General features: G+C 40.1%; 1 pseudogene; it reads right to left on the reverse strand.

Annotated features, from left to right (window-relative positions):
* Window positions 1-10218: 10218 nt before the first annotated feature.
* On the reverse strand, window positions 10219-54698 carry LOC136322187 (p53 apoptosis effector related to PMP-22 pseudogene; annotated as a pseudogene).
* Between the last annotated feature and the right edge of the window lie 17391 nt (window positions 54699-72089).

Consider the following 72089-nt stretch of genomic DNA (forward strand, 5'->3'; position numbering starts at 1 on the left):
ACACAAGAGTTTTATTGCCATCTAAGATGTTACATAATTCACTCATTACACCTATTTTTTTTTTTTTATGGTACCTGGCTCTCCACTGAAATATGAAGTACTGCAATATTTATATCCGTCTTATTCACAGATAAGTCCTGAGAGTCTGGACAAGTGCCTGACGTCTGATGAACACTCAGCTTACCCCCTCACAGAATGATGAAATTAGCTAAATTCGGTGCTTCATTTTTATACATTATCCTTAGCTCCACTTCCTGACACCACCATCAGTCTAATCCCTCCCTGTAGGACAGCTGTTTGGAGAACTGACGGAGTCAATGAAACTTTTCCAGAGAAAGGCATCTCTAAGCAGATCTTTTATAAAACAAAAAGTAATGTATAAAAGGGAGGAGCCTTGAAGGAGACAAAAGGAACAGTACATGCTCAGGCAAGAAACAAGAAAAAAATGTGGTGGATTCCAAGGGCTAAAAGATATTTAATGTTGCAAAAATACTGGTTCTTGAAGATATTTGGGGGAATAAGGGATAAGGGTCAAGGAATGAGCCTAGAGAGGCAAGCTTATGTAGGTGTTTATAGTTACTCCTCGGGAGTTTGGATTTTACCTTAAGAACATCAAGGAAACTGTGTCAAACAGGGGAATGCTATACGTTTTTAGGAAGACCACCATCACAGAATGGATTACATGGGGGCAAGAGGTAAGGAAACATTGAGAGAAAGCTTCAGTAGTCAGGGTTCAAGATGGTGGCAATTGTACAAGGAAAATAGCAATGAAATAGACTGAGGTTGGCAAAGGTAAGGGATATTTAGGAGTTGGAATGCACAGAACTTGATGAATAACACTCCTATACAGAAAGTCCCTCAGGGCCTTGGCGTACATTCTATTGGGTCAAAAGCCTGCATTCACATCACAAGGCCAGTGCACCTGCACCATCTCACCCCTCTTGGGTTTAGTTCCCTGACTCTTATTTGCTCATTCTACTGGCAACAGGTGAGGTGCATTCTCTAGGCTAGAGGGTAGAAAAACACCTCAGGCCGGAAGTGAGAACTCTGCTCTGTCCTTTTAGAGCAGCATGCCCCGATCGGTACACTCGCATAATTGACAAAGAAGCAGAATAAGACTATGCAGCAGGGTGCCGGGTGTCAAAAAATGATAGAATGCAAAAGTACCTAATTTGTTTTCTTTCATATTTCGAACAATGCTTCTGCATACAGTCAAAAGATGTTATGTAAATTTAACAATAGACAGTCTTCCTTCATCTCAATTTTGGGAGGCAATACAGGAACTTGGTTAAGACAGATTTAGCTTTGAATCTCAACTATATGATCTTAAAGGCAGAGTGACCTTGGGCAAGTTGCATAACTTTTTTTGTTCCAATTTCCTCATGTGAAAAGCAGGGTGGATTATGCCCACTTGTTATTGGACAGGTGGTTGGAGTCCAGTGCTCTTAATGGCATCTATTTCACAATCGTTTTTCTGTCCATAACTTAAATATGAACTGACTGCTCTGAGGAAATGTCTGTGGACTTTACCTGAAAGTTCTCTGTGACCCTATCCCTGTAAAATCTCAAGGCAAGGGAAGTGATGCACCCTAAACCAAAAGCCTTGGTTCTATGACTACAACTGTGTTTTGGGTACAGCTGACAAAGAACTCAATCTTCTTGGGACCTTACCAACACATTGAGTGATAAACAGAGCAGAGGTCACCATGTCTATGAAAGTAGACCAAGAGAAGTTAGGTGACTTGTCCAAGGTCACACAGCCAGAAAAAGATAGAACTAGGACTAGAATGAATGTCTTATATCCCCTGGTAAGACCTCTTCACTCCTCAGTTTGAGCCCCTCCACTCAGAATCAGCCAATTCTAGGTCCAGCACTTCCGGATATGAAAGCCTTATTGACAGTGTATCATCCAATAGTCTGCACACTTACAGAGCATGACCTCTGGTTACTCTCCCAAACCAGGACAAAGAGGAGAGAACATGAAGGAAGCAAGAAACTTCATAGCTCCTAAAATCTCTGCATGCCAAGTCTTCATCCTAGATAAGAATTCCATCCCCCATCCCCCAACCCAAGATCACTCAATTCAAAGCAGAGCCAAGACCAAATTGCAAAGGAGAAAATTAATTTAGGAGTTGACCTGAAGAAAATCCATGGAATCAGCATTGCTAGGTTTCATTGCTGTCATTTATTTAATTGACATTTACTGAGTGAATACCTGTCATGTCTTAAAGCACACACTAAATTCTGGGATTCAAGGAAAGGAAAGACACAATTCTTATTTTAAAGACAAAAACAGTCACACACATACACTCATTAATATTTATAAGAAATAGAAACCAAATAATTAATATGAGCAAAGCACTGTAATTCACACATAAGCACTTTATATCTTAATTAACCTTAGGAGGGTCGGCTATTATTCCCACTTAAAAGGTGAAGAAACTAAGGCTCAGAAATCTTAAGGAATTTTTCGCAAGATCTAAGTAATATAGCAAGGATTTGAAACCAGGCAAATGAACTCTGAAACCTATTCTCTAGTCTACTCCAGTGGAAAGAGACAACGTCCTTAACAAAGAAGTTCCCAAAACATTTTAAAGGGATGATAGTTCCAGTTCCGGCTGGGAAGTGGGGACCCTAGAGCTGAGGATGGAACCCACAGCACCTGAGTACGGTGTTCTCCCAAGTCATGGACATAATAGAATGCATGAAAGGAATTCATGAGCAGAGTTGCTGGAATTCTACATCCACTGTCCAGGCAATATCATATCTCTTCTCTGAAATTTTTAAAGCACCACCTCTTGGTGAATCTGCAACAGTCCCAGCTAGGGTGACTGTAGATAGGAAACTAATAAAAGAAAACCTGGAGTGGGAATGGGTGAGGGGAAGGAGGGTGCTGTCGCAGCATGGAAACACTTCAGTCTCGTTGCTATTGAGTCTGTTCTTTATCTTTCAGAGCTGGACCCAGCAATCCAATCCATACAGCCATTTACCCCCTCCAATAAATTGCATTTTAAAAAAAATCAACCAGTGCAATATTTATTGATCCGAATTGACAGTGAACTTCACAAATTCATACAAAAGAGTTTTCTCATTACAGAGTCATTTAAAGGACTTGTAAGTTCAGAGCAGTCATCATAAAGTTTGCCTGTAGTATAAAAAAAGAAAGGCCAGAAAATGTACAAAATTGAACCCAAGCTATTCCCCGCCTCCCCCAGACCATTTGGATTTTTTCAGCACATTGTCTCAGGCATGTTCTCTTCAATTTGGTAGACAAAACCAAGAGGCGCCACTTTAAAAAAAAATTTTTTTTTCCAAGAGGCAGCAACAGAAATCTCTTCAGGGGTTTTAGCCAGTCAAAACTTGAATCCAAATGCTACATGGATCAAAAGCTGATTCCATGTGGAAATGAAGTGGTCATTTGTTAAGGGAAGATTGCTTGTTGGGTTTCAATACCTTCATATAGAATTTCAACTCTGCCATCTGCTCCTGTGGCTTCCAAAATATGTATAAGGCCCTGCTTTCTGCCAAATATACTGAGCCTTACCATCAGTATCAGTCTCTTAATGCTTCAGACTGGCTCCTGACAGAAGCTTCTAAGTATTTAGGAAAGATATTCATAGTAGGACGCCATTGTTTTAGGCATTTTACCATGAGATCAAAAGATCACCAGAGGCTCCACAAACAATCACAGATTTATCTTGAGTTGCCCTTTAATGGCATGACCACTATTTTTGTGGAGGGATCATATCAGAAATATTCACTCATCATTTGTATTGTATTTGTCAGAGGAAGAATTAAGGGCACGGCTTCCATAGTCAGGCTGCCTGGGTGTTATTATTGGTTCTACCACTAACTGGTTGTATGTCCCTGGTAAGTTATTTATTCTCTTAGGCTTCAGTTTTTCTACCTGTAAAGTGGGGATAATAACAGCATCCACCACATAGAACGGGAATTAAATGAGATGAATAGATGCATATTCACAGTAGCTCCTGGCTCAATGAATACAAGCTATTAGATTTAACTGTGCTTATAAAAACTATTGTATAGGACAGGGGTCGGGAACCTTTTTTGGCTGAGAGAGCCATGAACGCCACATATTTTAAAATGTAATTCCAGGACAGCCATACAACGAGCCATGTACCTTACGCATTATCCAATAAAAATTTGGTGTTGTCCCGGAGGACAGCTGTGATTGGCTCCAGCCACCCACAACCATAAACATGAGTGGTAGGAAATGAATGGATTGTAATACATGAGAATGTTTTATATTTTAACGTTATTATTTCTTTATTAAAGATTTGTCTGCAAGCCAGATGTAGCCATCAAATGAGCCACATCTGGCTCGTGAGCCATAGGTTCCCGACCCTTGGTATAGGACATTGTATATTAAATCATTTGATGTCTCTGATGTCGATTCTTCCATGAACATTGTTTTTAAGAACTTGAAGAAAATGGAATATCCACAGAAAATCACAGCTTTCTTACATCAAAAATCTCTGTAATCTAACCTGGTTCTCATTTTGCCTTTGCAGACAGGAACCTCAAATCCAAATATGGTAATAACCACTTATATTTGATTGACCCTGGTTAACATGTTTGTTTCACTTCCTTAATGCCACAATTTGGATAGCCTGCAATAGAATGCTTCAAATTTGTTTTGGAAAGAGTGTCCTCATCAGTTTCTTAGGAGCATGGTGCCTGAGCTTTCCATCTGTAGCCCCATATCCAAGCAGAGGGTGCAAAGTAGCTACTCACAAATATCTATTGATCTGTATGTACATTTAAGAGAATTAAAATGCAAAAGATACTTAAAAGATAAAGCCTAGAATGTGATTAGCATTAAAATTGTCTGGAGTGCAATGAAAGATACTTGTGCATCTTTCTCAGAACTGCCCTATTGACTGCAATTAAAAACACAATTATTCTAATGTAATGAGTTACTTGAAGGACTGCATCTTATTCATCTTCTTTTTCTATATCTAGCTAGGTAGTCAGCACATCGGTGGTATGGGCAATGAACAAACGTATGAATGAAGAAAAGACTATGAGTTCTAGATGGTCAGATAAGTCCCCAGAATGAAATACAACTTACACTTCTCATCAAGCACATGACAGTCATAATGACTCAATGGATGCAATTAGTATGAGCTCAAGCCATTATTAGTTAATCTAAGAGAAAGGTAAAAAGAAAGCAGGTAGAGAAAAGGGAGCAAGAAGCCTCCTCCACCTACAGTTATGTTGTCGATAAATATTTCTTCAGCATCGCAATCTGCCAAGCACTATTCCAAACACAGTGTGATAAAAGTGAATGAAAGTCAAAGGACCTGCTCTTACAGAGCTAACATCCCAGTGAAAGAGACAAAATAAATAAGAAAATAACATAATAAATAAGATATGCTTAGATAATAAGTGCTGGGTAATGTGATAGAGATTGGATCTGTAAAGGTGGGTCGCTTCAGATAAAAATGTCACCCTCTGACTTCTGTTTGAGCACTTTTTTATTAGAATCCTTATGTCACTAGGTTACGATGATCTGTTCCTTCATTCATCTCCCAGCTGCTCCAGCTGAAGTCTGACTTAATGTAGTCCCCACTATAAGACAGTGTCTGGTACCCAATATGTCCTAACTTTTTGCTGGATGAAACTTAATAAAGGAAGCACTCCCTCTAACCCTGGACAAGGGTTGAAATCAGGAAAAGCTTCAGAAAGTACATAAGAAAAGGCACAGAAACAGAAAATCATGTGGTATATTTGGGAACCAACTGGTAGTTCAGGGGTAGCATGGCAGGGCAGTCACTGGAAGGTTAAGTGGCAGAGGCTGACGAGGCACAGTTGTGAAAAGCCGACCTTGTCTCACCAAGATGCTTGGACATTCTCCCTTAGGCAATGTGGGCGCCATCAGGGACTTCACCACAAAGAGCCACACAAGGTCTCGAAGGTGGAAAAATCACTCCAGCAGCTGAGAAAGAGCCAGAAGGAAGAGGAGGAGAGAACAAGAAGGGAACGAAGTCAAAAGCAGCTACAATGGGAAAGTGGAGAAAAGAGCAGGGGCTGGGCTGGGCTGGGCAGTGTGGTAGAGACAGACGACTGCATTCAGGAGATATTAATGACATAGAATCAACAGGACCCGGGGATCAATTGCATCTGAACCAACTGCATCTGAACCCAGAAGGAATCGGGAAGGGTGGCTCAGCAGTTGTCAGCTCAGACAACTTCATTTTGTCATGGCGTGACCATATGAGAGAGTAAGATACATACAATGTTTTAAGAAAGCAGATACCTTGAGCAGATATCTGACAACAAATGTGGAATCCCTTTCCTTTCAGCCTGTATGACAGTCTGAACCAAGAGGCATCCAAAAACCTTTTGGGGTCAGCAACCAGCACGCACTGCTACTCTCAATTGGCCAGTCTGACATGAAGTCTTTTTATCTAAGGATGTCAGCCATCGAACTGCACGAGCTCACTCTCTCCTTCACAGGGAGAGTTTGCACAGCAGTGGCCGGCAACTTAATATTTTGCATAAAAATTCATGAGGTGCAGTATCCATTTCAGCTATGTTATAAAGTAGTAAGAAAAAGAGAGAGAGGAAAAGAAAAAGTTCAGCCCTGCACTCAGATAGGGTTCATTTTGAGTGATGATTGCGAGCCATCCTTGGAAATTACAGATGCTACTTGGTTCACTATTATTTTGCAGCATCTCCAGTAATCTTCCGTGATCATTTATAACAGCATGTCTGATGACTTTCAAAACGTAACTGGAAAGGGTACTTCTGTGAAGCATGTCTACTCAAAGGGAAAATCAATCTTGGCTGCTGAGGGAGTGAACTTTGTACCGCCACGATTAGACAGTTAGAGATTTCAACATATAAAAATAGGAATGGCAGGGGTCCAGTCCTCCAACGTATATGTGTGTATAATGTGTCTTCCAGTTGCTCAAATGGCTTAAGATTTCTGCTCTCATCCAAACAAAACACATGTGTTGAGAATCCAAATTGGCACGCTCCAACAGGAAATAATCATAAACTTCATAATAATCACCGCTAATGTTTACATAATGCTTTTACAGTTTGCTAAGTACTTGTCACACACCTGAGCTGCTAATCAATGAAAATACCTCACACTTTCTCACCGCCTTTTCTTCTCTGACAACAGTCCGGACTGCCTGGGATGTTCTCTCTCATCTGTGCTCCCACCTTTCAAGGGCAAGTTCAAACACCGCTCCCCCTCATGCTCTGATTATTTTAACCCTTACAAGTGAAGAATATTTTATAATGCGTAAAGAGCTCTGAAAAGCAGGATATCATGGTGGAAAGTTAGCAACATTCGGATTTAGAAGATGTGGATTCGAGAACTAATTTCACAATTTATTAGCTGTATGATGTGAGCCTACCCTACAGACTCAATACAGGGATCAAATTGCTATCCGTCTTATCTGATATTTTGTAGATCAAAAGAGATGCTGTATATAAACCTGATGCGTAGTCCTAATTGATTATGTAAATGTTAAGTATTAGTATTCTACTGTATTTACCTCAGAGGTTTATTATGAGGTAATAGTAATTTATGTAAAAACACTTAGCCCAGTTCCTGGCACATAAATAATTAATGAGAGTAATTTTTTTTTATCTAAGTTCACTTGTTGATTCAACAGTATGAATTATGCACATACTATGTACAAAACACTGTAATGAATATATCACCTCAGTCATCTTCTAATTACAGAAATACAAAAAAACATTGTTGTCATGAATAAACAGTATAAAATAGGGATTTAAGAAATCAAGTCACCTAGATTCTAAGCCTAATTCAAATTCTTTAGAGCTGTGTGACCTTGGGCAAGTTACTTAACCTGTCTGTGCCTCAGTTTTCTTACCTACAAAATGAGGAAAATAGGAGATCCTTAAATACAAGGTAGTCATAAAGACAGCAAATTAATTCATGGGAAGAGCCCAAAACAGTATTTGCCACATTGATAAATGTTAGATATTATTGCACTATTTTAGTGTAACTGCTTCAGAAATCATTTTTCTTGTGAATCAAGAAAAATTGTGCCATAGTACAGAATATACTCAATTATTCATTCTTTGAGCCCATCCAACTGCTCCTAATTCAGCTCTGGGACTCCACTTCTTTTCTCTCCCAGTGTTCCCCCTACTCTAACCAGGTGACTTTCTAAGGCATCGATCCGATCATGTTAGGATCTGCAGTGGACACTTCACACACTTTATGGCTTTCCATAACCTGACTTCACCTTCTTCCGTGGCTGCTCTTCTGCAACGCATACCAGCCGATTCCCCCGCCTGTCCTAGTTGCAGAGCCATGGATATGACCTGGGTGAGATGAACACATCCTGTCCTCTAGTGTCCAGTAGCCACACATCCTCATTTTAAGTACAGGAAATGGAGAATTTCTCAAGTTTTGCGTCAAGATGCTATACAAATTCAGCTTCAATGCAAGTTCCCTAGTACTTCCTTCCAAACAGATCACTTCCCCCAAATATGGAGGAATTCGGAGGTCCTCATGCTTAATTGCCCGCCCACTCAAAGCAAGCCACTTCCTTTCAGACCTCCCTGTCATCCGTCTAAGTGACTTCCTTTCCCTGGGATTCCAACCCTACCTTTAACAACAATGCCCATTTATCATTTCTAGATTCAACTCAATGACCATTTCCTCTAAGAAGGTTCTTAGGACCCTCCAGGCTGATTTAGTCATTCTCACACTTTAGAGTTGGTAGAATGTCCCTATAATATGTGTTTCTCAAAGCAGGATTAGGATTCGTATTTTTGGCACCTACTTCAGACCAAGTACCCAGATATTCAATAAATATCAGTCTCAGTTAATATTTGGAGGATCATATTATCTACATAGAGAACTATGGATAATAAAACCATAAAGATCAAAAAACACCAACAGTGTCAGCAGCTGTGAATTGCTAGTCAATGTTAGATTTTTATTTATTTATTTATTTTGGTTTACCATCTTCATAATAATAATAAAACTCTCCAAAAAAACCAAAATTGCCACTTTTTAGGGCACATGGTTTATTAGGAACAATTCATAATTAAAAACTGCCATTGCGTATTCTGCAACTTACAAAATAAAATTTTATATATCAAAGGAATTGGTTTTTATTATGTAAGTACAAATGATAAAATATATATATAATAAAGATCCATGTGATTTATCATATCCTTCCCATTCAAAGATATCCCTGAATTCTCCTGTTGCATGTTTTACATCAGATATTTTAAATCAGTTTACCAAGGAAGACCAAGTTTTTAACTACATTTAAGTTTTTCCTTGAGTTGCAATCTATCAGAAACTGTCTATAGGATTAGAGCTTGGTCAACTGAGATGAAAAATTCAAGCCATTTCTTCCAGCTCAGGTTGTTTTAATGTTACTTTTGTGATAGGAATAGCCTTCCTAAAGCTTTACTGCACAACCTAATCACATCTATCACTCTCGATAAATTAGTCCCAGTCCATCTTTCGACTCAATCTACTCAGGTCCTGAACATATAGACACAAAACAGTACAGATTAATCTCTCATTTTCCCACACCGCAACCCTACAAACTACCTTGAAAGAGAAAATGTCATGTTGGCATTTATTTCCCTGCATAAGAAAGGTCTTACTAACGGCAACCGGTTTTGGCCATGAAAGGGTACCTTCCTAAATGACATACCAAATTAACAAGAAGCTTAGCAAAAAATCAATGACTCAGGATATTAATTAAATATTCTCACAAATGATAGGCTTTGCAGAAACTATTTTGCTTCTTCAAGTTGCTGAAGGCAACTGCTTTCTTAAAATACTTACTGTTTACATTTCTTTTAGAATGTTTTGTCCCTGGAAAAGGAGAGAGGGAAATATTTGGACCTCTCTCCTTTTCCGTTAATAGACCCAGTCCATTGAATCTGCGAAAAACTTGATCAGATTACTTAAACCTTTCAAGCCTTTTCATTTTTACCTTAAATGGTAAGTTCCATATTTGTAATTCTTTTACAAATGCAGTGTAAATTGTTATGGACAGATGTTAAGAAAATATTGGCATATTATAGGTAATTAGTTAAAAGAAGTAAGTTTTGGTTAACTCTGTAAAACATACATAACAGATGAACGTGAAACTAAAACACCATTTAAGAAATATTTTCTCCCAAATTATTTTTAGCACTTTGACTAGTCTAATAGTAGGAACACTGTCCGACAAAATAGGTTCAAAGTATTTTGGGGGAAATAGTTTCTTCCTCTGGAATCCCTCCCGGCTGCAGGGAGCCATTCCCTCTCAGGCATGTGCAGAAGTCCCAGGGCTTGGCATTGCCCAGGAGGTCGTCGTTGCAGTTGGGAAGGCAACAGAAGAGGAAGCAACTGTGGATAGGGATAATTGTGACCGCCCACCCAAAGCCCGAGGCCCAGTTGGAGATGTAATTGACAACGGTGTTGAGCTGGGGTAAATAAATTTCCAGGGAGGTGACTGGGAACACAGCAGCCAGAACCAGGAGGCCTCAGATCACTCCCAGAAAGATAACCATTTGGGGTCTTTGAGGGGCAAAGAAGGAGAGGATGAAACATCACCAGGATGATCAAGCTGCAGAAGAGCGAGGCAGCCGCTGCTCCCAGCCCCCACCCCACCGGGTAGCCCATGAGGCTGTCGCTGCCACCCACAGTGGACTCATGGCTGCCGCTCTGGAGGAAGCATCGCCATCACAGCGAGGACGTGTGGATGTGGTCGCAGGACCGCCGCCCACCGAGGCAGACCAGATGGAAGGTGATGGCGCTGAGCAGGAGTGAGGCCAGATCCACTTGAGGCGCCCGCAGGCCTGGTCACCGCACAGCAACGTGACAGTACCATGCCAAGGCCAAGATAACCATTTGAACAAATATCAGTAACATGGTTCTCACCAGTCACAACAACAACAAATCGGTAAATACTAATCTTTATAATGCATACTAGATATACCAAGATGTTAATTAAATTAGCCAGATTTTCTGAATCAAAAAAAAAAATCTAAAGGGGCTAAGGAAGAAAGAGAAGAACATTAAGGATAAAAATATCCACCACCTATGATGGTTCAAGACTATATCTGATAAAGTATCATATATGGATAGAATCTCACCTTAATGTTGCAAAAATTATGTATATTAGATATTTTACCTCCACTGTATGAATGTAAAAAAAAACACCCAGAAACAAACAAACAACAACAAAAAAAACTACTGAGTATCGGAGAAGTTAAATAACTTGCCTAAAGTCATAACTTGGAAAATGGCAAGATAATTTGTACCCCCACCTGACTGTTTGCAGAACCTGTTATATTATACTATTGATTAGGAACAATTTTTACCTTGATGACATACAGTTTCAAGTCTTTAGGAACTCACACCTAGACACATATGAGAAGCAACAAAACATAAGAAGGAACATTTGAGGAGTTCCCGCACTGCCTCTTAGCCTCCAACTCCTTGCTTCGTATGAAATACGGTTTTTATTTCTCTGATAGCTGCTCCAGATCCCAGTCACATGTGCCCTCTCATCCCCGAGTCATGCTATATGTTCCCTCATCATAAATCACCTTAGCACAACATTGCAGTTGTTGATAAGGTTGGGGAGACAGACTGAGGGCAGAGTGGGAAAGGGCCTTGAGAATTTAGCTTCAAATTATCTTCTTATTCTGGAGGGTACTGTTACAGTGAACATTTCTGAGCTCACAAAACGATGATATATGCACAGCAAGGTTGTAGACTATAAATCTACCAGCAGTGTTAAGACAGATAAGAAAGGCAGGAAGACCAGCTCCGAGAAAATACTGTGTTGTCTGAAAAAAAAAAACAAAAAAAACTAGAGAACTGGTAGTTGAAATGGAATCAATGGAGAAATGTAAAGGATGGTGGATACATCTAGATAATGGAAGAGAAAAGCAAAATTGGGAGAAAAGATTTGTTCCGAGGGTGGGATAAAGATTGTGAATTGCATTTAGACTGTTTTTCCTAAAGTGATTGCTGTGTCTGAAAATAATTGCAGCTGTGCGGTAGGAATCAGGACGACGGATGACTCCATGGGTACCAGTTGAGAGCGTAAGAGTGACTGCATTTCTAGGGAAGTCGGGGTAGAGATAAAGCTTAAGGACAGAGCCTTGAAGCCCAAGTGCAGTCTGAAGACTCAGTCATGCTCTCAGTGTCTGCTGAACGCCGACTCCACGCCAGCGGCTGCTCAGTCCCGGAGATGCAGCAGGCAACAAGACCCAACTCCCCTGCAGTTGCCATCCAGGAGTGTCTGAGAAGGAGCGGCCAGAGATGCAGCGAGAAAATCAGACTGCTCTAATATTCAGGAGCTCAATAAGAATTTTCATAAAGGAATTGGTAGTCAACCACATCAACTTAGTCTATCCTTCTTACCAGGGCCTCAGAAAAATAAAACTATATGCATACAAGGTGCAACATTGCCCAAAAGGTCTATCTTCTCTAAAGCTTATAGTTGAACTATCAGAGCCACCCATCAGAAAGACTGAACGTGATTGAAAATAAAAAATAGGACTCTGAAACTTTTTCAGCCGGGGTTCCTCAAACTACGGCCCCCTGAGGCCATTTATCCGGCCCCTGCTGCACTTCCAGAAGGGGCACCTCTTTCATCGGTGGTCAGTGAAAGGAGCATAGTTCCCATTGAAATACTGGTCAGTTTGTTGATTTAAATTTACTTGTTCTTTATTTTAAATATTGTATTTGTTCCCGTTTTGTTTTTTTACTTTAAAATAAGATATGTGCAGTGTACATAGGGATTTTTTCATAGTTTTTTTTATAGTCCGGTCCTCCAACAGTCTGAGGGAAAGTGAACTGACCCCCTGTGTAAAAAGTTTGGGGACCCCTGCTCTTCAGGATGGATAATTACAGGTTCATCAAGCTACTGTCTTTGGCCACTCAAATAGAGTCCCCAAAGTGAGATAGGGTATTGGTCAGAAGGGGGTGGGGGTGGGGGATAGAAAAGCTGAGGAAATCCAAAATGTTTATAAAGAGCAGTTTATAAAGAGAAATGTATATATTTTAAGAGGAATTTAATCCAGATGTTCCAAGTTCTTTTACATTCTTCAAAATGTTGGCACAGAAGAGCTCTTTGATGTCCAGAGATCTCTCCAATTCTATTTATAAGACTTACACTGTAACATGTCCAAAATGGAAGTTGTGTTTTACCCAGAGTTAATAAGCTCCCAAGCCAGAGTTTGGGTCAAAGAATAAAGACACAACCCCAGTAAACATATAGAATGAAAAGTGATTTCCTTTCCTGACTTATGCAGTCTACATATAAGGGGCTATGAATCTGTTAAGCACAAAACCAGACTACAAAGCAGGTGCATAGTGCTTAAGAGCAGCTGCTATATGCAGGGACAGGGTGTGGGGACAGTAGCCAGAGAAAACACACTTGATAGTGGGGCCCTTGAAGCAATCATAGAGTAAATGATTTTTTTTTAAGAAATATAAGAAAAAAATTATTTTAGCCAACACTCGGCCCAGAAATTGTTTCATCCACCAAAAGCCAGAGAGAGCTATAAAGACCCTCCCATTACAACTCTGCGGAGAAGGAGGCATTTTGTAATAGGAATTCTACAAAGCAACTTTTCTTGAAAGAATATTCTGCCTCCAGCATTTTCATAGATTTGTGCAATAGAAAATAAAAACAGAATTCACTGGAGAAATAGAAATACAAGAAGAAATCTTTACGATATAGATTGAACTTAAGCCATTTCATTCATAAGAATTAAAAACTGTGAAATCTGTATTGAGAATATGCCAAGCGGCTTCTGTTTCTCCATTGAAACTGAAACAGAAACAAATTGATGCAATTGGAAAACTAGGTTCAGACGTCTACAGCATGAGTGTGGCAAGAGACGTCGGAGGGATATTATTTTGTATTACAATTTATATCATTTTCTTCAGAACAGTTCTTTCTTTCTATAGGACGCGAGATGTACTAAGCTCTGTCACAGGTCATTTCTGAAATTTTATGTTTTCTAAAGAAGAAATAAAAAAAAGAAGAAAGGTTTATTATTTTTAACATTCTACTATCCTCTATGAAGGGGGAGCTCTGATAAATAGTGGACCCATTAATCACCAGGTTAAACCACTTGCATTCGAACCTCCTCTTTGGGACTGCAGCTAAGAACACCAAACTAGGACAATGGAATCTGCCTTACAGAATTATTTTGGGTGTAAGACATCATATAGCTAAAGAACTTGGCATGGAGTTGGTACCCAGTGATTGTGGCTATTAAAATAAAACAAATGTTTCCACTCAAGAGGGATTATAATGTTTGTGAAGGACAGTGGTGCCACAGACTACTGCCTGCTACTAGAAATGTCCTCTTTCTTCGTTCATATACAAATGTAATTCAACCCCTTTCCAGAAAGGGAAAAGTTAAAGTAAACGTCTCTTCCAGAAAAGAATAAGAAAAGAAAAGGAGTAAAAAAGGGAGAGAAGAGAAGGAAGGAGAAAATGAAAAGAAAGGATAAGAAAGGAGAGGAGGGAAGGCAGGGAAAGAAATGAGGGAAGGGAAAATGAGATGAGAGGAGGGTTGAGGAGGAGAGGAGAGGGGAGGGGAGGGGAGGGGAGGGGAGGGGAGGGGAGGGGAGGGGAGGGGAGGGGAGGGGAGGGGAGGGGAGGGGAGGGGAGGGGAGGGGAGGGGAGGGGAGGGGAGGGGAGGGGAGGGGAGGGGAGGGAGGAGAGAAAGAAAGAAGAGAAGAGAAAGAACAGAACAGAAGAGAGAAGAGGTTATTATTTTTTTTTACTTTATTCTAATTCTGACTCCATCACTAAAAGTGTACCTTTGGATAAATTTGAGGCTAATGTCAACTACCATGAAAAGTTATAAGTGGTGGTGCTGTGAATCCCTGGAAAGGATATTTAATATCTCTAAGCCTCAATTTCTCCATCTGACTTGTTCAAGGTCACATAGGTCTCCTGGGATAGAGCCAGCAGTTGAACCCAGGCAGCCTGAATCTAAAACCTACACATTTAACCACTACATTATATTCCTTCCCTCACATGAAGAGCATTTAATCACCCAGCTGGGACCGGCATTTAAATCATTCAAACATGAAATTTTTAAGGAATAAGATGCCTTTGCATTGAAGTTAATGTACTTTCTGAGGTTTCTATAGCAACAAAAATCTAAAATCACCTCTGGTGGTATTATTTACAAAAGAAGAGGGACATTCCTGCTGACCCTTTACCGAAGAATTTGATTTTTTTTTTCAGGACAGGTCTAGCCACATGGAAGAGAACTGTGCAATGGATTCTCAAAGGTGTGATTGCTCCCCTTGATGACAGTAATACAATCAACAAATATTTTTGAAAGTGTATTATGTGCTGGACCAAAGACATTAAAATAGTGTTGCTCCTTTTCTTAAGGAACTCACCATCCAGGAGAAAAGACAAATGTATTACAAATGCCAAGGCATCACATGACCTGAATTAGTGCAACAGGAGGGCCAAGCACAAAATGTAATGGGAGCAAACAGAGGTAAAAATGCAACTAGTTATGGAAGAATCAGCGTCATCTTCCCAAAGAGGTAAAAACTGAGCAGCTAGTGTCCAGATGGAGGCCAAACAAACATTACCAAACATCTCCTTGCTGTTCCCATTTCCTTACCTCATATTTCTCATTGCCTCATTTGCGTTGCCTGGGATCAGATCCCAAAGAAACTACTTGCACTCACAGGCGTGTCTGAGTCAGCTTTCAGGGGATCTCAAACTAAGATGACATCAATCAGGTGGATTCAATCAGTTCACTGGGGACATCATTTATAGTGAACTCAAGTTGATAGGTTCTTAAGCTCCATGAAAAGAAGCTTACCTGCATTACAGGATTTGGGGTGAAAATCCCCAGCAGAGTGAGTGGCCTGATACTGATGCCTGATCACTTCACTTCTTCTTCTAGGGGCCACACTTGACTTCCTTTTGAATCGTTAGTGACCAAGTGGAAGCACCTTACACAAGCAAAGCTCAAGAGAACATCATCTACATTCCTGAGCATTTCTCTATGAGGAGGCAGGGGCTGCACTCCACCTTCACTGACTCAGCTCACTGTGGTCTCTGTGCTATTATCCCAGATGCTTCAGCCATTAGGAATGTTCAACCATGATGTTTCTGGAAGCACTGCTGACCACATCCTCCATGCCCTTCGTGGGGGGTTCTGCACCTCTGAGTTACTGCTCCAGAGTAGTGTTAGGAAAACTTTTCTTTCTTGTGAATGAGTATGATATTTTCCATTTTGGTCATAAGATCCATGATGTTGATTATGTCTTCTTTTTTACTCTGGTCACCACAAGCTTGGTGTCAAACATGAAGTTCACCTACAGTCAAAATCCTTTGATTCTTATAGTAACTTAACATGTGTTCCTTCTGTCAACAAACATCACATTTTACTTTTTTATTTTCTGTCCTTATTCTGAACCTTAGTTCTATTTTATAATGTTGTATTGCAAGTGACCTTATAATCAGCTGCCTCAAATCTTTTGTGAAATTCACTCAAAATCATTTCGAGTGTCTACAAATGTCAACACTATATTCAACAAGAGGACAGTGAGCAAGACAGCAGGGATAGAAGTGGGGTATAAATAAGTATATTATTATGTGGTAAATTCTTCACAGAACAAAATTTTTCCACAAAGTGGATACTTTTTTTTCAACCAGAAAAATACAAAAGATTTAGCATTTTTATTTTTGTCTTTATTCTAATGATAGTTGGACAGTGTTTAGAGTTTAATTCTTATCATTTCTACCAGAATCCTAATATAAGTACCTCTTCATTTTTTTTTCAAAGTATTTCTGATATTTTTAGGGACCATCCTGTTTTATATGGCTTAATCTTGTTGTCCATCATAAATTATTTTCTGTAAGACTCAGAGCATACATCTGAATAAATTAGTGCTTTACCTGAAGCCCTGAAATTTCAGCCCCTCTCATGTATAATGTTTATCTATAAAACAGATCAATTCAGTTTAATAACAAGTTTGGATGCTCTGCAAACCGAGTCCAAACTCTCAATGCAATAATGCTGACTTGAATCACATCAAGTGGAATGGCAAGGAGAAAACGTGGTAGCACCTCTTTCTTTCTTGATACCTTCAAAGAATCTCTTCAGGGAGAGCATCTTGAGTAGACTCAGGTAATCAGAGAAAGAGTAGCTGGAACAGTAACAAAAATAAAATAAAATAAATGCAGCGGTGAGAAATGATGAAACAAGTGGAGAAATTTAACTTGGAGAAGAGAACAGTCAGCAGAGAAATCCTGTCTTTAAATATCTGAAAAGGCCCTGGCTGGTTGGCTCAGTGGTAAAGCGTCAGCCCAGCATGTGGATGTCCTAGGTTCTATTCCTGGTCAGGGCACACAGGAGAAGTGACTATCTGCTTCTCCCCCCTCTCACCTTCTCCCTTCCTCTCTCTTGCTTTCTCTCTCACTTTTTCCCTTCCACAGCCATGGCTCAGCTGGAGCAAGTTGCCCCGGGCACTGAGGATGGCTTCATGGCCTAGCCTCAGACACTAAAATAGCTCGTTTGCAGAGCAATGAAGCAATGGCCACAGTTAAGCAGAACATCCCTGGTAGGAGGCTTGCTGGGTGGATCCCGGTCGGAGCTCATGCAAGAGTTTGTCTCTCTGCCTCCCTGCTTCTCACATAAAAGAGAAGGAAAAAAAAAGAAAGAAAAGAATATATATCTGAAGAGGCAATCAATGTGGTACACATGGCCTTAGTGAGCCAAAGGTGGAATAATGAGTGGAAGCTGTAACTATAAACAGGAAAGAACTTTCTAATAGATGAATGCCATGGAACCAGCCAGTCTATAGATTGCTGCTCTCTGTAACTCAGCTCCTAATGCTGGCTTTTCCTTGCAGCAAGATCCAGGAAACCATTCTCTTTTTTTCCTCTTGAAATCTGTATGAGAGGTAATGAGCTCCTCATCGCTGAAAGTAATCAAGCAAAAGTTGCACAAGCATTTGGTAGGGATGTTGCTGACAAAAGTTAAGTCTTTCCCAGGTATCTCTCAAAGATCTGGGATCTGAACATATGATTGTCAAGTGGAGGGAAGCAAGATTCTCAGTCTCTTTTGGAGCAAGATGTGTTGCCTCTCCTCTCACACTCGGCAGCAGCCTTCCCGATTTCTGTAAGTACATTCCTTTCACCCCTATTCCAACACATTTCTCACACAGGGCAGAACAGATGCTGGGGTGATGCCAGCTAAAAATAAAAGCAAGAGGAGGGGGGGAAGTATTTTACAATAAATATCTCAGCAAAAATTTTATATCCTGAATGGATTTGGCAGCAAAGGAGCAGCTGCTCCCTCTTTTGAAGTTCTTCCTTCTCTCACTTTTATAACCTGATTAATATGCCAATCAGATTTTTGTAATCAGAAGCAGGGGACATTAACCTCATAAAACATGTAAATATATCTTATCTGAATAAAGAAAAACATATTTTGTGAGCTGGTCTCTTTGCTCTTCTTTTTAAAATTTCTAAATGCACTGAGAATCCACTGTGAAAAAGGACCCAAGATCCTTGTCGTCTGCCAGCCCTGCAGGCCCTTGAGGTACCATTGCTATTTTCACCCTTGCTCCAATGGGCCAGATAGCAGCATCCCAAGGACCTCCGCTGTGGTAGGGGACCGTGGTACCCACTGAAGCTGTCCCAAAAGACCACAACCCTGAAGTGGGTCTTGACACTCTCTGGCTTTCTCCAGCCATTCAGACCAGAAACCGATACATTGAAAAGGCTGGCCCCCAGTGACTATACCAATTTCTGAACATTAACGAGCGAGTCCATCATTATGGGGCCATTGGGCATTCACACACAAGCACTGTTAGCTACAAGGCCCTCTGAGAAATGTATAGATCAATAGGTGTGGCAGCTCCTCTCAGAAAGCTTCTCATCTAGAGAAGATATGTTAGACCCCCAGCTAAGTAAACAAGACAAAATGAAAAGAGGTAAGGAACCCAGAGGCACTACAGGGAATTAATGGGAGCTCAAAGTGAAGAATAACACGTCCATGTTGGAAGGGAGGGGAAAGATACATTTAAGAAAGGGGAGGTGCATTCTGGCCATTGGATCAGGTCCTGGGAAACGAGTAAGATTTCAATAAGCGAAGATAGGAGGAAGGTGGTAGATAAGAGAGAGGGAAAAGAGGAAGACCAAATTAAGGAGAAATCCTAAACAAAGACAGGGGTAGGGAAATAGAGGTCAAGTGCTCTGATAGGGAAGTAACCACTTTAAGTAAAGCATAGGGTGGAGGACGGAAAAGAAGGGAAAGGGAGGCTGGAGCCAGAGAATGGACCGGTTACTTTACCTTCTACGACAAGGCCACTTTCCACAGTTATTATTATACCCAGGTGACTACTCAGTGCTGTTCACTCCTGAATATCTTCCCAACCCTGACCCCAAAAAGGTAGGGTCTTCCTAAGGTCAGTTCTAGATTATAGATCCTGCAACATGCTGCTTCATTTAAACCTCTGGTATCCAGAATCTATAGGCTCCTTTAAAATAGCTGAGCAGATAAACGTGTGTGTGTGTGTGTGTGTGTGTGTGTGTGTGTGTGTGTGTGCGTGCCTACGACAGGGGCATGTATGTGTCAAGTATATTTGGCAAAAAGTTGAGAATGGTTGGATCTAGGTGATGGATATATGTGTCTTCACTATTCTTCCTGTTCTTTTTAATTATGACAGGTTTTTGGAGGGATAGAGAAAAAAAAAAGGACAAAAAGAAAAAACTCCTGGACCCAGAGAACAGTGTGGTGGTTGCCGGGGGGGGGGGGGGGGGGGGGGGAGGGAAGAGGGAGGGATAAATGGTGATGGACAAAGATTTGACTTGAGGGGGTGGACATACAAGATGGTCTACAGAGATGTATTGTAGAATCGAGCACCTGAAATCTGTATAATTATGTTAACCACTGTCACCCCGATAAAATTAAATTTAAAACACACGAACAAACACACAAAAATGACAGGGTTTTAGAAATGAATAGTTAAATCCTGTCACTGACCTAAGAATCATCAAGGGACCATGTTTCCAGCAGTGTCTGGCCAGATTCTCCCAAGCCTGATTTTGAGCATCGAGCAGCCAGAGTCCACGCTGGGCTCAGGTTGGGCTGCTGGGACCCTTGGTTGCATCTCTGCGACACCCATGGCGCCACTGCTGAGCTAATAGGGAACAAATATAATCATGTGTGGGAAGCAAAAAGAGCAGAGCAGTGTGCCATTTGTTCGTTTTCACAAGTTGCAGGCGCTTTCAATGGCAACAATATTCACAGGGTTAAGAATCAGTTTGTTTGGTAAACTGCAATTAGCATGAGCTGGGTCTCCTCAGCTTTTGGAAAAGGAATAAATAGAGATGTCGATATTTTCTGTGTGAAGACAGAGCCTGAGCTTCTATTTTAGGAGTTCGGGGAGAGAAGTGCCTTTGTAAGGGGCACCCCAGCCAGGAAGGAAGCCTTGGCTCTGAACCCACTCTGAAGATGGTGGGGACGTGCTGCTTGCTTGGGTCTGCTCGCTCAAGAGTCCAGGGCCTGGAAGTGAGCCCTGGACAATCCCCGAAGCAACTTTGCTAGAGGCAGAAGGCAGGGAGGTTAAACATGGACTCTCAGAATAGGCCACTTGGGTTTGATCCCAGCTGTCTGCTCACTGCAGCTGCATAACTCGGGCTTTACACAGTTAACCCACTGGGCCTCGGTCTCCTCATCCGGAAAACGGAAATTGCGCACGGCACAAATGAAATAGCAGAGATGTGTTGGCAGTTGTTATTCTTTCATTTTTCAAAACATAAAAGGAAAATTGACATTAATATACTATTAACCAATGTACAGACTTTACTTGAACTTGACCAATTTTTTCACTATTGGTCCAGGATCCAAGTTAGGATCCCACATTACATTAAGTTATCTCGTCTCTGTAGACTCCTCAATCTGGAACAGTTCCTCAGCCATCATCTTTCATAATGTTGGCACTTTCTTTTTTAAATCACAACAGATTTATGTAATTAGAACCTCCAACAATAGGACTGGCCCGTCATTTTGGAGAAGCCTTTCCATTTAAAAAAATATATATTTTCCATTGATTTGAGTGGGGGAAGAAAGGGAGAGAGAGAAAGAGAGAGAAAAGCATCAACTCATTGTTCCGCTTAGGTGTTCCACTGAGTTGTGCACTCATTGATTGCTCCTCATACATGCCCCGACCCGGGATCGGACCCGCGACGTCAGCACACCGGAATGATGCTCTATTCACAAAGCCACCTGGCCAGGGCTGGTTCCCTGTTTTTGATGGCTAAATTGATGATATTTTGGGCAAGAATATTGCATTAGTAATTCTTGTGCTTCTCAGTGGATGATATCAGGAGGAACATGACTTCAATATGTCTTATTTCTGGAGATGTTACTAGGCTATTACTACATTTAGGTGATGTCTGCCAAGTCCTTCCTTTTGGAAAACTATTATTTTTTTCCCTGAGCAACTAATAAATATTTTCTCAGGAAATACTTTGAGACTATTCAGACATCCTGTTTCTCATCACACTTATGCCTATTGCTTCTTAAACCATGTATCAGTGATTCTCTTCTTCCATAATTATCAATGCAGTGTGTCCCTAATGGTGATTTTTCTATTTCCATTATTTTTATTACATTTATTCTTTGGTATTCCATTTTTAAAAAGAGCTGTCCATTCTCTCCTATTTGGTTATTCAGTTATTTATACATATATATCTCATGGATATTTATTTTATCCTATGGAATAAATCCATTGCTTTATTTAGTTATTATTACTGTTGCTGTCATTGCCAAACTCATCCAAGTTGTGAGCATTAGGAGCTAGTTCAAGTTGGTTCTATGTCTCTGATAACTGTATTCTGATTAAGTCAGAGGTGAGCACGAGGAAGAACAGTGAACGGTAAACTAATAGCACAGGAACTCTCTGTGCTGTTTTGTGCAACTTTCTTAATAAATTGGAAACTATTTCAAAATAGAAAGTTCTTAAAAAGTTTAAAAAGGACTTGAAGGGAGCATGAAGACAGCTTCTGGAGTACTGACAACATTCTATTTTTGTCTCAGTGTTGGCCTTTTGGGTGTTTCAGTTTGTGAAAATATCATCAAGCTGTGCATTTATGCTTTGCCTATTTTTTCTGTGTGTTTGTTTTGCTTTAGCAAAAAGTTTTTGAAAGGAGGTAATAGAGCTTTATGAATATTGCTGGAAGATAATTTAGCTGGAAAATACATGGATAACAGAAAATAAGATGCAGGGATTCCCACAGAAGGAATGTTGTTAAGTTCCAAACCATCCTTGATAACCATGGGGGACTCCCTCAGGCAGGAGTAGCTGCGGCTGGTGTTTCCATCTGGGTCTTGCTCAGATCTCTTTCTATGCTTATTGTGTTCTGTGTCATCTTCTGAGTCACAGGCATTTTCCAAGGTAATCCATGTTGGTTCCATTCAGGTGGTCACTTCCTTGGATAAGAGCCGAAATGCTATCCAGTCTCAGCCTCTCTGTCAACAATTCCATGATGCTTCATCAGTAGGCTATACACATAGACTACTCTGCACATTATCTTCAGAAGATTGGCATCACTTGCTATAATTTATGGACATTATTTATTGATAATGTCAATTGCTCCACAGCCTTTTGTATGTGCCGCTATTAAAACACTCATTGTATTATTGCTATAGATTATGAACTCCTTACAAGAAAAGAATTAGTCTTCCCCATATGTGTGTCTCCAGCACCATGTCAGGTCTCTCCTGTAGCAGCTGACTTCATCAGGGTGGGTGAATGAGAGGGCCAGGGGGAGACTGGTACCAAAATGGACGTCACAAGCTTTCATAACCTCATATTGAAAAGTGACACTGTCTTTTTTTTTTTTTTTTTTTTTTTTGTGATACTCTGTTGATTAGAAGTAAGTCACTAAAATCAGTTCATATTCAAGAAGAGAGGATTACATAATGGCAGGAGTATTAAGATTATAAGGATCATTGGAACCATGTCAGAAGGTGCCTACTACAAATGAGATTAAGAGGTGATCAAGTCAAGGTAACTTTAGAAACCTTTTCTAGAAACTATTGGTTGGTCTGCTTCTTCGTTTGTATTGGCACCTATGGGCACCCAGCTATAGCTAATTGTTCTAGTAGTAAGCAAGAAGTACTTTGACAAATCAGGATGACTGCAAATAATATAAAAAGTTTCCCCAAAAGTATTCCTGTGAATTCTCTTCTTGATATATGTCTCTGTCTCTCAGCAGCCCATATTCCATCTATTCATTATTAATAATCACATCAACAAAGATAATACCATAACACCTTATAAGTCAAATTCATCATCTATGTGTTTTAGTATATTTCTCTGCTCTTCCATCCCCCCCTCCTTGGCTGAGGGCCATTTTCCTATCCTCTGCCCTCACCAAAGTGCAAGTAAAGGTGCGAAGAAACCCCTGATCTAAACATAAGACAAATATTTGCATACAGGCATTTCTACCTCTAAAGACTACATTCACCTGAGAAATGGAGGAAGAGGAATAAAAGGGCAGAGGAGAGACTGAAATCGGAGAGGAAAGATGGGAGGCAGTTAAACATCAGGCAGAAGAACCTGTGAACTTGAGAGCCCAGCAAAACTCAACACTGACTTCTTTCCAAGTTCAGACACTCCAGTGTCCAAGTGTCCATTGTCCAAGGTATCTGTAAGCTCCCAGAATAGAATGTGGCCTCTATTCTACCTTCGACACCTTTGCAGAAGTAGGGCTTGAAAGGCAAGGTGTACTCTCTGACCAGAGGGACCTACCTGAACCAGATGAGAATTAACCCCTATGACCTGAGGTATCAGTAAAAACATTACCTGTTACCTATTTGTTTGTTTTTAAATCATTGTAACAGCATCAATAATAGTAACTATCATTTTTTCAAAGTCTTTTTTACCTGCTTTATCAGGATAGGATTATTTCTTGCTTGTGTAAAGTTGGGTCATGGCCCCCCTCCATCCTGTAGCTATGTCATTTGAAACACCTGGCATCCAGGGGTCAGCACAGGAGGGGAAAAGAGAGATAGTGGAGGTATATTGATTCTTAATGGCCTCAACCCAAAAAAGACCAACATCAGTTCTGCTCAGATTTCATTGGGCAGGCAGAATTAGTCTCATGGTCAAAAGCTATCCGCGAAGGGGGATGTCAGGCTGTAGAGGAGAACGTTGATATTTATTGGGCACTATATGATCCTCGGGACACCAGAGGAGCCTCTCAGCATTCAAACACCACCTCTAAGATCATACATTCATGAGTAATTATATGCCTAATAATCTTTCTTTTTAAAAATCTTTTAAACGATTATTTTATTGATTTTAGAGAGAGAGAAAGGGAAAGAGAGAGAGAAACAGGAACATCAACTTGTTCCTATATGTGCCCTGACTGGGGATCAAATCAGCAACCTCTGTGCTTTGGGACGATACTCTACCAATTGAGCTATCCAGCCAGGGTCCTAATTATTTTTCTATGTTCAGCACTTATTTATATCTCATATTTTCTTTGATTTGAATTACCTTCTTTCTGTCTTACTAATCTCTACCCTTCAGAAACCCACACTGTCGGTCAACACCATGGGTAATGTCTTTTTACATAAGCTCACACATGCAGTAGTTCAAAACCATTCTTGTGAGCCCGTCAAAGTCCTATTATGGTCTAAATATGGTCCCACTCATTTGTGGGTAGTAAAGGGTATTCATCATGGAAGACCCCAGTCTGTGTAAGAAATAAAAATATCCAAGGTTTCAAAAGGAAAGAAACATTTTTTTCCATGAAAAATGTTTAAAAAAAAATTTTTTTTTCCTGGCCTATCAATCACAATGACACAGGCTTTAATTATTCAAAAAGAAATTTTATTTCTGGAATCAAAGATTTGGATCTTTCTTCACAAGGTAAAAGTTTTGAGACTCGCACTTTGTTGAGTGCTCTGTAAAATGTTCTGACCTCATTAGACTTTAACACTCGGTAAGATACATTGGGGGCCATGCCTGGAAATCAGAGGGCATGCTCAATCTACTCTCCTGAAAGACCACCTTCAACCACAAATCAGGTCATGTCACTCCTCTGTTTAAAAATCTCCTTGGCTTGCCCTGGCCGGTTGGCTCAGTGGTAGAGCGTCGGCCTGGCGTGCAGAAGTCCCGGGTTCAATTCCCGGCCAGGGCACACAGGAGAAGCGCCCATCTGCTTCTCCACCCCTCCCCCTCTCCTTCCTCTCTGTCTCTCTCTTCCCCTCCCGTAGCGAGGCTCCATTGGAGCAAAGATGGCCCAGGTACTGGGGATGGCTCCTTGGCCTCTACCCAGGCACTAGAGTGGCTCTGGTCACAACAGAGCGACGCCCCGAAGGGGCAGAGCATCGCCCCCTGGTGGGCAGAGCGTCGCCCCCTGGTGGGCGTGCTGGGTGGATCCCGGTCGGGCGCATGCGGGAGTCTGTCTGACTGTCTCTCCCCGTTTCCAGCTTCAGAAAAATTAAAAAAAAAAAAAAATCTCCTTGGCTTCCTCTCTTTTTCGTGACTGACCACAACCAGAGTTTATCCAGGCATTAGACAGAGCTGATGTATTCAGGAAATATATCCCTCCCAAATTCTAGGATATGATTCAAAATACCCTTTGTAAATCACCCCCCCCCCCCATTCAGATGCTTACTTTTCCAAACTCACCACAGCCAGCTGGGGGTAGAGAGATGTAGGGGGGAGTCATCTAGAAAACTTCCAGGAAAATTGCGACATACTCAAAAGTGAGGTTCCTGGCACGATCCCTCCCTCTTTCTTCCTACCGTACTCTGACATTTTGTTTTGTAAGAGGTGGTATTTAAAGCTGCATTGTCCATTTGTAACCTGTGGCGGAGATGAGCAGCTAATCAGCCAACCTGTGCTCTTCTTCCCAGGCTCACCATAGAGCTTAACTGTCATCTTCCCCTGCAGTTAGGAAAAGCGGGGCTCTAGTCACTAGAATACGGAGCAGAGCGCGGTACGACGCTTCTCGGGTGAGCACATTGAAAGCTCGCATGCATGGTCCTCCTTAGTCTCCCCCGCCCAGCCTGACACAGATCAGTATGTGAGTCTTGGAAGATAGACTGAAACAGATGGAGAAGAAAAACCTTGAAGAAAAAACACCTGCTTTTTAGGAAACCTGTTTTGGATTTTATAGAAAGGAGATATCAATTTTTATTAAGCAACTATTAACCAATGTCACCCCAATAAATTAAAAAAAAGAATTGGGGTGACAATTTAAAGAATGTTAGCTAGTACAGTAGCTTATATTACATGAATTATACCATGAGGCAAAAGACCTAAGAAAGGAAAGTCAACAGATAAGGATGCAAGAGGAAGAATGGAGAGAGCCTGGGTCAGGGTTGACATTGCTGAGATGTCACACCACATGGGAATGAGCGCTGGACTTCTAGCTCTGTAAAAACATGAAACACCGTCAGCTGGATAATCTATTACTTGTGGCCTAAAACATTCCTAATTGATCAACAAGTACCTAAAGGGTACATGTTTATATTTTGGCCTTCAAGTTTTTTTTTTGTTTTTTTTTTAATTTTTTATTTATTGATTTTTTTTTTTAATAATTTTATTTTTTTAATGGGGTGACATCAATAAATCAGGATACATATATTCAAAGATAACAAGTCCAGGGTATCTTGTCGTTCAATTATGATGCATACCCATCACCCAAAGTCAGATTGTCCTCTGTCACCTTCTATCTTGTTTTCTTTGTGCCCCTCCCCCTCCCCCTTTCCGTCCCCCATTCCCCTCTCCCCCCTGTAACCACCACACTCTTATCAATGTCTCTTAGTTTCACTTTTATGTCCTACCTACGTATGGAATAATGCAGTTCCTGGTTTTTTCTGATTTACTTATTTCACTTCGTATCATGTTATCAAGATCCCACCATTTTGCTGTAAATGTTCCGATGTCATCATTTCTTATGGCTGAGTAGTATTCCATAGTGTATATGTGCCACATCTTCTTTATCCAGTCATCTATTGACGGGCTTTTTGGTTGTTTCCATGTCCTGGCCACTGTGAACAATGCTGCAATAAACATGGGGCTGCATGTGTCTTTACGTATCAATGTTTCTGAGTTTTGGGGGTATATACCCAGTAGAGGGATTGCTGGGTCATAAGGTAGTTCTATTTGCAGTTTTTGAGGAACCACCATACTTTCTTCCATAATGGTTGTACTACTTTACATTCCCACCAACAGTGTATGAGGGTTCCTTTTTCTCCACAGCCTCTCCAACATTTGCTATTACCTGTCTTGCTAATAATAGCTAATCGAACAGGTGTGAGGTGGTATCTCATTGCTGTTTTGATTTGCATTTCTCTAATAGCTAAAGAAGATGAGCATCTTTTCATATATCTGTTGGCCATTTGTATTTCTTCCTGGGAGAAGTGTCTGTTCATATCCTCTTCCCATTTTTTTATTGGATTGTTTGTTTGTTGTTGAGTTTTATGAGTTCTTTGTATATTTTGGATATTAGGCCCTTATCTGAGCTGTTGTTTGAAAATATCATTTCCCATTTAGTTGGCTTTCTGTTTATTTTGTTATCAGTTTCTCTTGCTGAGCAAAAACTTCTTAGTCTGATGTAGTCCCATTCATTAATTTTTGCCTTCACTTCTCTTGCCATTGGAGTCAAATTCATAAAATGCTCTTTAAAACCCAGGTCCATGAGTTGAGTACCTATGTCTTCTTCTATGTACTTAATTGTTTCAGGTCTTATGTTTAGATCTTTGATCCATTTTGAGTTAATTTTTGTACAGGGGGAGAGACTGTAGTCCAGTTTCATTCTTTTGCATGTGGCTTTCCAGTTTTCCCAGCACCATTTATTGAAGAGGCTTTCTTTTCTCCATTGTGTGTTGTTGGCCCCTTTATCAAAAATTATTTGACTATATATATGTGGTTTTATTTCTGGACTTTCTATTCTGTTCCATTGGTCTGAGTGTCTATTTTTCTGCCAATACCATGCTGTTTTGATTGTCGTGGCCCTATAATAGAGTTTGAAGTCAGGTATTGTAATGCCCCCAGCTTCATTCTTTTTCTTTAGGATTGCTTTGGTTACTCGAGGTTTTTCATAGTTCCATATAAATCTGATGATTTTTTGCTCTATTTCTTTAAAAAACGTCATTGGAAGTTTGATGGGAATTGCATTGAATTTGTATATTGCTTTGGGTAATATAGCCATCTTGATTATATTTATTCTTCCTAGCCAAGAACAAGGTATATTCTTCCATCTCATTATATCTTTTTCGATTTCCCTTAACAATGGTTTATAGTTTTCATTATATAAGTCCTTTACATTCTTTGTTATGTTTATTCCTAAGTATTTTATTTTTTTTGTTGCAATCGTGAAGGGGATTATTCTTTTGAGTTCCTTCTCAGTTGTTTCATTGTTGGCATATAGAAAGGTTATTGACTTCTGAATGTTAATTTTGTATCCTGCGACCTTACTGTATTGGCTTATTGTTTCTAGTAGTCTTTTTGTGGATTCTTTGGGGTTTTCGATGTATAGGATCATATCATCTGCAAAAAAGTGATACTTTTACTTCTTCTTTTCCGATATGGATGCCTTTTATTTCTTTGTCTTGTCTGATTGCTGTGGCGAGAACCTCTAGTACCACATTAAATAAGAGTGGAGAGAGTGGACAACCCTGTCTTGTTCCTGATTTAAGGGGGAAAGCCTTCAGTTTAGTGACATTTAACATGATGTTAGCTGATGGTTTATCATATATGGCCTTTATCATGTTGAGATATTTTCCTTCTATACCCATTTTGTTGAGAGTCTTAAACATAAAATTGTGTTGTATTTTATCGAAAGCCTTTTCTGCATCTATTGATAAGATCATGTGGTTTTTGTTTTTGTTTTGTTGATATGGTGTATTACGTTAACAGTTTTACGTATGTTGAACCATCCTTGAGATTCTGGGATGAATCCCACTTGATCATGATGTATTATTTTTTTAATATGTTCTTGTATTCGATTTGCTAGTATTTTGTTTAGTATTTTAGCATCTGTATTCATTAGAGATATTGGTCTGTAGTTTTCTTTTTTTGTGCCATCCTTGCCTGGTTTTGGTATGAGGGTTATGTTGGCCTCATAAAATGTGTTTGGAAGTATTGCTTCTTCTTCAATTTTTTGGAAGACTTTGAGTAGAATAGGAACCAAGTCTTCTTTGAATGTTTGATAAAATTCACTGGTATAGCCGTCAGGGCCTGGACTTTTATTTTTGGGGAGGTTTTTAATGGTTTTTTCTATTTCTTCTCTACTGATAGGTCTGTTTAGGCTTTCTGCTTCTTCTTGACTCAGTCTAGGAAGGTTGTATTGTTCTAGGAATTTATCCATTTCTTCTAGGTTGTTGAATTTAGTGGCATAAAGTTTTTCATAGTATTCTACAATAATTCTTTGTATATCTACGGTGTCCGTGGTGATTTCTCCTCTTTCATTTTGGATTTTGTTTATATGAGTTCTTTCTCTTTTTTCCTTGGTAAGTCTTGCCAAGGGTTTGTCAATTTTATTGATCTTTTCAAAGAACCAGCTCCTTGTTCTATTAATTTTTTCTATAGTTTTTCTGTTCTCTAATTCATTTATTTCTGCTCTGATTTTTATTATCTCCTTTCTTCGGCTGCTTTTGGGTTGTCTTTGTTCTTCTTTTTCTAGTTCCTTAAGGTGGGAAGTTAAGTGGTTCACTTGGGCTCTCTCTTGTTTGTTCATATATGCCTGAAGTGATATGAACTTCAGTCTTATCACTGCTTTTGCTGCATCCCATAGATTCTGATATGTCGTATTGTCATTTTCATTAGTCTGTATATATCTTTTGATCTCTGCACTTATTTCTTCTTTGACCCATTCATTTTTTAAAAGTAGGTTGTTTAGTTTCCACATTTTTGTGGGATTTTTTTCCTATTTTTTGCAGTTGAATTCTAGTTTCAAGGCTTTATGATCAGAAAATATTCTTGGTACAACTTCAATTTTTCTGAATTTGCTGATGTTGTTTTTGTGGCCCAACATATGGTCAATTCTTGAGAATGATCCATGTACACTGGAGAAAAATGTATACTCAGTCACTTTGGGATGAAATGTCCTGTAGATGTCTATCATATCCAGGTGCTCTAGTGTTTTGTTTAAGGCCACTATGTCTTTGTTGATTCTCTGTTTGGATGACCGATCTAGAGCCGTCAGCGGTGTATTGAGGTCTCCAAGTATGATTGTATTTTTGTCAGTTTTTGTTTTAAGGTCAATAAGTAGCTGTCTTATATATTTTGGTGCTCCTTGGTTTGGTGCATATATATTAAGAATTGTTATGTCTTCTTGATTCAGTGTTCCCTTAGACATTATGAAATGGCCATTTTTATCTCTGAGTACCTTTCCTGTCTTGTAGTCAGCATTATCCGATATGAGTATTGCTACACCTGCTTTTTTTTGGATGTTATTTGCTTGGAGTATTGTTTTCCAGCCTTTCACTTTGAATTTGTTTTTATCCTTGTTACTTAGATGAGTTTCCTGTAGGCAGCATATAGTTGGATTTTCTTTTTTAATCCATTCTGCTACTCTGTGCCTTTTTATTGGTGAGTTTAATCCGTTTACATTTAGTGTAATTATTGATACTTGTGAGTTCCCTATTGCCATTTTATATCTTGCTTTCTGTTAGTTTTGTGTCTTGTTTGATCCTTCTCTTTCGTTTTTCTATCTTTTGTTTTTATTTGGTTGTATTCCACACATCTTTCCTCTGTTACTATCTTTTTTATCTCATGTGCTTCTGTGGTGGTTTTTTCAATGGTGGTTACCTTTGAGTAATGAAAAAGGTCCCTACCCTGTTCATTGTAGCAAACTATTTTGTGAGTACTTTTGCACTCCATCGTCCTTTGCTACTGTTAATCTCCATCTTCTCCCCCTCTTTCTTTTTGTTGTTGTCACAGTTTAAATTTGGTTTTATTGTGTTCTTCTTGGAGCTTTTACTTGTGGCTCTGTTTTTTTTTGTTCTTTGTATCTGATTGGAGAACCCCCTTTAGTAATTCCTGGAGTGGGGGTTTTCTGATGATAAATTCCCTCATCTTTTCTGTATCTGTGAATGTTTTTATTTCTCCTTCATATTTGAAGGATAGCTTTGATGGGTATAGTATTCGTGGCTGAAAGTTCCTCTCTTTCAGGACTTTAAATATTGGGGTCCACTCTCTTCTAGCTTGTAGAGTTTCTGCTGAGAAATCTGATGATAATCTAATGGGCCTTCCTTTATATGTTGTATTCTTCTTTTCCCTGGCTGCCTTGAGAATTTTTTCTTTGCTGTTGGTTTGTGTCAATTTCATTATGATATGCCTTGGAGTAGGTTTGTTGGGGTTCAGAAAACTCGGAGTTCTGTTTGCTTCTTGAACTTGAGGCTTTAGTTCTTTCCACAGGCTTGGGAAGTTCTCATCTATTATTTGTTTGAGTATGTTCTCCATTCCATTTTCTCTCTCTTCTCCCTCTGATATACCTATTATTCTTATGTTATTCGTTTTGATGGAGTCAGATAATTCTTGTAGGGCTACCTCATTTTTTTTTTTTAAATTTTTGAGTCTCTTTCTTCTTCTCTCTGTTGTGCCTCAAGTTGCTTGTCTTCTATTTCACTAATCCTCTCTTCTATCTGACCTGTTCTATTAGCTAAGCTTGTTACTTCGTTTTTCAGCTCGTGAATTGAGTTTTTCATCTCTGTTTGATTTGTTTTTATAGTTTCAATTTCCTTGGACATATATTCTTTGTGTTCATTGAGTTGTTTTCTGAGCTCCCTAAATTGCCTTTCTGTGTTTTCTTGTATATCTTGGAGGATTTTTAGGATTTCTATCTTGAATTCTCTGTCATTTAGCTCCAAGGTTTCCAATATATTAAATTTTTCTCCATAGATTTTTCCTCATCTATCTGTGTTACCTCTCTTTCTTTTGTATCCATCACATTCGATTTTCTCTTCCTTAATGGCATCTGAGGGTGGTTTTGTTGATAGTATTAATGAGATTTAATAAAGAATAAAAAGTTAAAAAAAATAAAAAAATCAAAAATCAAAAAGAGTTGTTTTTTTTAAAAAAATTAATAATGAAATAAAGAAAAATAAAATAAAATAAAAATTTTAAAAAAAGGAAATTATTCCCCCCCCTCCTTTTTTTCTCTCCTTTCCTCTCCCATCTTTGTTGAGAGAATCTTGTGGTGAACTGTGAATTATAACAAATAATGCCTGTGATGGAGGTCCTGAATTGGGGAAAAGTAATAAAGGGGCAAAAAAAAAAGAAAAAGGGGGGCGGTATGGATCCACAAAAAGCAAATAAGGAAAAAATTTGGGTCAAGAATAAAATGATTTGCTTTTAGGTGTTGGTTGTCTAAGAGTTATGATGAGAGGAATAAGAGGAGAACAGAAAAATGGGGGGACAAATTAAAAAAATACTATTGTATTTAGTGGAACAAGAACTAGATAAAATGGAGAGCCAGGGATGGGAGCACTGCTAGTGAGTTAAAAAGGTGAAGTAAAAACCCCCAAAATGCCACAAACATAAGTTTGAGTCCCAGATAAGATAATTTGTTTGTTATTGATGTTTGAATGAGAGGAGATGTAAAGGAGAAAGGAAGAAACTAATATAGAGGGAGAAAAGAAAGAGAGAGAGAGAAAAAAAGAGGGAACCAGTAAAAGAAGAAAAAAGAAAGGAGAGAGAGGGAGTTAAGGGTTTTGGAGTGCAACCCTCATAGAGAGAAAGGAAGAGGAGAAAAAAGATAATGGGAGATGTAACACTTATGGGTAGTGTAGTTCAAGGAGAGGAGAGAGTAAGACCGGCAGAGAGTTAATCGGCCAAATTGGAGGAGGAAAAAAAGTATCAGGAATGAAGATAAGAGAAACAAACGAACAAATATAATAAAATGGGATAGGTTATAAAGTCTGCAGATTATTCTTGATTTTGAGAGGTTATCTTCTTGTTTTTCCTTTTCTCTCCCTCTTCCTGGTCGGTGCCTCTGTACCCCAGGTTCTGCCCCTTTGGCACGCTCAGGTAGAGGTTTGCAGTTGATAAGTCTCTATGGCAATGTCATGTATTGTGCTTTAGTCTCGTTGGGAGTCAAGGCTCATTAGCATTCATAGGCTCCGACAGTGAGAGAGTCCGTGTTCCTGGAGCCTTTCTCCTAGTCTTTCCTTCCTCAATTAGTAGCCTGATAATCCAGCTATGGGGTTGTTGCTGCCTCTGCCTGGATAGTAAGAGGTTCAAAGAGCTGGCAACTCCCCACTCTATTCCCACTCAGCACAGGGCTCTGAGTAAGGCTCAGTCAGTCAGAGCTGCTAGCATAATCAGGTGGGCTTTCCGCCCACTCAAAGACCTCTGGCTCTGCCACTCTGTCCGGTAACACAGGCGGGCACCCACTTCCGGGGTGCTTGGAGGAAACTCTCATTCACTATCTGCGCGCGCAGACCAGGATATCCGGCCAGCAGTCTCACGCTCTGAGTGAAACCCCCAACCGCATGGAAATTTGCAGCGCTGGAATTCGCTCTCGCTCCGTCCCCGTGCGCGGCTTTTGCAAGGCGCTGGGGCGGCCCGAGATTCCGCTTTTGCCCACACAAAGGCCCCTGACTCTGCCCCTCTGTGCGATAACACGGGCGCGCACTGTCGAGGCACTCTGAGGAATCGCTCACTACCTATCTGCGCGCGCACACCAGGATATGAGGCCGGCCGCGTTTCCCTGAGTGAAACCCTCACCAGTACGGAAAATCTCCACCGTTGGAATTAGTTCTCGCTCCCTCCCGTGCAAGGCTTTCCCAGGGCGCTGGGGCTGCCCAGAGATTCTGCTTTTGGCCCACAGAAAGGCCTCTGACCCTGCCTCTCTGTGGGGCAACACGGACACCCACTTCTGGGGCTTAGGAAGAGATCTCTCGCCCACTAACTGCGCACCGACCAGGAGACCGGGTAAAATGGCCGCTCCGCTTGTCTTTCTTTGTTTGGGTTTGGCGCGAGTGTTAGCTTGTATTGCCCGGCTTGCCACAGGATCAGTTTTTCCTCCGCTAGGATCTCCGTGCCACAGCCTGGTTCGGCCTTTTGTGCGCGGCCTGGATGTATTCACCCCCTTTGCCCACCTCAGTTTCTATATTCACAGTTACCAGAGAAAGCCGCCCTGTTTAGGTTAGTGAGGAAGGCGGAGCATTTCTTACTCCCTATTTCCTTCAGGATTTGGTTATATATTTAGCCAATTTTTCACTCGACCATACCTTCGGGTGTATTGTGAAGCATCTGGAGGCTCCAAGTATAGGTTTTTCTGTTTCTGGTTGAAGATCTTGTTGAGTTTTGGGGGAGATTTATCGGTATCGCTTCCTACTCCGCCATTACTCTGACGTCATCTCATTTATTGATTTTTTAGAGAGAGAGGAGTGAGAGAGAGAGAGAAGGGGGAGGAACAGGAAGCTTCGACTCCCATATGTGCCTTGACCGGGCAAGCCCAGGGTTTCGAACCGGCGACCTCAGTGTTACAGGTCAACGCTTTATCCCACTGCGCCACCACAGGTCAGGCGGCCTTCAAGTTCTTTATCAATCTCACCCTAGTCTACCCTGTCAGCTTCACCCTCAGCCCCTATTGTGAACCTATATCCCATAGTGAGATAAAATTCGTTCCCCGATTTACCATGGATCATCATGCTGCTTTGCTACTGCATACATTATCCCTCTCCAAGGATGGTGCTTCTTCCCCTCTCCATTGACATCCTCCCTAAGGATCTCAGGTCAAACAGCACCTCTTCCTGCCTTTTCCCCTGACTCTTGCATGCAAAATTAATATGTTCCTTCAACTCTGTTCCACAGAGTCTTGGGAAAACCTCTAACACAGTGCTTAGCTGTGTGCCTGCCAGTTTACTTGTCTGCCTCCTGCACTTGACCGAAAACTTCTTAAGGGCAGAGACCATAATTCTTTTACTTCTGCTTACCCAGCACCTAGCACAGTCCCCATAGGGGATTCTTGATAAAATACTTCAAGAATCATCAAATGCTGAATTATTTTTTTTCCAGAATTGACAGAATCTTTTAAGGTGAATTTGTCTCTCCTCCCTCATTTCTTAGCTGAAAAAGAAAATGAAACCCGGAGAAGCTCAAGACCTTAGTGTTAGACCAATTGTGGAACCATAAGCCTTCGGATTTTCATGCCACTAACATTTTTTTCCCGTTTCCCAGTTTTTAGGCTGAAGCCATTTTTTAGTTTGACCACTTTATTCAACTCTGGTGACATGACCTTCGCCCAGTTCTAGCTTTACCAGTCATAGAAATAATTTTCCATAAATCCTATTTTGAACACAAGGAAGAAGAGAGAAATGTCAGAAAGTAGAAAAAAATACATCCTAGCTTAGAAATCAATCACCCCTAGGATCACATTAACACAGCAAAGCCTGCCTGGCCAAGGACTTCCTGGCTTGTCATTCAGGTGCCCCATGCTGGACCCAGAAGCTGTACTGACCTTCAACCAGAATGCGTGGGTGTGATACCCTGACCGGTCAACTTCCTCTCCTGGAGGCTGCTGCGCTCTGCCCTCTGCTCTACAGCCACTGCCTGGTTCCCTATTCCACACCAGAAAGAACAAAGAGAAACACAATGATGACACATATCTGACATATTGTACCCTGAGATTCCTGCTGTCGCACCCACTCCAGATCAGAGCCCATGCAGACTGAGCTCAGTCTAGATCATCTTCTACCTCTCTGATTTGCCCGACACTCTCTGTATGCTAAGTTCATTCAAGATGAGGCAGGAAGAAAGAGTGGTGGTAGCCTTCTGGAATCAACATTTATTCACTCATTCAACAAAAATTTATATCTCTCAGTATTACTAATCATTAGGGAAAAGCAAGTTAAAATTACAATGAGATATCACCTCACCTCCATCAGGATAGCCACAATCAAAAGTCCAGAAAAGAAGTATTGGCGAAGGTAAGGAGAATATAAAATGGGAGAGCCATTATGAGAAATAATACAAAGATTCTTCAAAAACTTAAAAATAGAATTACTATATGATTCAGTAATCACAGTTCTGAGTATATATCCAAAAGTATTCAAAGCAGAACCTTAAAGGTATATTTGCACACTCATATTAATTGTAGCATTATTTCTAATAGCCAAGAGCAGGAAGCAACCCAAATAGCCATCAACAGAGGAATGTATAAAGAAATATGGTGTATACACACAATGAAATACTATGCAGCCTTCTAAGAGAAGTAAATCCTGGCACATGCTACAACATGGATGAACCCTCAGGATATTATGCTCAGTGAAATAAGCCAGTCACAAAAGGACAAATACTGTGTGATGTCACTCATAGAAAGTTTTATTTGTTCATTGCTGATATATAAGGAAGCAATTGACTTTTGTATATTAACTTTGTATGCTGCGTTAATCAATCCCAGAAACACAGGATCATTTACATTAGCCCACCCCAAAAAATGAAATATTAAGGTGTAAATCTAACAAAATTCTATAAACCCATATGAAGAGAACTCAAAACTTTGATGAATGAACTCACAGAAGAATTAAGTAGAGTGATATTCCATGTTTATAAATAGGAAAACTCAATATTGTGAAAATGTCAGTTCTTCTAAAAAAAAATTATCTCTATATATATTCAATGCAATCTCAATCAAAAGTCCAGCAGTTATCTTGTATATATCAACAAACTGATTCTAAACTTTATAAAGAAAGGCAGAAGTCAACACAAAATTGAAGGAGAAGAACAAAGTTGTATGCATCGTCAAGGTTTCTTATATAGCCTGATGGGTGGTGGTGCAGTGGCTCAAGCTTGGATGATGAGTTCCCAGGTTCAAAACCCCAAGGTCATTGACTTGAGCATGGGTTCACCAGCTTGAGCACATAGGGGGTCACCAACTTGAGTGTGGGATCATCGACATGATCCCATGGTCATTGGCTTGAGCTCAAAGGTCACTGGCTTGAGCCCAAGGTTGATGGCTTGAGCAAGGAGGCACTGGGTCAGCTGGAGCCTCCCAGTCAAGGCACATGAGAAGCAATCAATGAACAGCTAAAGTGTTACAACTTCGAGTTGATACTATTCATCTCTCTCCCTTCCTGTCTCTCTCTCTCTCAATCTCTCCTTCTTTCTCTTGCTAAAAAAAAAAAAAGACTTACTATATAAAGCTACAATAATCAAGACAATGAAATATTGGTAAAAGAATAGGGAAAAAGAACAATGAAACAGATAGAGCATCAAGAAACAGACATATATAAGTTCGGCTAACTGACTTTGACTAGTAGCTAAGGCAATACAATAGAGCAAAGATAGACTTTTAGCAGATTGTGTTGAAACAACTGGACAAGCAAAAAAAAAATGAATCTAGACATAGACCTTATACCCTTCACAAATACTAATTTAAAATGGATCATAGACTTAAAAGTAAAATGCAAAACTATAAAACTCCTAGAAGATAACATGGGAGAAAACCCAGATCATCTTGGGTGTGGTGCTGACTTTTTAGATATAACACCAAAGGCATGATCCATGAAAGAAATAATTGATAAGCAGGATTCATTAAAAAGAAAAATTTCTGTTCTGCAAAGGACAATGTCAAGATAATGAAAAGATAAGCCATAGACTGAGAGAAAATGTTTGTAAAAGACACATCTATTATCCAAAATATACAAAGCACTCTTAAAGTTTAAAAATAAGAAAACAACTTAATATAAAAAAAAGGGGTCAAACACTTTTAACAGATACTTCACCAAAGAATATATACAGATAGCTAATAGGCATCATGTTATCAAGGAAATCAAATTAAAACAACAATGAAATATTACTACACATCTGTTAGAATGGTCAAAATCCAAAACATTAATAAAAACAAATGCTAACAAGGGTGTAGACCAACAGAAACTCACACATCGCTGGTATGAACAGAGGCTGATTAAAGTCAGTTGAGGCCCCGGGCACAGAAGAAAACATTGGGCCCCTTACATTAGAAAAAAAGTGTAAAGTTGAGGTTTTACAGGGCCTTTCAGAAGTTGGGACCGAATGCTTGCTTTGGCAGCACATATACTAAAATTGGAACAGAAGTTGGGGCCCAGGACGCATGCCCAGTGCACCCACTGTTAAATCCACCTCTGGGTATGAATGCAAAATGACACAGCCACTTTGGAAAACAGTTTGGCAATTTATTATAGAACTAACCATATTCTTACCATATGATCTAGCACTCCTTGTTATTTAACCAAAGAAATAGAAACCACACAAGAACCTGAACATAAATGTTTATAGCAACTTTATTCATAACTGCCAAAACTTTGAAGCCAACAAGATGCCCTTCAGTAGGTGAAAGATTAAATAAACAGTGGTACATCCACACAATGGAATATTATATATTTATCATTTTTATTTATTTGTTTATTATTTTTTAGGTGAGAGAATGGGAGAGATTGAGGTAGATAGGTGGATAGTGAGTGGAGGTAGTTGGAGCCCACATGTGCCCCAACCAGGATCTACCCAGCAACCCCCACCTGGGGTTGATGCTCAAGTACTGGGCTATTTTTAGTGCCTGAGGTCAATGTGCTCAGACCAACCAAGTCATCCTCAGTACCCAGGGCCACACTTGAACCAATCAAGCCAGTGGTTGTGAGAGGGGAAGAGGGAGAAAAGGGAAAAAGGGAGAGAAGGGGGAGAAGAAGGGGGAGAGAAGTAGATGGTTGCTTCTCTTGTGTGCCCTGACCAGGAATCAAATTCAGGACATCCATAGGCCAGGCCGACACTCTATCCTCTGAGCCACCGGCCAGGGCCCACATATTCATCACTAAAAAGGAATGAGCTATCCAGCCATAAAAGACATGGAGAAAAATTAAACTCGTATAAGTGAAAGAAACTAATCTGAAAAGGCTACATACTAAATGACTCCAACTATGTGACATTCTGGAAAAGGCAAAAGTATTGGAATAGAAGAAGATGAGTGGTTGCCAGGGGCTGAGGTGGAACACAGCGGATTTTTAGGAAAGTAAAAACACTCTGTATGATACTATAATGATGCATACATGTCATTATACATTTGTCTAGAGCCATAGAATGCACACCACCAATAGTTCAGCTTAAGGGAAACTATAGACTCTGGGTGACTATAATATGTCAAGGTAGGTTCATCAGTTATAACAATGTACCACTTCCCTGGGGAATGTTGATAGTGAGGGAGGCTATGCATGTATAGGGATGAGGGAATGTGGGAAATCTCTGAACTTTCCTCTCAATTTTGCTGTAAACCTACAATTGCTCTTTTTAAAAAATCATTTAAAAAAATAGAGACAGCACACAGAAGAAGAGAAACAAAATTGCAACCATCAGTGAAATTAATTCAGCTACCCTCCTCTGGCAGAAGTAAACACGCTGCAAAGGAAATAACATTCATTCTAGAAGTGAAGAGCCCATTTCCCAAGCTGCTCAGGAGACAGGTTGGGCCCACAAAGACGAGATGAGATGGGTCCTGGAAAGGAAACCCAGCCATTTGCAAGACTCGGTGAATACAGGGAAATCTCAGTAAAGTTGAGAGGCTCAAGACAGGAAAAACAGCATATCTCCATGGCTGTAGTGGTTATCAGAAAAAAGGACAGAGTCCCTGCTTGCAGAGTAGGGAAATAGCAATTTCTTATGGCATTCTAACTTATACGAGAAGTCTGTAGATTTGACCTCTCTATATATATGGGTCATGTAGCATTTTAAAAGTCTTTAGAGTCTTGTCAGAGTGCTTTCTCCAGAGCTCAGATAATAACAGCAGAACTAGGAAGGCTACCAAAAATATTCCGTACAAATATTAATTTGAATACGTTCATTAAAAATGTGAATGACCAGGCATGCTACGTAATAATAAAAAAATATATAGAACTTGCCAGTTTAAAATCATCTTTACTTATCTGATTTGTGCAATCCTTAAAGCTGTACTGCATGGAAGGTAGGGCAGATATCATTAATATCCCTCATTTGATAAGTGAGGAAATTAAGGCTTTGAGAAGTTAAATGACTCACTCAAGGTTGCTTGCTAATTGACAGGAGTGGGACCGAGACCCAGGGCCAGTACCGCCTCTGCTGACGAAGGCATGGAAGGAAGGATAATGACTTCTAATTGAAACGTCTACCAGGAGTGTGATGAGCTATTGTGGGTAACGGCTGCCTCGACTCGGGCTGGGCCGGCATCAGGCCAAGAGCAGCCTGTTTCCCGAGCATTCCTTCACTTGTTCAAGAGATCATGAAAATTAAATTGGGCTATAACCGGGCCTTAATTCCCCACCCTTGATGTGAGGAGCCATATTTGTCTCATTAGCCTAGGTCATAAACTCCAGCAGGAGGGAGACGAGGAGGCGGAGGAGGAAAGCGAGGGAGGGAAAGGGCGAGACTGTGTGAGGAGAGAGCCAGAGGGAGGCGGGTGGGGGTTCGTCGAGGGCAGTAGGGCAGTACACCGCCATAGATTGGGAGTAACAGGCTCCCTGGCTTAATCATAATTATATTTCAAGCCTATGTAGCTCATTGTAGTTTTTTTTTTTTTTTTTTAAACCACTGTGTGTGTGCTCTCTCTCTCTTTGGATCCTCCTTACCTTCCTGAGAGGCAGACCGGACAGAAAGAACCCATCCCATTTTATCAGGGGAATGATGAAACTCTGAGAAATTGGTGGACTTGTCCAATCAGCAGACCCACGCCAGTCAAACCTGCATTGTTGTTGCTGTTGTTTAACTCATATGCTGTAAACAGCAGACCAACGTCCAAATCCCCTCAAGCCATCAGAGGCAGAGGGCAGAAATCTGGTATTCTTTTGAATACATCATACCGTATAGATATACTGTAAGGAATACTGTATGGAAATCTGTTGAATGAGGGCTTTTCTTTCTACACAGTAACAGGAGTCTGAGTATGCACGTTCTATTACCAAATATTTTAAAATCCAATGGATTGTCCTGCTTCTTCTGCTATATTAGAATACGAATGAATCACCTTATTGATTAAGCTGGTGGGCTAAGAGTAGAAACTTAAAATTACTTAGTTTATTGAGATCTGGGCCATAATGGTACGTATTATAGAAACTTGATCTAAATTGGGCATAAAAGTCTTGGCTTCAAATTACATCTCTTCAATGGTTGCACTCCATATAAATGAACTATAGCAATTGACTATCTCCATAGAATAAGGCTTCTCAGAAAACCAGGACAGATAACACTTTTGGAAAAGCAATAAGATGCTGGACAGTTACTTGGGCTGATTTCAAATCAGGGAACCTGAGTTCAAATCCAGCCTTTACCACTTAGTAGACAGTATAACATGGATAATTAAGAGTGTAGATTTGGGATTCAAATAGATTCAGGTCCAAATCCTGGCCCTACTACCTAAGGGGAGTTATATTAAGCCTCTCAAAATTTTAAACCTGCCATCTATAAAGTAGAGATAATCATGATGGATTATACTGAACAAACATTAACTGTTATTATTATTAAGAAACATATATTCTTCAATGCATATACATTTTATGATATCCTTTACCTAAATTGCAAACAGTGGGACTTAAATAGCTCAGCTATAAGATTTTTTTTCAATAAAAATATGATTGGACCTTCTTTATTCTTTTTATTTGTTGTTATATTGTTACTAATTTGGTTAGTGCTTCCAAGTTTGCCTACCCTAAATAATAAGCAAAGAGTATATTTCTGCTTCTAGTAGTAGAGTTCCTCATACACATGATACTAATGAACCTCTGTTCATTAGTTGAATTGTGTTGAAAAATAAGAAGACTTTGTCCATTGAAACAGGTTTCAAGGATTCAAAATAGAGATAAAATATTTTATAAATGTCTTTTAGATGGAATTCTTAAGAATTTAGTTGACAGTTTTAGTTGGAGGCAAACGTAAGTTTTCCATATATAAGTAGTTTTGCTATATTCTCTGAAGGTAATGCCGCACTTTCTGGGATTGTTTGATTTAGTGATAAGACTGGTCCATGTTTTTTCTGCTGAATCTTCAAAAGGAAATCAGTTTGTTTACATATATGGTCAAGCATAATTTTGGGATCTCCTAGAGAAAAAAAAAACCTTTCAATAAACTATAGTGTAAATTACAACCTTCATGGTCCGCAAAATTTCCATATACCTTTTACGGAACTAAACTAAATGACCTCTGGACAGAGAAAATCCAAGTATGTTCAGGCTTCAAAGTCCCAATTTGGGGGTAATTACAAAGGAATACAAAGGATACTCTACCTCCTGACATCTGAATGATTACATGTGGCTCTTCATTGACTCGAACTAGACTGCTAGCACCAAGCCTTTGACTGTCTGTCCTAGGGAAAGTCAGCTCAAATGTTACTGCTTCTTCCCCCAGGAGAATTCTTTTTGGAGCAGAAGAGTAGAATATCTAAGACCAGTGTGCCTGGATCTGAATCCCAGGTACTCACAGCTAACATGCAAGGCAGAATGTTAGCAACATATGTATAGCTGCATTTGATCCTCACAACCCCATGAAGTAGATACTTGTGTTATTCCTATTTTACAAGTGAGGAAACTGAGACATGCAAAAGTTAAGCCACTTGCCCAGGATCACACAGAAAGTATTGGAGCTAGAATCTCACTCATACAACCTTGCTCCATTCTGCTCTTCTCGTTCTCACGGTCAACCCCTTACCAGCTGTGTGGCTTCCTACAGGATACTCAGCCTGTCTATGCTTCATCTGCTAAATGAAGACATTGTAGGTTGCTAAAATCTAACAAACTCTTGTGTTGTTAAAAGGATTAACAAAGACAACTCCTGTGTTTTCCTTGGTACAGTGCCTGCTACAGAGTAAATGCTCAACGAAGGCTATTTATCATTAATGATACTGTCTCCTTGGTGACGGCAAGGACTACATTTCCTTCCTTCATCCATAAATACTGCTACATGAGTCACTTAAACTCTCTGAGAGTTCATTTCTTCATCTGTAAAATGGGATAGTATAGTAACATCACAAAGTTATTTTGGTGCTTAAAAGACAGTCAAAAATGCTGATGAATTAGGGGAATCTCTTCATGTCCTACCGACTATAATTCCACATGAAAATAGGTACTGCAATAAAAACCTCTTTATCGTAGTAATCCATAATGTAAGAAGGATAATATTGCCCCCTCCTCACCCCTCGGAATCTGTGAGGATAAATGAGATGATCTCTAGGAGAGAGATTGTTAGGAGAAAGGTGCTTTATAAATCTAAGGGGTTGCTATTAATAATGATCATCATAATAATAAATTTGGTATTTAAAAAAATCATAACTCATCATGCATGACTCCTCAAGGGAAGCCTATCAAGGCCTCCTTCAATGACACAGTGCCAACCAGTGCCTGAGGTTTTGAATCAATGGAAATAAGAGAGGGAAGAGAGCGATGTTACAGAGAGAAGGCAGACAAGAATTTGGGCCGGCCATTTAGAGAGGATCTTCTCTTCCATGCCCTTCCTCTTTCCCATCCTCCATACTTCCTGTACCAGATCCTCTTGGGTGGGAACAGCAAGGTTTGGATTTTTATCTTCAATATTACAGGTCCAGGAACTCAAACATGTCCATACATCCAATGCCCATAAGTCTCTTGGAGATGTTTCCCAATAGGAAAGTCCTAGAGAACCACGCAAGCTGGGTGAGGCGTTCCCTTACAGCAGCATGATACAAAGCTGTCTATTCAGTGAGCCACAGTTTTAGCCCCAGAGGCAAAAGACTGGCCCATATTAAAAAGATGCAGTTAAGGCAAAACTAGCATCACATCATAATGGCCAATAGCATACAGATCTGAACAGGAGTTCAGCTGCCCTGTTGGGCAACCTCTCTGAGGCTCTATGTCCAGTAAATCAGAATTTTCTTGGAGGTTATTGTAAGGCTTAAAGGAGAGAGTCCATAGGTGTCTAGCATAGCAACAGAAACATATGAAGCTCTCGAGTAATGATAGCAATCATCAATATGGTTATTGTGTTGCTAAAATTTTGATTTAGATTAATCAAAGAAAAAATGTGTAGCCAAGCCAGGCTAGTATGAGGGGGAAAGGAGCCAATCAGATGAAAGGTCTTCCTCATATGTTCCATTATGTGGTCAGGAGTGTGCTGAATATAGGTGGGTCAACAGTGTCTTTGAAAAAATTGCATCGAGCTGGACAAACTTTCTCAACTCAGCAGACACTAATACAGAAACCAGACATAGACATACTCATTTATAGATTCAGCTATCCATTTCTAGTAACCAAGACATATCAGGTAAACAGGAAACCGAATTAGCCACTGGAAGATGACTCAGGGAGCATGAGATCACAGGAAACTGGAAGGTCCAGTGGGATGTTTATCCAGGTATATCTGAGCTAAATAGACTCTCCCACAATAGACCCCATCTCCTAAGTGATCTGAATACTCAACATTCATGACAAGTACATGACATTCAGATACTTTTGTTTTAGCAGAAAAAGAGGTTAAGAGATGGTTGCCATGCAAGTCTAAGCATGGCAGCTCAATTCCTGTGCAGCTCTCTGTGCTCTTTGTCATTATGATGTGATGCCACCAAATATCATGTCTCCTTCCAGTGTACAGAACTGAAGGCTTGCTCTCTTTTCCTCAAAGTCCACATAGAATGCCTTCCTCCATAAAGTCAAGGTTTTGAAGTCAACTAATCCTGGATTCCTTGCTCCACCACTGACAAGCTGTGTAACCTTGGAAACATCACTCAACTTCTCTGAACCTCAGTGCGTTGATCTACAAAAGAGTAGCAAATGCCTACTTCACAGGCTGTTGTGAGGCTTAGAAAGAATGTATGCAAATACTTAGCACAGTGCCTGTGTGATCATTGTTATGTTAGCTACTATTTTAATTCCATTAAATCTACTCTTTCTTCAGTTGCTATGATTTCGGTCTTATAGACTAATCCTAAACACAATGTTTGAATTGTCAGCTGCCATGTTCATTCAGTCACACAGGTATAGAACATCTCGGGTTGACCATGTCTGAAGATACTTCAATTCATCCATTCTTTGCGCTTTACCTTCAGAGGGTGACTTCATGACCTAGTTCTGGGAACATCTCACTGTAGCTGATGTGTGCAGGGAAAAGAAGAGGAATTCTGAAAGCCGAGAAGGATGCAAAGGAATGAATATTCTGCCAACACCAAGCACCTTGGGCCTCAGAAAGTGTGGCCATTTCTATTTTTCTGCCCAGAGACAATTTCTTCCCCTCTTGTCAAGCAGCCAGCATTAATGGGAGTGTCAGTGGCATCAGCTACAGTAATGCCACATTTTAATTTGGGCCCTTCTTAATTTATTACGAAATCTTAGGATAAAATGTCCCAGATAGCACTTTTCCCGGTGCCTTTGAACAGTGACTTCCTCTTTATTTCCAAATGCGTGCATGGGCTCTGTTCAATGAAGAAACACATGAGCAGCAACCTCTCTATTCCCTCTAGGTTGCTTGCAAGCCTTCCTGTGTTTTTAATCTTCTCCAAGCTCCAAAGCCAACTGTGTTGAATGATGTGAATACTAGGCTTCTCGTTTCAGTAAGTAGATGACTGAATTGGAGTCGGCGAAGATTAATAAAAAGAAAAAATCTACACTCTGAAAAAGCACCGGTTTGAAATATATATATATGTGTGTGTGTGTGTGTGTGTGTATATATATATATATATATATGGATCAGGATAAAGATTAAGAAGATGATTCAAGAAATAAAGGAAGATATAAAATATTCCCATCTTATCTAGAGTGGTGAAAAACCCCAGGACAATGGGGGACAAGGCTGACCTGCGTTTAATAGCCCCGGAGATGAGGAACAGGGACTCAGAATAGGGGGCACGTCTGCAGCAACATCAAGGGACGGGGGCTTGGGATTCAGATGACACAGAGAAAGGGGGTGTTGATTTAAGTAGTGCAGGAGAATGGAGAAGATGTTGCTTAAAGCGGTAACCAATGTTGTTTATTTGGAATACAAGCCAGAGAGTAGTATTATGACAGAGAAAAGAAGTTATCTCTTGTGAATTGTCTTGAATTATGGGGGGAGCGAGAGAGGCTTGCGGCGTCTGACATTTAGAATTGCAATTTCTAAGCAGAGCACCATGTCTGATATATCATTTATTGTCTCTGCCTCCATCCTTCCAGAGCTGCATAAGGACAGATGCGAACCTCACCTCCCTGGGTCTCCATTTTCACGTTGATTTGGAGGACATTTATTTTTCGCAACAGAATCATATTTTTTTCCCCTCTTGGAGGGTTTAGTTCGTCACTAAATATGCAGGAAAATAAGCTGTTTTCCTTTCTCTTTGTGTATGATTTGTCTCTCTCTGGAGCTAAGCCACTCTAGTGGAAAGCAAGAATTTATACAAATAAAGGGCAGAGGTGAAGAGAGACAGAGTGGGGGGATGAGTGGAGGGAAGGCTTCTCCAGTTGTGATGAAATTTGCACTTGGGTCTTTCCGGTTTTTTAGCTGATTTTACAGGAAGGAAGACACTATGCTCATCCAAGCAGGTATCAATCAGATCCTGGCAAAGGGCAGTTTTAATGACCAGGCAGTGTGCACCTACCTCCCTCTAGTAAACGTGCTAATATGCAGGTTCTGCTGGTAGATCTTTGAAAATGGAGTCTCCACACCACCCTCCCTGCATTACAGATGGAAATGCAGTGATTCCAGATACAGACATTCCAATTTCATATGAATTCAATGACTTCTGGAACTGCAAGGGATTGGTATTCCCATTTTTTGGCAGTTGGAAAAACTGAGGTCCCAGAGGTAACAAACTTGGACAAGGTTATCTAGTCTCACAAGTTTCTGTATACATGTATTTATGTATTTTCTGCAGCACTTTGAAATTCTTCTGTCGTCTGTGTTTATGTGGGGATTTCACTTTGCATCAGGTCAAGACTAGGCACCGGGAGCTCCCAGAAGTAACTTGCAAGCCTTCCTTCCCTGGGTCTCGCAATGTCTCTGGGGGCTCTGTGAAGCTGTAGGCTCAGCCACCTTCACAGACTTAAACTGCATCCCGCCCTAGTCTTGGGGAACATGGCTTCTCCTGTTCTCACCCACCTGCATCCCACATAAAGGCACTAGCCACTCCCTCTCCCCTTTCTATAATTCTCTCACTAAACTGACCTCTGGAAACAAAAGCTAGCAAAGCCTGTTGTCTTCAAGCAAATTCTGTTTTCAACCCTGCAGCTAAAGCTCTGGAGAAAAGAGAACACAGACCCAAGTCAATCTCTCAACAAAGGACTCCTACACACTTGCCGTGAATACTCCTGTCCCTGGGGGTCTTCCCGGTCACACTTCTTAGGAGTCAAGCATTATGTGCCCCGCTTTCTACCAGGAATGTTCCTCTCCTGTCCCCAAGCCATCCACATTCCGCATCCCTGCACTGTCCAGGAAGCCCTCCTTGACCTCTCCACAGATTCCTAAGGTGTTCCCTCTCTGGCACCAGATTTATTTATTATTTCACACTTCAGGCCTTTGTGACTTTTCTATCCAATCAGATTGTTAATTCCTCAGTGGCTCTTTTGTATCCTTCAAGCCAGGCTTGGAGTAAGCTTTGGGTTTGAATCTTGAGCAAATTATTTTTCCTCTCTGTGACATCATAATAACCTCGGAACGTGATTGGTAGTATTTTTCCTCAAAGCTTTATGATAGCTTTATTGTTTTTCTTCTGACTCTATAGATGATATAGCCTCATTGTAAAAAAATTCAAAAATGATATGGTACTATGAAAAAATACATAAAGGTCACATGAAGTCCCCTTTCTTTGTCTAAACACCATTAACATGTTCTTGGCCATCTTTCCTATATCTTTTTATGACTCTATGTGTGTGTATGCATATATATGGCTATACGTTTTATATAACTTGAGGTTATTTCTGACATACTAGGTTTTTTTAACGTAGAGAATGTTAAAAATCATATGCAAGAGTGTCAAGCATCCTAAGTAGAATAAAAACTATTTGTTTTATCTTAGCTGCAATAAATGCTTTTAAATGAATAAATAGTGTTTCCTATAGAACGTGGAGAGTAAAGGAAAGTAGGAGATGTCCCCCAGACTATTTTCCTGTCTCTAGGCAGGGCTTTACTAAAAATATTCCACTTAAATTAGCCCCAGGGCCCAAAGTACGAACCGTCTAATCAGAAATTCTACACCCGACACCAAGATCAGATTTCATTAGCCTAACATGGTTTCCGGACATCGCACGCATTCTCAGTTTACCAGCCGGAAGCACTGAATGGTATGGACAGAGCTGCCCGACTTGGGCAGCATGTTTACTGAAGTGAAGACAAACTAGACCAGACTGATGATGTGTTTCTTCCCTGGAGATGTTACAGGAGAGATTTTAGCCTCCAGAGCCCAGGGAAGAAACTTAGCTTTATTACCTTAAATCGTCCTGTTTTCATTTAAACCAGTCTTCTCTGTTCTACCCCTAGTAGAGAGAGAACACCTATTAAGTGAGCTCTCTTCCCCATCCCCCCCCCCCTCACACACACACACACACACATGCTTTCTATGGGCTTACTAATTTTGATTTCACTTCCTCCCTGGGCCCTTTCATCACCTCTGTGGCTCTGCCCTGCACACACCCTACTCTCTGCCTCCTTTTAAGGGTGTATAAACTCCAGGTTCCTCTTGCCTTCAAATGGTCTGAAAGAGACAAACATTTCATAACCCAGCTCACTCCTTCTTGAACACGAAAAGTAAACATATCTCATCTATTAGTAATGACACTGAGACTCACATGAGAGACCAGAAGGAGCCCTCTCTTCTTTCACAGTCCTCATTTAAAGATCAAATTCAGACCTCAGAGAAATTCTGTGTTCATGAGAAGCCAACATGATCATAGGACTCTCCCCGTTCTCTGACAACATCCCACTGTCTGGCCAGTGACGAGCTTCACGGAGCTTCTCCTCCTGTCCAGGCGGAGAAGCTAGAGTCTGTGTGTGAGAAGGACAGCCCTTCATCACCCATGGCCACCAGAAGTATGACTAACAGATTATGTTTCTTCTTCTGTCGACTAATGGGCTGAAATATACCTGCTATGACACAGAACAGCCTTGCCATCCTGTTCACGGACATGCAGGTTGTACCACCTCCTGGCAGGTGTGTGTTGGTGATGGATGGCCTTGACAGGCAGGGTCCGGGGCTTCCTTCATGGACGAGCACAGGCACCCCGGGTTGGCACCAGGAATTTCTGGTGCTATTCTATTTTCTTCATGTCATTTATCATTATTTGAAATTGAATTACTTATTTACTTACTCATTGTCTGTCGGTCATACTAGATAATAAAAGAGGGACTTTGTCTTGCTCATCACTGTCATTCACTCCCTGGCCTCCTGGCCTCTCTTCCCACCTCTCACAATCTCACTGAGAACCACACAAACTGTAAAGTCCCCGCCATATACTGCCCCTGGCATTTCTGATCCCCCTTACCTTGCTTTACCTTGCTGTGTTTTTAATAGCATCTATCATCTTCTAACATATTAGGTAATTAACTATGATAAATATTGTTTATTGTTTGTCTCCCCCTGTGAGAATGAAAAATTAATGCAGGCTGATTTCCTGGTCTGTTTCGTTTATAGATGAATCCCCAGAACCTCAAAGAGTGGCTGGAACATAGGTGTTCAATACATATTTATTGACTCAATGAAAATAAACCATTTGCTTGTCCTTCGCTCCTGTAAGAGTGCCTGGCATACAAGAGCTGCTTGGTAACTACTAGTTGGATCTACCACTTTCCTATGGAAGCCCCTGAGTTTATGACTATTTTCTCCAGTGTCCAAACACTTGCTCATCTAGATGCCTTTCACTCATCTCTCTATGTCCCTTATTAACAGGATATAATGGGAAATAGACAAATGTTCAACAAATTAACGAACCATTTAATAAATAACTGAATTATCTGCTCACCACTTCATGCACAATGATTGATATCCCATAACTGATACCTTCTGACTTCTTGTTCCCTCAACATCATCAACACTAAACCATCCCATTTATAGTTCAATTCAACCATCACTTCTTTAATACCTACTACTGAGTGGGACAGTCAACACTAATGAGTGTTTATTGAGCACTTATTTCTTACCAGATACCATGCTGATGAGCCCTGCACACACATGACCAAATAATCCTCATAATAACCAGATGAGGCCATGATTAGTGCACTGCCCATTTTACAGACAGAGGAGCTTAAACCTCGAGAGATCACTTAGCCAAAATCAGACAAACAGTAAGCCAAGACAGGAAGCAGGCGAAGCTCAGACCCTTCTCAGACAGCCTGACCCCAGAGCCCACACCCTTAAGCTTTATACTGACCTAAAGAGGAAGAACAAGCAGAAGAAATTTATTTTCTTAGGGAACGGTGGATACAGTGAGGGGAGGGAAGAAAAAACCAAGTTTAAAAGTCCTGAATCCCTCATCCTTTAGTCCCTAAGGATAAATTATAAATGTGATATCAATTATAGCACACAGTAAGTAATAAATACATTTTGGCTAAAAGAATAAATGATTCTAAGCAGTAAAAAGAGATAAAACGGCAAGAGAGAAACACTAATTCTAACTGGCAGGCACTGGGAATAATCCAGGCCAACTAAGGTATTTAAACAGACCTTGAAAGAATAGGTAGGGTTCTAAAAGATACAAAGGAGAATCACAGTAGAGCGTGGATGGGTTACCTACTGCTGCATAACAAATCGCTGCAAAATTAGATTAAATCAAAAATAAACATTTATTATCCCTATAGCTGCTATGGAGTTGACATTGAGGAGCAAACTCGCTGGGTGATATCACCTCAGGATCACTCATGAGATTGCCATTAAGATGTCAGCTGAGGCCTGACCAGGAGGTGGCACAGTGGATAGAGCGTTGGACTGGGATGCCAAGGACCCAGGTTTGAGACCCCAAGGTCGCCAGCTTGAGCGCAGGCTCATCTGGTTTGAGCAAAGCTCACCAGCTTGGCCCCAAGGTCGCTGGCTCAAGCAAGGGGTTACTCGGTCTGCTGAAGGCCCACGGTCAAGGCACATATGAGAAAGCAATCAATGAACAACTAAGGTGTCGCAATGAAAAACTGATGATTGATGCTTTTCATCTCTCTGTTCCTGTCTGTCTGTCTCTGTCTATCCCTCTCTCTGACTCTCTGTCTCTGTAAAAAAAAAAAAAAAAAAAAAAAAGGCAACTGATCAAGATCTTTTGAAGGCTTGACTCTTTAAAGTGACACATTCACACGGCTAGCTGTTTGTGGAGACCTCAGTTCCTCCCCACAGGGGCCTGTCCAAGTCTGTGTAAGTGTCTTCAACCCCATGGCGATCAGCTTTCCCCAGAGAGAAGAGGGAGGACCAGGCAGAAACAATCCTTTTAATGACCTAGCCTCAGAAATCACATAGTAGCAATTCTGCTACAGTGAGGCAAGTCGCTAAATCTGACTCAAGTTCAAGGGAGGGGAATTGGCCTCCACCTTTTGAAGGGAGGAGACAAGAATTTGCAGACGTATTCTAAAACCATCACAGAGGCAGCTCACAGGAAAGCACAGTGCAGGTTCTGCAATGACAAGTTGTCCGATGTCCCAGTTAATGGACTTCTATAACCTGGTGACCTCTCCTATTTTTGCAATTTTCACATCACTCCATCTATTCCCCATACTTTGATCCCTTGGTCTTTGTCACTTTGCAGAGAGAATCGTTCAACATTTTTCACCCAGTTCATGCATTCCCCTGTTTTATTTAAATATAATTCTATTCTTGTGTTTAGTACTGGAAATATAAAATATAAAAATAAAAAAGACATAACCCTTGCTCTCAAGGAGTTTGTGGCCCATTAGATAATCACATACATAATCCACATAAAAATCACATATAATATACCAAGGGCAATAATAGAGTTATGTGCAAAGTGACATAGAGGAGACTGATTTTTCTCATGAGAGGGACCCTGTTGCCCTGTTAAGGAGTTTGGACTTCATCTGCTATGCTACACAGGGTTCAAAGCAGGTGTTTGCCAAGATCCAGTTCTGTATGTTAGGAAGACAATTTTTATGGCAGTTGAGAGGACAGATCTGGTGGAGCAATGGCGTGTGGAATGGTGAGGACAAAATATACTTGAAAGATATTTATTAGGAACAATTGACAGGGCCCGGCATTTAATTACATAGCAGAAAAGAGGTTAGGGGTAGATTTCTGGAAGGCATATGACAGTCTCATTAACTCAGATCGGAACTACAGGGAAGGATCCAGGTGTTCTGTAAGGAAGAAAATGAAACGAGTTCAGTTTTAAGCAAATTGAGTTTGCATTGCCTTTAGTTAGTTACATTGTTGAAGGATGTGTCACATAGGTGATAAGAAATATGTGACTGAAGTTTCAAGAGAGAAGTCCCAGCTGGAAATATAAATTTTGGAAATACTGGCATTCGTGGGCTAGTTAAACTGAAGGTATTGAAGAAGAGCATCTAAAGAGCTTGTAAAGTAGCAAAGGCAGCCCAGAATGGGACCTCGGGGGACACCAACACATAAAGGATAGTGGAGAAAGAGAAGGCATAAAAAACAGTGAGAAGGAGACTCCAAAAGAGGAAGAAGACATTCAAGAGATTTCAGGGTTATGAAACCCACACGAGAGACTCTCAAGGAGAAAAGATCAGCAGAGAAAAAAGGGGAAAAAGAAAAAAAGTAGAGAGACATCAAATTAGAAGCAGACTAAAAAAATTATACTTGACGATTGTCCATTAGGAGATTATTAATCACTTCAGTGTTTCAGGAAGGTGGTGTGGGATAGAACCCAGCTGCAGTAAACTGCGGGGTGAACGAGAGGTAAGGGAGCGAACACAGGGTAGACTACACTCATCAAAAGTTCGAAAGCAAAGCACAGCAAAGCGATCGAGCGCTATTGTTACATGGTGGGGAAGCAAAGCAGGATCCATGTAATCCCATCCCATCAGGGTTGTGTTCTCAGGATTCTATTTTATTCTCAACCTAGTCTCCAAAAAAATAAAAAAGGCATATTCATTCTCCCTTTAGTTTTTGCAGCTGCGTCTACCAGAGCATGCCATTAAAGAGAAGCTATTTCCAAGGCCCAAGGAGAAAACCTAGAACAAATTCAGGATGTCAAGTTCAAGACACAATGCCAGCGACCCAAGAGAATCTGGATTGACCAGCCTGCTCATTACAGTCAATGGACCAAATCCCCTCTCAGTTCTTAAAGGGGTGAACTGGTCAAAAATTTATAACATTTTTCAAGGTAAGTGAAGGTCAACTAATTATTAATAAAGGCAACCAAAAATGAGGGAAGTCTGTGCTTATTTGATGTGTGGATATCTTCCCTTTACTCTAGGGACACAGCAGAGGCCTACGCATGTAAAAACCTTAGATACACAGTATTTCCAGCAGAGCAATGCTTTCATCATTTATCAAGACATACATAAGAAGAGTCAGAATCTAAAAGTAAATTTCCACCTTGGTAGACGAAAAGGACGGAAACCGGAGATTCAAAAGGTAGTGGAGTGCCATTGGACGACTCTAATGAGCCCTCTGGTGGGTACATGTGGGCATCTTGGCGCACCTTCACCAACCACTCCCTGGTCTCAGAAAGAACACAGAAACAGAGAGGCAATCCCTAAACAATGTAAGACCCAGGGTACAGAGGTCTTAGAGGAGTCAGCGCTTGTTTTTCTTCTCCCTTCGTGAAAATCATATAAAAAGTGTATAGAAAGTGTGAAAATGAGAAGGGAATACTGCCCAGCATCCCAAAATTTCTAATAATAACTGTGATATTGAGGCGCTTCTTTTGAATACCAATAGAAATAACGACTATTGATTTCATTCCTCTGTTTCACTAACACTTACCAAGCATTTATTTTGTGCCAGAGACTGTGTTAGATGCTGGCAAACAAAACCACTCTGTTGCTGGCCCTTTGTGGACCCTGTATTCTAGGGGACAGCAGACACTGAACAACATAAATATATACTTATTTGACTACAACTGGGCTTGGTGGCCTGAAAAAGAAGAAAGGATTGTCAGCCAAACATCCACGAGTACTTTCACCTTATAATGACCTGTCCTTTGCCACCTGAATAAAACAACTCAAGCACCTTTCTCACTTGACTGCAAATCCTGTCTCTGCATGAATGTTCCTGAGAAGTCCTAGGGCAGGTGCTTACAAGTCCTGGTTGTCACCTATCAGCCCCAGGTTCCTCTAAACCCCTTGGGCTTCCTCTTCAGGCCTCATAGCATGCCAGCTCTCTCTGATTGATGGCACCATAACCACGAGAGGGGCCCTTCATTGTTTAGGGTGGCATTTATAACACAAGGCTAACTAAACTAGTCACTTACAAAGCTCCATTAAAATTTTGAAATGAGTGAAGAGAAGAAAGGATAAAATGGAAAATCAAAAGAGGAAGGATTAGTTTATCAGCTGTCTGCATTAGCCACCCAAGCACACACCTTGTCACATCCTACTGGAGTCCTCCTCTCTCAATTACTCTCTTACCTCCTGCAATCCTCCTAGGCTCTGCGTCCACTCTGCACCATGGCCTTCCCTCCATTTCCTCACCTCTCCCTAATACCAAGGCTCCTTCCAGACTACTGATCAGAGATGCACGCTGATAAAACCAGCAGTCATTGGGCAGCAGAAAAGCTGCTGATACCCATTGTGTTGTTACGCAGAAGAGCTTAGTTACCTTAATCTGCAGTGGTTGGTTCATCACCTCACCTCGCATCATCTTGACTTTCAGAGCAGAAGTGGCATTCATATGTCTTCTAAACAAAATATCAGGTTTCTCCCTGAGAATAATTTCTCAGCACCCCTGGAATACAGAAGTGGTTTGAGCCCCTTTATTGCTGTTGTTCAGTAGCAATTTTTCCTTTCATCTCTGACAATCCATCAATGGGAAAATATGAGCTCTTTGTAAATGAGGGAATGTGAACTTAAAAGGTCATTCTAATCTAAACCCTGGGCAAAGATTTAGGCATAAAAATCCCCAACCCAGAGTTATAGTTCATGGTGGTGGGGGGGGGGGGGAAGTAGAAATAATCTGAATGTCTACCAATAGAGAAATGGCTCAATAAATTATGGTAAAATTATTTGATAGAATATTATGTAGCCATTCAAATGATGTTCATTTGGACTGATAGCAATAAAGAAAATTACATGTTTTAATACTAAGTTAAACCCTGGCTGGATAGCTTGGTTGGTTAGAGCATCGTCCCGAAGCATGGAGGTTGCCGGTTCGATCCCTAGTCAGGGCACATACAGGAACAGATTGCTGTTCCTGTCTGTCTCTCTCTCCCTTTCTCTCTCTTTAAAATCAATAAAATAAACATTTAAAAATAATAATACTGGCCTGATCTGTGGTGGCGCAGTGGATAAAGCGTCAACCTGGAATTGCTGAGGTTGCTGGTTCAAAACCCTGGGCTTGCCTGGTCAAGGCACATATGGGAGTTGATGCTTCCTGCTCCTCCCCCCCTCCCCTCTCTATAATGAATAAATAAAATCTTTTAAAAAAATGAATTTAAATAAATAAATAAAAATAATAATACTCAGTTAAAAATGCAAGATTTTGAATTTAACATAGGACTTAATATCAAATATTCAAAACATGTATGTTTCTAAGTCCTGAGAAAGTAGAAAGGTAACTAGTGTTACTGTCTTCCCCTCAGCCCTCCAAATCAAACCCAGTGACACCAAATAAGAAGGAAGAAAGCAAACATCTGAGGAACTTTCTAAATCCTGTAAGAACCCCCCCAGGAGCCTGAAGGGTGCAATAATCTTAGGAAGGAAGGTCATGGAGGCATGCTCACAGCTTTGATGCTATGGTACAGCAGAGGATAAACTAGAAGACAGCTTTTACATTCTTTCCTGCCTCTCCCCTATATTGTCTTGCAAGGATTATGGCTTCCCCAGTACCTTTGTAAGATAAAAATCATGGTGTCAGCGGGACAGTAACAGGGAAGACCCCAAGCCCTACCAGGGTGAAAGGCTAGGGAGAAAAGGGAGAGGTAGGTCAGTGGCCTCCCTGCTCCAACCGAAGGACTGGGGGATTATAATTCAAGACAATGGCTTTCAAACATTTGAAGTTGATCAACAGTAAGAAATGCTCTTTTTCCCCAGGACATGTATTTGCGTGTGTGTAATGCTACAGAGATATGGAGCGGAAACAAAAGTCTCACTAACTGTACTTATATTTGTCAACTGTGGTGTGTTCTCATATGTTCTGTCATATTTAATTCTACTTTAGTTTTTCAACAGTGATCATATCCAGTACCCATTCAGTCTGAAAACCATTAATCTAATGAGATAATCTTTACTCTGTGCTATTTCTACCAAATAGTTTAAGGGAAAGATCTCTAACCAGAGATGTTGCCTGGTGGAGTGGTGGTAAAGAAAGGGGAGTTAACAGTTTTTCTCTCCTCCTTCCTATATTCACTTGGAGTAGTGTAACATAAAGCGTAAGCATGAGTCTCTTCCGCAGCATACATTAATAGAGCAGTTAATATTCTAAGGAAAACATGAGCTTATAAGCCAAAATAAGGAGACATATGAGGTGGACAAGGATTTTTTTTATATATTTCTGAAGTGAGAAGCGGGGAGGCAGAGAGACAGACTCCTGCATGCACCCGACCAGGATCCACCCGGCATGCCCACCAGAAGGCGATGCTCTGCCCATCTGGGGCATTGTTCCATTACAACCAGAGCCATTCTAGCACCTGAGGTGGAGACCATGGAGCCATTCTTAGTGCCCGGGTCAACTTTGCTCCAATGGAGCTTTGGCTGTGGGAGGGGAAGAGACAGATAGAGAGAAAGGAGAGGGGAAGGATGGAGAAGCAGATAGGCACTTCTCCTGTGTGCTTTGTCTGGGAATTGAACCCAGGATATCCACATGCTGGCCGATGCTCTACTACTGAACCAACAGGCCAGGGCTGGACAAGATTTTTTTTTAAATAAGCATACTGAGTAACATATGTCACATGGAGCATAATCATAGAAACATACACATAAATATTTTAAATCAAGCATAATAAATATTCTCAAAGGAATAAAGGAAGATAGTGAGTAAATGAAACAGAAATTCATAAAAAGAACCAAACGGAATATTAACTGTGCAAAATATAACAGATAAAGTAAAGAATGTAAAAAAAAATGGAATAAACTGTAGAGTGCATATTGCTGATGTATGAATAAGTGAGCTGTAAGATATAATTCCAGAAGTTACCAAAAAATGACAAAGTCATAAAAATATGAAAGAAAAGCCAAGCAACATATAGATGAGAATTGAAAACCACTAATTTCCATAAAATAGAAGTCCCCGGAAAATATGGGAGAAAATAAGGACAGAAATAAAGAAGATAAAAACTTCCAGACTGGAAAAAACAAGATGAAAAAAAAAAAATGAAACATGTTTAATTTAAAGGTTCAACAGAGTGACAAACAGAATATGGAAAAAAACCAAACTGACACATAATAAAATAACTTTTATTTTTGTATATATTTTAAAATATATTTTAGATCCTCTAAGACAAAAAAGAAAGATAGATTAATGGATTTTAACCCTGGCCGGTTGGCTCAGCGGTAGAGCGTTGGCCTGGCGTGCGGGGACCCGATACCCAGCCAGGGCACATAGGAGAAGCTCCCATTTGCTTCTCCACCCCCCCCCTTCCTCTCTGTCTCTCTCTTCCCCTCCTGCAGCCAAGGCTCCATTGGAGCAAAGATGGCCCAGGCGCTGGGGATGGCTCCTTGGCCTCTGCCCCAGGCGCTAGAGTGGCTCTGGTCACAACAGAGCGACGCCCCGGAGGGGCAGAGCATCGCCCCCTGGTGGGCAGAGCATCACCCCTGGTGGGCGTGCCGGGTGGATCCCGGTCAGGCGCATGCGGGAGTCTGTCTGACTGTCTCTCCCGGTTTCCAGCTTCAGAAAAAAAAAAGGATTCAGAAAGGAGTTGCAGATGACCTACCAAAGAAAAACAGTAATAGCACCACACTTCTCTAGAATAAACACTGGATGCAAGCAAACAGCAGTTTGTCATTTTATTATCATGAGGAAAAAAGAAGTATCATTTAAAAATTAATGTACAGGCCCTAGCCGGTGGTTCAGTGGATGGACCATAAGCCTGGCATATGGCCACACTGGGTTTGATTTGGTCAGGGCACACAGGAGAAGCAACCATCTGCTTCTCCCCTCCTCCCTCTTCTCTCCTTCTTTTCCTTCTGCAGCCAACAGCTCAACTGGTTCAAGCATGGCCCTGGGCACTGAGGATGGCTCCATTGGAGCACATCGGTCTCAGGAGCTAAAAATAGCTCAGTACTCAAGCATCAGCCCCAGATGGGTTGCTGGGTAAATCCCGATCAGGGTACATGTAGGAGTCTGCCTCACTATCACCCCTCCTCTCACCTAAAAAAAAAAAAAAAAAAAAAAAATTTAAATATGTATAACAATTTGCTTGTGGCCGTGACAGAGTAACAGGAATGAGATTTCCCTTGTAAATCAAACAACTACAGGTTATGGCAAAACTAGTTTTACAGTTGTGAATACGCAAAACACAGAGTTTATTTTCGTATTATTTATTAATTATTGTATGATTTTCTGTATAAACAACTATAAATCTACTTTCCTAACTCTGCACAAAACTGGAGCAAATATATAAAACATGAGTTTTTAAACATTGAACAACAATAAAATAAAAACACTTCCCAGAAGACTAATATGCTAGTGAGAGAGATTAATTATCAACATCAAAAATGATGAGGCTACATCACTACAAATCCTACAGATATTAAAAGAATAATAAACAAATGCTAAAAACAAATTTATGCCGACAAATATCACATCCTAGATGAAACAGTCAAATACCTTAAAAGACACAAACTACAGAAGCTCAGTATCTAAAAAAGTCTTCATTGTCTATGTTGGAACAATGTTTTCATTGGGTTTAGAAATCTAAGTTGACAATTTTTTTCTTTCATTACTGTTATGTGTTGAACCATATTGCACCCCTCTCCAAAAAAAAAATATGTTAAAGTCCTAATCCTCACTGCCTGTGAATGTGACCTTATTTGGAAATAGGAAATAGGGTCTTTTAAATGACATCAGATCATTATGGTGGATTCTAATTCATTACAACTGATGTCCTCATAGACATAGACACATAAGAGGGAAATGCAATGTGATGATGGAGGCAGAAACTGAAGTTGTATTCAAGCCAAAGATTGCCAGCAAAGCACAGAAGCTAGGAAGAGCCGAGGAAGGACTTCTTCGCAGGTGTCGGAGGAAGCATGGCTCTGCCATCACCTTGATTTTGTACTTTTAGCCTACAGAATCGTGAGGCAATAAATTTCTGTCTCTTAAGCCATTTGGTTTGTGGTACTCTGTTACATCAGCCCCAGGAAACTAACTCAAATACAATAAGACATTGCTCCATCGTCTTCTCATTTGAATGCTTTCCAAAGAGCACTGCTATCATTCTCCTATTTTTGGTTCTCTGTGCATAATGTATCCTTTTTCTCTGGCTGATTTTAAGATTTTTCTCTTTATCACTGATTTTGAACAATACTGACCTTTGGTATAGTTTTCTTCATTTCTTGTGATTCACTTTTATTAAACTTTCTGCATCTGAACCTTTTGAGTTTCTTAGAACAATACAAAATCTGTTTTTACATTTGTGATTTTGGGGTTAAGCCAGAACCAATGCTTAGTCCAGAGACCCTTATTCCCCACTACTGAGTCAAAAGTCTTCAGTGTATTCTGCCCAGTGCCCCACGAATCTTGAGGCTTTCCCATTCAGCTGGTTAACTTGGGCTGTATTCCTGACCCTGTGTGAACACTAGGCACTCTTATTCTAGTCCTTACAGTGCTTTCTTTACCCAGCCTCCCATAGTTTCCTCACACAACGTGCAAACGAGTTCTCCACTGAATACTCAAAGGAGACTTTCTGAAGATCTCCAGAGTTCTTCTCTCTGGCACTCTGTCCTAGAAACTCTAGTGGCCATGGTCTCTTCACCTCAGACAGTCTGCCCGTCTGTGTCTGGGTTCTTTCTCCTTGTGCTACAGCCTGAAACTCTGTGACTGCAGTAAGCTTAGAAAAACATGGCCCTCGTCGTGTTTGTTTTCTCTCTTCCTCTTTCATGGATTACTGTCTGTTGCCGCTTCATGTCCAGTGTCTTGAAAGCTGTTGTTTCATACACATTCTTTGTTTTTAATTTTTTCAGGTAAAGGGTAAATCCTGCCCTTGTAACCCTATCTTGGACAAAACAAAAACAAAAACAAAACAAAACAAGTCTTGATCTGAATCTTCTAAAATCTTTGATGTCTCAGCATAATATGTCCAATCTTTCCTCTACTTTCTTAAATATATAGAGTTATAATAACTGTTTTCATGCACTTATCTACTAATCCCATCAACTGTATCATTTCCATATTGTTTCCTATTGACTGAGTTCTCTCCTCTTTATGAATAGTATTTTTCTGCCTCTTTGTATACCTGTTAATTTTTTAACTGAATACCAGACATTTTGACTTTAATCTTGTTGAGTTCTAGATATTTTTGTATTCTTTTAAATATTCTTGAACTTTTCCCTGGGATGCAGTTAAGTTCTTTGGAAACAGTGTGATATTTTTGAGGTTTTATTTTAAACTTTGATAAGCTAGAGCAGAGCAGCATTTAGTTGACGGTTAATTTTACTCCACTGTTGAGGCAATACCACTCTGAGTTCTTCACTTCCTGTTTGATGAATTATAAGGGGTTATTCTTCCAACTGGGCTGGTGAAAACACAAGTTGTTCCTCATCTTGGTTGAGCTCTAGAGATTGTTCCTTCTGATCTAGTCATTCTCAAATGGACACAGTCTCCCCTAAACTTCCCAGCCTCAGGGAACATCTGGCAATATCTAGGAATAGTTTTGGTTTTTTTCAAGTTAGGGATGGGTACTGCTGGCACCTAGTGATTATAGACCAGATTTACTGCTAAACATTCTGTGATACACATGACACACTCCCCCCAAAAAATTATACGGACTAAAACTTCAACAGTACCAATGTTAAAAAATCCTATTCAAATCCTTTCAGATGATTTTCCCCAAGTTTTGGGACAGAAATATCTATAAACAGACAAAATGAAAAAAAAACAAACAAAGAAATCTAGAATGCATAAAATCTCTCAAAATATAATTAAAGACAATAATATAATAGGTAACAAAAATATTATATTGACATAAAACAAAAAGCAGATCATAAGATATAAAAATCATGAACCTATGTGGACCTAATAGTACGGTCTCAAATTATATAATACAACCACTAAGAGGCCTACAGAAGGAAGTAGATAAGTTAACAACTCTGGTAGAAGTTTGGGAAGATTTTTATTCACTGTCCTCAAAAGCAATAGATCAAAGTGAAAAAAGTAATCAGAAGATATAAATGATATAATTTAAAAGAACATATTCTTAGGTATATAGAGATCTTTTTACATTATAAAGAATCTACTTACTTTTTAAGCACACAGATTAATGCACTGGGCTACCAAAAATGATTCAATACATTTCAAACAATAAATATCATACGGACTAATAACCAGAAAAAAAAGTTTTTGAAATCAATAACAAAGGTATAATATACAAAATTCCATATCATCCGATCACCACTGCCTCTACTACTTCCAGAATCCATAGACTAAAGGAGAAAACGATTTTCAAAAATTGGGGAAAACTAGAGTAATTCCTCTTAGAGAACAGTCAGGGCGTTGATGTCCTCCCCTCCTGAGCTGTCACTGCAGCTTGTCTTATGAAGAGCTACATATATGTTCACCTGTTTTCTGCATGCATATTGGGTGATACACAAAAAGGTTTACAGTAGTTTGTAAAAAAAAATAAAGCAATAATTAATAAATAAGAATATAAGAATAAACTGTGTTTCTCATACTCACAATAGTAAAACAACTTTTGCTTTATCTTGTATACGTGCTTTTTGTTCAAAGAACATTTATCTATCATAATTCAATATATTTCTGTTTGAATCCAAAGCACTCCCCTCCTCTAACCACACATGCTGCATGGCACATTCTTTGTCCTGCTGAGAGACACCCTTTCTGTAGAAGCCTGTATTGAACTGCTTGCATGTTCCAAAATGTCTGGTTCTACCCACTGTTCCACCATGTGCCTATTTGCCTCTGTGCACCCTTAGAGACTGGCATGTGAGGTGGACCTGGTTCAGGGACCACATGAGGGTCTGCAGAGTGGTTACCAACTAATACTCAACCCTTGAGGGTTTAAAACATAGTCATAGATATAATTTATCATCCAAACCAAGACACTTCCAGATAAGAAGCCAAGATTGCAGAAACAACCCAGGCTGTGTCTAGGAAATGTGAAACCCTTGTAATCACTCTAGTTACAGAGAAATGTCAGCTGAAAAGCCCCGAAGGCAGCATCCAATTGCTCCTTAAAGATTTTCTACAAACATGAAGGAAATTTTCTGGTTAATTTCCTTTCCATAATTTGCCAATTTAAATAAAAATGGGCTAAAATTATAAATTCCCAGACCAAGCTAGATTTACTATTGAGATTTTGTCAGAAGGTCTTGAGTAAATGAAGAAGTGATCTCCCAGAATTTGGGTTTCACAGCCTTTAGTCACCCTGTTCAGAAGGAGGATGAGGTCATATGTGAGGGAAACTTAAGAAAGGAGTTTTTCACTTGGATAAGTAGTGCAAAGATAATGCTGGAGGGCAATTGGAACAAAGGAATTGTCTCCACTTTTAAAGAGTTCCTCAAAGCATGATTGAGATGAACTTGTACTTTGTGGGTTCATGTTTCTTTGACCCAGAGGAAAGAAGAAAGGGCTGTCTCATTAAGCAGGATATCCAAGGCTACCATAAAAGAGAGGGCTACCTGCTGACGCAATTCCATTGGCTTATGGAAGATTTCCATAACCAGCTCATGTCCAATCTAAACTCTGATGATAAAACCTAGGAGATGTCAAGGCTTTTGGGGAATTCTAATGCTATATACTATAGTAGTTTCACCCATGCCCAACCTTTTGCTCCCTGAGTCTAGCTGGCAGTGTTAGAGTCTCTGGGCCTTTCTGCATCCCCAAGATGTCAAGGTTCCTGCCATACACTGAACTGGGCATCTCATTTCCCCATAATCTCTCCTGCTGCCTTAGACAAAGGTGCCTTCAAAACAGGCAGCTTACATCCCACTATATACTATCTTTGGCCACCTCCACCTTAAGTTCATGTGTAGAGAGGATAAAGTCCCCACAAAAACTATAGGAAATAAAAAAAGAATGTTTCTCCCACATATCTAAATGTAACCCTCAAATATGGCTTAGAAATTCACAAGAATGCACCTGCAGATTGACAATTGAGCCTCCACCCAGACTTGAATCTCCAAAACCTCCTGTCTAAAGTAGGTGGAGTTGCGACAACTTCATGTCTCCAAGAAGGAAACTCCCCAGAAGGTAGTCATTTCTGCTACTACCTGTTAGACCAGAAAAAACACATTCATGGATTCATTCATGGATTATATTCATGGTTTGAAAATGTCCTTATTGTCCTACCAACCTAAACATAAATAACCACAAGTTTCTTTTGCAAATATTTCTTTAATAAGATCAGTAGGTCACTTTTATTTATTTATTTATTTTTGCTGAAGTGAGAAGTGGGGAGGCAGAGCAACAGACTCCCACATGCACCCAACAAGGATCCACCTGATATGCACACTAGCGGATGATGCTCTACCCATCTGGGGTGCTGCTCCATTGCAACTAGAGCCATTCTAACATCTGAGGCAGAGGCCATGGAGCCATCTTCAGCTCCCAGGTCAACTCTGTTCCAATAAAGCCTTGGCTGCAGGAGGAGAAAAGAGAGGGGGAGGGGAGGCTGGAGAAGCAGATCAGCACTTCTCCTGTGTGCCCTGGCCAGAAATTGAGCCCGGGATATCTACATGCCAGGCCGACGCTCTACCACCGAGCCAACCGACCAGTGCCAGTCACTTATTTTTGAAAACCTGCAATTTAACTTATCAGAATCAATATTCCAGATATTTTTGTGTGTGAATGGCCTCAGCAATGTAACCTTTTTTCCAAAATATTTTCAATTTAAGGTTTATTAAGTTAGTTATATTTCATGTGTCCAATGTACACACCAAATGTTCTAAGCATCAAGTTTTCTCAATTATAAAATAAAACCTTCATTTCAAAAATCCCATATATCTGAAAACTAAACAATATGGTATTAAATAATCCTTGAATTTAAAGAATTTGGGAGAGAAAGTAGGCTACACTTAAAATTGAATGGCAATAAAATATGCCAATAATTGTAGTGCACAGCTAAATAAGTATTCACAAGTTATAGGTTGACATATACTTTATCAGTGAAAACAGAATGATGTAAGGGAGAATAAAACAAGCTAAGGTTTTATTTAACTCAAGAAGTTGAACCCACCTCAAAACAAAAGATACACATAGACTGAAAGTAAAAGGATGGAAAAAAATATTTCATGCAAATGGAAATGAAAAAGAAGCTGGGATAGCAATACTTATATCTAACAAAATAGACTTTAAAACAAAGACTATAGTAAGGGATAAAGAAGGTCACTAGATAATGATAAAGGGAGTAATCCAACAGGAAGAGATAATCATTATAAATATCTATGCACCTAATATAGGAGCACCTAAATATAAGGTCTACCGGAAAGTTCTGTCCATTTTTGGAATAAAACAAAATACAAATTTTTCTTACCATCAATAAACTTTATAAAATAATATAATTGCCATTATTATTAATGATTTCTTGCCAACATGAGGGCAATTTATATATCCCATTTTTGAAAAATGTTTTGTCTTTTGATGGGAAAAATTAAACCAGTGCTTGTTTGATATCTTCTTCATTTTTGAATTTTTTGCTTTTCAAAAAATTTTGTAAGGGCAAAAACAAGTGATAGTTGGAGGGTGCTAAGTCTGGGGAATATGGTGGATGCGACAGACATGCTTCTGTAGCATTTCTTCCTTGTTGAAATTCGTAAAAATTACAGTGGCTTAAATGAACTTTATCAGTAGCCATGGGTACACTATCGCTTCACACATAAGACTAACGTGAATCAACTTTGTTTTAGTTAATTTGCTATGTCAGTATGTATACATTAAGTGATAAAAATAGAGAGGCACACAAGTGCCAAATAAACATGTGCTTACGTGTTGAAACTTGTTGTGATAGAAATGGACAGAACTTTCTGGTAGACCTTATATATAAAGCAGACTTTGATGGACATAAAGGGAGAGATCAACAGCAATACTACAATAGTAAGGGATTTCAATACCACACTGACATCACTAAACAGATCATCAAGAAAGAAAATTAATAAAGAAACAGCAGAATTAAGGGAAACACTGGATTTAATAAATATCTTCTGAACTTTTCACCTTAAAGCAGCAGAATATACATTCTTTTCAAGTGCTTATGGTACATTATGTAGGATAGACCACATGTTAGGGCATAAAATGAGCCTCAACAAATTTTAAAAGATTGAAATCATATCAAGCATCATCTCTGACCACAATGGCATGAAACTAGATACAACAGAAAAACTGGAAAACATTTACACACTTGGAAACTAAACAGCATGTTATTAAATAACAAATGGTTCAACAATGAGATCAAGGAAGAAATAAAAAATTTCCTTGAAACAAATGAAAATAAGCATACAACAACTCAAAATCTGTGGGACACAGTGAAAGCAGTCCTGAGAGGGAAGTTCATAGCATTACAGGCATACCTTAACAAGCTAGGAAAAAGCTCAAATAAACAACTTAACTCTGCAACTAAGAGAACTAGAAAGAGGAGAGCAAGTAAAGCCCCAAAGAATTAGAAGGAAGAAAATAATAAATATCAGAGCAGAAATAAATGATATAGAGGCTTAAAAAGCAATACAGAGAATCAATGAAACCAAGAGCTGATTCTTTTTTTCTTTTTTTTTTTATATATAAATAAATTTTTATTTTAATGGGGTGACATCAATAAATCAGGGTACATACATTCAAAGAAAACATTTCCAGGTTATCTTGTCATTTAGTTATGTTGCATACCCATCACCCAAAGAGAGATCGTCCTCTGCCACCCTCCATCCAGTTCTCTCTGTACCCCTCCCCCTCCCCTCCCCCTCTCCCTCCTTCCCTCCCCCCACCCCCCATAGCCACCACACTCCTGTTCATGCCTCTCAGTCTCGCTTTTATGTCCCACTAATGTATGGAATCCTGCAGTTCCTGTTTTTTTCTGATTCGCTTATTTCACTCCGCACAATGCTACCAAGACTCCACCATTCCGCTATAAGTGATCCAATGTCACCATTTCTCCTATCTGAATAATATACCATGGTGTATATGTGCCCCATCTTCTTCATCTAGTCCTCTATTTTTTTTTACAGTGATTAAAAGCCTTTAAGCAAACTCTTGGCCAATACAGCAAGAATCCATAAATGAGTAGTGTCCTTAACATGTTCCCCAAGTCCAAGTTGGCCCCCTCACCATGCCAAATCCCTGAAAAATGCAACCCAACCACAGTTCAGTCTGTTAGGAGCTGTCACAGGGAGCAGGAGTCCAGGAAAGTTCCCCACAGGAAAAGTCCGTATGGCACTGAAATTGTTGTCACCAATCTATACTTTGCAGCTCATGTCCAAGTCCCAATGACCGCTGCTTCTAGCTGGTAATGATTCAGGTAGACTGGAAAAAGCCATTTGCAGCATGCGTGGATATGGAGCTTCTTTCTGTTCTCCTCTGCCTGGAGAGTTGAGACCAGGTTGCTTTTCCCTGGAGCTCTGTGACTGTGGCCTGGTAAAGAGAACCTTGGGATACACTAAGCTGGGTGGCAAAGGTAAATTCATAATACAAGTTGGCAAAAGGAGGAAAGAGAGCTCTAAATTAAGAGTAGGTCCCAGCCTGAAATATGAGTGGGGCATTGAGGTAGGAGGAATAAAGGAAACACTATATATTAAGCAAAGCAGCAGAAAATAGGACTATCAACACCCACAACAGAGATCTTTGAGGGAAGAATAAAGAACCTGACTATTCAGGCAAAACATAGTTAAGTGGCCCTTGTGCAAATGAGATCAGTTTACCTGCTTCTTGGAAGAAATACCCTAGGCTCGTCCACAGTGTCGTAGATGGGGTCGACGGCCCTGGGCACCTTCAGCCTTCAGTGGCAAACCCCAGCATTCTGGGCAAGGTTAGGTCATAGGTGGCTGGAGCAGGCCTGGAAGAGACTGAACCCTCCCTTAGAGGAGCGAGGGGGAAGCCCACCTTCCAGTGTCCCTGTTTCCTCACAGCAGAGGTGTGTAAGCCTGCTAGGCTTTAGCTCAATGACCTTCCTTTCCACTATTGAAGCAGGACCCAGATGGCATCCTATGAGACCCCTTTGGGGTGCTGGAGCCTTTAAGGGTGTATCCTAAAAGCTGGTAGTTCCCCCTGATCTCTATTGGGCTTTTTCTGCCTCTAGGTATCTTAAAAGCCATTCTCAGAAGATCTTGCTGAGGGGTTTGAGGATCCCCATCCGCCTATATAAATCTTTTCCATATATCTGGAGCTATTTGGAAAAAGACAAAACAGTGTTATTAGCTAGATCTAATAAAGAAGGTAGATTTGGTGTCTCCTGTTCATCAGCTTTCAAACTTAATGTAAATTTTTTTTTTTAAGTAAAAAGCATGATATGGTAGACCCGTCGGAGTCATTGGCCTGGTGTGCAGGATTCCCAGGTTTGATTCCCGGCCAGAGCACACAGGAGAAGCGCCCATCTACCTCTCCACCCCTCCCCCTCTCCCCCCTCCCGGTCCCTCTCCTCCCGCCCACAGCCAAGGCTCCACCGGAGCAAATCCACCCTGGGCACTAAGGATGGCCCCATGGCCTCCGCCCTAGTTGCTAGAATGACTCCGGTTGTAACAGAGCAACATCCCAGATGGGCAGAGCATTCCCCCCGGTAGGCATGCCAGGTGGATCCCAGTCAGGTGCATGCAGGAGTCTGTCTGCTTGCCTCCCCATCCCCATCCTCAGAAATATACAAAAAATAAATAAATAAAAGAAAAAATACCAAAAAAAATAAAAAAATAAAAAAAAGGGGGGGGGGGCATTCCCTTGTGCTAAAGCACCAGGAAGCATGGAGTGAGCTTGAGTATGTCCTATGAAACATGGAGCTCTATGTTTACATATAAGTCTTTGAAGAAGGAGGAACTGCTGAAATAGTTTGTCAGCATTTGTCCCTAAGACAGCAGTCTTTATAGTGGGAACACCATACGTAAATATTTGCTGTCTGTCTATAGATTAAGGGGGGAATATGGCCAATGCTGAAAAGCCATGATCTTTGTGCCCCTCCCCTCCCCCAACCCCCTCCCTCTCCTCCCCCCACCCTGTAACCCCAACACTGTTGTTCATGTCTCTGAGTCTCATCTTTATGTCCCACCTATGTGTGGAAACATATAGTTCTTAGTTTTTTCTGATTTACTTCTTTCACTCAGTATAATGTTATCAAGGCCCATCCATGTTGTTGTAAAAGATCCTATGTCATCATTTCTTATGGCTGAGTAGTATTCCATAGTATATATATACCAAAGCTTTTTAATCCACTCATCCTCTGATGGACACTTGGGCTGTTTCCAAATCTTTGCTATTGTGAACAATGCTGCCATAAACATGGGGGTGCATTTTTTCTTTTCAAACAGTGCTATGGTGTTCTTGGGGTATATTCCTAACAGTGGTATAGCTGGGTCAAAAGGCAGTTCGATTTTTAATTTCTTGAGGTATCTCCATACTGTTTTCCACAGTGGCTGCACCAGTCTGCATTCCCACCAGCAGTGCAGGAGGGTTCCCTTTTCTCCACATCCTCGCCAGCACTTATTCTGTGTTGTTTTATTGATGAGCGCCATTCTGACTGGTGTGAGGTGATATCTCATTGTGGTTTTAATTTGCATTTCTCTAATCATTAATGATGTTGAACATTTTTTCATATGCCTATTGGCCATCTGTGTGTCCTCTTTGGAGAAATGTCTATTCATTTCTTTTGCCCATTTTTGGATTGGATTGTTTGTCTTCCTGGTATTAAGTTTTACAAGTTCTTTATAAATTTTGGTTATTAACCCCTTATCAGACGCTATGTCAAATATATTCTCCCATTGTGTAGTTTGTCTTTTTATTCTGTTCTTATTGTCTTTAGCTGTGCAGAAGCTTTTTAGTTTGATAAAGTCCCATTTGTTTATCCTGTCTTTTATTTCACTTGCCTGTGGAGACAAATCAGCAAATATATTGCTGCGAGAGATGTCAGAGAGCTTACTGCCTCTGTTTTCTTCTAAAATGCTTATGGTTTCATGGCTTACATTCAAGTCTTTTATCCATTTTGAGTTTATTTTTGTGAGTGGTGTAAGTTGGTGGTCTAGTTTCATTTTTTTGCAGGTAGCTGTCCAGTTTTCCCAACACCATTTGTTGAAGAGGCTGTCTTTACTCCATTGTATTGTCTTACCTCCTTTGTCAAATATCAGTTGTCCATAGAGCTGTGGGTTTATTTCTGAGTTCTCTGTTCTGTTCCATTGATCTATGTGCCTGTTCTTATGCCAGTACCATGCTGTTTTGAGTACAATGGCCTTATAATATAACTTGATATCTGGAAGTGTGATACCTCCCGCTTTTTTCTTCCTTTTCAGGATTGCTGAGGCTATTCGTGTTCTTTTTTGATTCCATATAAATTTTTGGAATATGTGTTCTATGTCTTTGAAGTAAGTCATTGGTATTTTCATTGGTATTGCATTGAATTTATAAATTGCTTTGGGTAATATAGACATTTTAATGATGTTTATTCTTCCTAACCATGAGCACGGTATATGCCTCCACTTATTCGTATCTTCCCTGATTTATTTTATCAATGTTTTATAATTTTCTGAGTACAAGTCTTTAATCTCCTTGGTTAGATTTATTCCTAGGTACTTTATTTTTTTGGTTGCAATGGTAAAGGGGATTGATTCCCTGATTTCTCTTTCTGACAGTTCATTATTAGTGTATAAAAATGCCTCTGATTTCTGAGTATTGATTTTATATCCTGCCACCTTGCCAAATTCTTTTATCAGGTCTAGTAGTTTTTTGACTGAAACTTTAGGGTTTTCTATATACAATATCATGTCATCTGCAAATAATGATAGTTTTACTTCTTTTCCAATTTGGATGCCTTTTCTTTCTTTTTCTTGTCTGATTGCTGTGGCGAGGACTTCCAGAACTATGTTGAATAAGAGTGGTGAAAGGGGGCAACCCTGCCTTGTTCCTGATCTTAAGGGGATTGCTTTTAATTTTTGCCCATTGAGTATTATGTTGGCTGTGGGTTTGTCATAGATGGCCTTTATCATGTTGAGGTATGTTCCCTGTATTCCCACTTTGCTGAGAGTTTTGATCATGAATGGGTGCTGGACTTTATCAAATGCTTTTTCTGCATCTATTGAAATTATCATGTGGTTTTTCTCCTTTCTTTTGTTTATGTGATGAATCACATTGATTGATTTGCGAATATTGTACCAGCCATGCCTCCCAAGAATAAATCCTACTTGATCATGGTGTATGATTTTTTCCATATATTGCTGGATCCGGTTTGCTAATATTTTATTGAGGATTTTTGCATCTAAGTTCATCAGGGATATTGGCCTATAATTTTCTTTTTTTGTGTTGTCTTTGCCTGGTTTTGGAATCAGAATTATGCTCTCCTCATAAAAGGAGTTTGGAAGTCTTCCTTCCTCTTGAATTTTTTGAAATAGCTTGAGAAGGATAGGAGTTAGTTCTTCTTTGAATATTTGGTAGAATTCACTTGTGAAGCCATCAGGCCCAGGACTTTTCTTTTTTGGGAGTTTTTTGATAGCTGTTTCAATCTCATTTGTTGTAATTGGTCTGTTTAGGTTTTCTGATTCTTCCAGATTGATTTTTGGAAGATTATATGGTTCAAGGAATTTGTCCATTTCATCTAGGTTGTCTAGTTTTTTGGAGTACAGTTCTTCATAGTATTTTCTTACAATATTTTGTATTTCTGTTGTGTCAGTTGTTATTTCTCCACTCTCGTTTCTAATTTTATTTATTTGAGTCCTCTCTCTTTTTTTCTTGGTGAGTCTTGTTAAAGGTTCATCAATCTTGTTTACCTTTTCAAAGAACCAGCTCCTGGTTTCATTGATCCTCTGTATTGTTTCTTTAGCCTCTATGTCATTATTTCTGCTCTGATCTTTATTATTTCCTTCCTTCTACTAGCTCTGGGCTTTACTTGCTGTTCTTTTTCTAGTTCTTTTAGATGCAGGGTTAAGTTGTTAATTTGAGCTTTTTCTAGCTTCTTCAGGTATGCCTGTAATGCTATAAACTTCCCTCTCAGGACTGCTTTTGCTGTGTCCCATAAATTTTGAGTTGATGTATGCTCATTATCGTTTGTTTCTAGGAATTTTTTAATTTCTTCTTTGATCTCAATGTTAACCCATTCATTGTTTAATAACTTGCTATTTAGTTTCCAAGTGTTTGAATGTTTTTCAATTTTTCTATTGTGGTTGATTTCTAGTTTAATGCCATTGTGATCAGAGAAAGTGTTTGATATGATTTCAATCTTCTTAAATTTGTTGAGCCCGCTTTTGTGCCCTAACATGTGGTCTATTCTAGAGAATGTCCCATGAGCGCTTGAAAAGAATGTATATTCTGCTCTTTTAGGGTGAAAGGTTCTGAAGATATCTATTAAATCGAGTTCATCTAATATGTCCTTTAAGTCTGCTGTTTCTTTGTTAATTTTCTTTCTTGAGGACCTATCTAATGATGTTAATGGGGTATTGAAATCTCCTACTATTATAGTATTGCTGTTGATCTCGCCCTTTAAGTCTATCAAAGTCTGCTTTATATATTTAGGTGCTCCTATATTAGGTGCGTAGATATTTATAATGGTTATATCTTCCTTTTGTATTGCTCCCTTTATCATTATGTAGTGACCTTCTTTATCTCTAACTATGGTCTTTGTTCTAAAGTCCATTTTGTCTGATATAAGTATTGCTACCCCAGCTTTTTTTTCATTTCCATTTGCGTGAAATATTTTTTTCCATCCTTTTATCTTCAGTCTGTGTGCATCTTTTGATTTAAGGTGTGTCT

This window comes from Saccopteryx bilineata, chromosome 2 (genome assembly GCF_036850765.1).
Source record: "Saccopteryx bilineata isolate mSacBil1 chromosome 2, mSacBil1_pri_phased_curated, whole genome shotgun sequence".
Taxonomy (NCBI): Eukaryota; Metazoa; Chordata; class Mammalia; order Chiroptera; family Emballonuridae; genus Saccopteryx; species Saccopteryx bilineata.